The sequence below is a fragment of the Humulus lupulus genome, chromosome 6, assembly GCF_963169125.1.
Source record: "Humulus lupulus chromosome 6, drHumLupu1.1, whole genome shotgun sequence".
NCBI lineage: Eukaryota > Viridiplantae > Streptophyta > Magnoliopsida > Rosales > Cannabaceae > Humulus > Humulus lupulus.
The window spans coordinates 14,648,188-14,720,276 of record NC_084798.1 but is presented as its reverse complement, the minus strand read 5'-3'; the positions used below and the strand labels follow the sequence as shown (position 1 = coordinate 14,720,276).

General features: G+C 35.4%; 3 protein-coding genes and 1 long non-coding RNA gene across 4 annotated transcripts; 2 read left to right on the top strand and 2 right to left on the bottom strand.

Annotated features, from left to right (window-relative positions):
• Positions 1-21,174: 21,174 nt before the first annotated feature.
• On the bottom strand, positions 21,175-22,116 carry LOC133784734 (uncharacterized). The gene has a single exon (XM_062224013.1). It carries the CDS (start codon positions 22,114-22,116, stop codon positions 21,175-21,177), a length of 942 nt encoding a protein of 313 aa, XP_062079997.1.
• Positions 22,117-27,575: 5,459 nt separating this feature from the next.
• Positions 27,576-36,168, top strand: LOC133784733 (cellulose synthase A catalytic subunit 9 [UDP-forming]-like). The gene is made up of 10 exons (XM_062224011.1): positions 27,576-27,716; positions 28,092-28,125; positions 30,325-30,923; positions 31,028-31,207; positions 31,347-31,559; positions 31,676-31,778; positions 31,907-32,127; positions 32,989-33,041; positions 35,286-35,427; positions 35,500-36,168. Exons 1-10 carry the CDS (start codon positions 27,576-27,578, stop codon positions 36,166-36,168), a joined length of 2,355 nt encoding a protein of 784 aa, XP_062079995.1.
• A 14,416-nt stretch (positions 36,169-50,584) lies between these two features.
• Positions 50,585-52,270, top strand: LOC133783826 (uncharacterized). The gene is made up of 2 exons (XR_009870975.1): positions 50,585-51,471; positions 51,894-52,270. It is a non-coding gene; the product is annotated as an uncharacterized LOC133783826 (long non-coding RNA).
• Positions 52,271-54,518: 2,248 nt separating this feature from the next.
• Positions 54,519-57,813, bottom strand: LOC133784732 (uncharacterized). The gene is made up of 2 exons (XM_062224010.1): positions 57,028-57,813; positions 54,519-55,600 (listed from the first exon to the last, which is right to left on the bottom strand). The coding sequence occupies exons 1-2, from the start codon at positions 57,811-57,813 to the stop codon at positions 54,638-54,640; spliced, it is 1,749 nt and encodes a 582-aa protein (XP_062079994.1). The 3' UTR covers positions 54,519-54,637.
• Positions 57,814-72,089: the final 14,276 nt, after the last annotated feature.

Here is a 72,089-nt window from a genome sequence, read left to right as displayed (position 1 = left end):
AGTGTATGACGGTACAGTTCTCAAAGAAAGTAGTTCAAAAGTTTCCTTCTCTTAGGATTCGAACAAATACTTTTGAGGGGGCAAGATGTTATACCCAGATTTCGAGCTATGTTAATTATGATCTCGAAAGACGGATTCACAAATCAGTGCTCATAAGGTTGGAAACATGCTCCAGGAATGTGTACCGAGCTTGCAGGATATAGACGACCTCGAGTATGTTGACCTCGAAGTATTCATGATCTCGAAAGATAGCTCCGGGAACACACTCATCTTCAGGGATGACTTCGGATCTGGGGTCCCGAGCTCGACGATACGTACGATCTCGAAAGCCGTGTGGCCTCGGGAGATATTTCTAGCTCGATAGATGATGGGAGACCTGAGAGGCTAAAAACCTTAGAGATACGCGATAACCACCTTGAATATCTGCAAGTGTTATAAATATGAGATGTAATCCTCATTTATTATTGTAAATCCCCTAGAATCGTGGGATATTATTTGGTATCATACGTCTCCTGGTCTTCAGGGGACGTTTCCTTGTATATCTGATTATAGGCATTTAAAGCCATTAATTTTATTTATACAAAAAGAGTAACTACCCAAAATATGTGGGATAGTATTCTTTAGTCTTCTCTATAAATAGAGAAGCCATGCACCATTGTAAAGGGCTGAAATTCTGATCCTTGAGAGAAAACTCTGGAGAATTCATTCTTGAAGAATTCCTGGAGATAATCTTGAGTTTAATAACAAAGACTCGTGGACTAGGTAGATTTAACTGCTGAACCACGTAAAAATCGTGTGTTTATATTGTTTTATTCTAATCGGCCATTTTCAGTTATCGTTTTATGTGCTCTTCATTCATTGTTGACGAAAAACGACGTCAACAAACTTCATGTTGTAATTTTGCATTGGTAATACCATCCTTTGTTTTCTTATGTTCAATGCCTAAATTTTTAAGGCCAAAGTAAACCATTAACAATTGGTGTGTCATTCTGATAATAGTTGTTTACTTGATAGACAAGAATCCAAAGTTGACAACCAATTATTTGTAAATTATAATCGCGTGAAACACATGATCCCCTCAGTAAACCCAATTCTAAAAGCTTTTTTTTTTTTCTCTTTCTTGGATTTTAGGCTTTGGAATTTGGAAGCTGAGATAGTCAAAGATTGATCACATGACATAGCTGCATACTATATTAGATTAATAATAGTAAGCAACTAGTAAGAAGATTTTAAACCAAAGATACTCTCTATCTCTATCTCTATCTCTTTCTCTCATATATTCTGATCTTATTGCTGTATAAAATAAGCACTTGTGCTCATCATTGCAACAAACCAAAACATAGGAAAATTACAAGACATCTTCTTCAGTCAACAAAAACCATGAAATCATTGAATGCAGCTCTTTTTGCCATAACCCTGCTGCTCTCAGTTTGGCTCAGTATTATTGCACAAGCAAGAGTTATTCCATCTTCTTTCTTAACTAAACTTCTTTAACTAATTAGTGTTCTTACCATATAACTAGCTCTAAGATGAATGCTTACAGTTTTATCAACTTATTGAATATCATTTTACATTAGAAAATCTGCACCTTTTACCTATTCCAAAATCAAATCCCTCTTGCTGTTCAAATGAATATCATCTTTTGTTTTCCTTTTTACTAATGGTCATAAACTAGTCACATATTCTCATCAAATGTATCAGCCTATGTTGAAAGGGATTCTGTCTGAGAAAGTTACTAGAATTCTTCAACCAAGCTTCTACTTAATATGACCATGTGATACAATGAGATTTATTGCACCAAGACTTGGCTTGCCCTACTTTTAATATACTATACTCATTTCCTTTTCTTTGGTTCTCAATTTTAATATTCTTTGGTGCACAATGTCAACTCCATGCTACACAAAAGTTGCACATGTACACAGGAGATTAACTACTTACAACTGATTATTGTATATCAATGACAATGTATGAGATAAACATCTATGAAAAGAATGCTTTCTTGATTGTTCTGATAGGCAGTACATAGAGAGCTTACAAACATAGTATTAGTAACTTTTCTCTAACTCAGTGTCCACAGATAGAGTAGTTCTACTTCTTAGTATGTACAAAATAAACATTCTTCAACCATTTAGGCCAATCTGAGTAGAAAACCAGGCTCCTTGATTGAGAACACGGCAGCAGCGGTTTTCGAATGCACATCACTAAAATAAAAAACTAAGCAATTCTACCCAAGCCAATGGTTCCCTCCTTGGTTGTTTCTGCTTATTTTTCTAATTCATTTAATTGCTCCAAGCATATCTTTAAGACTGATTTCACATCTTCACATGTAGCTGGTATTGATCGAAGTAGAATCACTGCTTCGGTTTGTTAAAAGAATCTAAACTTTCATGTAAAGATAAATATGGAACCATCTTAAAACCATACAATATCTCTAACAGATTAAGTTTGTTAGTTAATGTAGGCTAGGCATAAATTTCTTCAAGTTTCTTCCATATATGTTTTGCAGTGTTCAACCCTAGAACTTTCCTTGTCACATTATTGGATAGATACATTTTCTGATTGATATGGTTATTGGTTATTTTGCAGATGTCAGACCTCATAATTCCCGTGGAGGACCAGTTTCCGGGCCTGATCACCTACCGAGGAACGCCGGCGCTGCAGAAGTTGAAAGACAAGTTTAATGAACATAATCTTCTTGAGAGGGCTAACAAGTCAGTATTTAAGCAGTTCTTCGCAGCGCCACAATTCAAATTTTCAGGGACACTCATACATGGGCTGCTTATGAGAAAGATACCCTCAAACAAGGTGCATGAGGTACAATTCCATATCGGTTGTGAGCGGCTCCGGTTTGGGACAATGGAGTTTGCAATGATCACTGGGTTGTCTTTCGAAGCACCAGACACTAAGAAATATGAGAAGCTTACTTTAAAAAGTGGAAGATTAGTAGAGCTGTACTTTGAAGGTGCTAACAGAATTTTGTCAAGCAAGTTGGAGGAGGTCTTTAAGGCTTGCAAAGATGTAGAAGACATCTGGAAACTCGGACTATGTTTTCTAGTTGACAGCGTCCTATATGGAAATGAGCCTGTCGCCGCAATCGAAAAGGACTTGTTGCTAGTCACTGAAGATCTTGATTTTTTCTATAACTACCCTTGGGGCCATAAATCGTTTGAAAAGACTTTAGGTTCATATCGTAAGGACATGAGAAAAAAAAGAGCTAAGTATTTGGAGAAGGTTGTGGAAAGTACAATGAATTCGAAGCAATGTAAAGGCCAACAATTCATGCTCAGTACACATTATACGGATTTGCTCCAGCAATTCAGTATTGGGCTTATGAGGCAATACGCGAGGTAGGATTGGAATGTGCAACAGTTACTAGCAAGGATATTCCAAGAATGGTGCGATGGAAAAGCATGAAGATTTTCACTGCCGTAGATGTGGCCAACATGCTGAACAAAGATAAGGTAAGGATTCTGTTGCGGTCTTTCCACTTTCTAAGACTAATTATTTTTTTAATTGAAATTCCACTAATTGTAGTCTTTTTGTGCTTGTTCCACATTTAGTACCACTGTTGTTCTACTTTGAAGCCTACACTGGAGGAGAGACCACAGTTGGCGAAGGTAACAGGAGACCAACACATGGACACCTCCCACCTACGTAAGCTCGGGGGAATAGATCACTGTGTGGGTCGAACACTCACGAAGCACGAGATAATGGAGGATGCTTGGCTTGATCACATTGCTGGGGATGATGAAATGATGGAGGATGATTTCACACAACAAAACCAGGAATCTCGAACATACTTTCATGGCTTATCAGAAATGGTGAAAGACTTGGCCGAGGTTAAGGCAATGCAATTGGACTTAAAGGCTCAAGTTGCCAACATATTAAGTGGACAGAGGGATATGAAGAATCGCCAAAAAGAGACAATGGATAAGCTCGACAATCTACTTTTATTGGTGCGACAGTCTGTTGGGGCGCGATCGGATAGGGAAGATAGCTTGCCTGACAGTATTCTTGGACCATATCAAGGTGATGATGCGGCGAAAAATAGTGAGACTCGTGCCAAAAGCCATGCTGAACACGATGATGATGATGATGTCCCTAATGTTAATTTTAGAAGGCCATCACAGCGACGAAGGAACAATTAAGACACACATGTTCCATCTAGTGAAATACTGAAATCATGTTCGAACTAATAATTTTCCATTTTAACGTTTCAGTTCTCTCCTTAAATTCATATCTTATTGGAAAATAAACTTTCAAATTTCTAAAACAATCACCCCCTCACAATTTCCATGTGGTTTGGATGAAACAAAATTAGATTTCTAAGTTTAAATATCAATTCAACAGAGAAATACAAACTGCTAATAAATTCGACTGCCATCTAGATCCATCTAGATTACCCAAAAGTAAAAAAGAAATGTCAAATAACTTCCAATTTTGAAGATAATTTTTTTTTCATTAATTGTTCTAATCAAATGATTACCGCATAATTTATTTATTATATTTTCACCAAATACAAATTGAATGGTGTAGTTTAGGGCCACAATTGTGGTGGCTTTTCCTACTAAATTTAAATCTGTACACAATAGTTTGAATAGAAAAAAACTATTGGATATATAGTAAGTTTGAATATTAAAATGGAATTATACTTTTTTTAGACAAGTTAACTTAGTACTTAATTATTACACATTAACTCAGTATACAAACATATTTACTTTGTACTGGCCAAATTTAGAGGTTACAATCTACAATGTCGATTGTAGACAAATGTATCTGGACCTAATAAATCAAAATGCCTATTAAAAAACTGAAACTAGTTCTCCTTTACAATTCCTCAACCCTTTCTAACTTGATTTAAAACATCCGAGAGAAGGAAAAGTAGGCATGGCTAATACCAAAAAACATAGATGGTTTGATTAACTATTCCTCATACTTAATTCTCTTCAGTCTACCACTAGTCCTTGTTGGTACAGGACGTGTGGGAATGGAGTTCTTCGACTTCAGCTTCTTCGTTGAAAATCTGGGGTCCGAATGGGTCTTCACAGGGCTACCTACGGGTAGAGGAGTCTGTTGCATGTAGTATTTTTCCTTGTCAGCGAAAACAACCGCCCTCACCTCGTTTCGATCATGTGTTACAAGCCGACATGCTATCTTCAGCCGCTCATCCACTGGAGCAAACTGCAAGGACACATTGATTAAAATGGTTAATTTCAGTGTTAACACACAGGTAGACGAATAATTAATTTTAACAACTACATACCGGAGACATGGATTCCTCCCGTTTGAAGAAGGACTCCATAAACTTCATGACATATACTCCACAATCGTGCCCATTGTCCTGCTGGGGTGTACCGCTCTTTATTGAAACCTTGAAGTTGGAGAACTGGAAGTCATTTTGTTTATGTTGCTTTATCTCGGACTTTAAAAGGCGATCAAGAGTACTTAGCTGATGTGCAATATGTTTAGTAGTCATGAAAAATTAAAAAACAAAACTTTTGAAAGGAATAACAATGACAAGGGTGTTTGGCCATATTCCCACCATCTCTTTTGTGGCTTTCGTGCTTACGGTTTTGCTTCTGGCAGCAACAAGGGGGTCCCAAATATCAGCACACCTATTGATTATATTCACCGCGACTAGGAACCAATGATTGAAAATCTCAGTGACGAACACGGGTACAAGCATCTAAGAATACATCAAAATTAGATGATAGTCAGGCGTTCATTAGATTATCACCATTTCAGCAGAGGGGATATTGTTAACTTTAACAAATACATTTTATGAAAGGATTAGGCTTAATACAAACCAATTCACATAAGGAAAACTGCCCAAAGTGGAAATCAGCCCATTGTTGGCTTACGGCGTAATCTTCCACTGGCCTCCCTTTCCCCAAGTATGCCTCCTATTATATTCACGACGTTTGTCAAATTGCGTCATACAGCACAAAATAGTAAACATAAAAAGTGGGTTGAATTTCCAATTATGGACTTTAGGTGAATTACCGATATTTGAGTGGGCATATATCAAATGGAAGTCGTTTGAGGAACCTCTTGTCGCTGCCTTTCCTCGTGTGTCAACACCCGGGAAAAGCAAGTAATGATCTAAAATCAAGAAACCACAATGTAAATGTTAATGATCAAAGTAATCACGTCGGAAATATAAAATCCACATGCAGTAACGACTTACATCACCAGAAATGTCTCTTTCGGGAGTCAATGTCCACATGGAGCTCCTGAACAGTTCCATCTTCCCAAACTTCACCAGAGTGTAGCTGAAATGAAGGAGACAGAAAAAATAAAGGCACATTGTTAATACACCTCTGGAAGGTATTTTAATTTTATTTAATCAACTGAAATGGTATAACACTTAATTGCACGATTCCATACCTCCACTCCAAGTATGGGCTGAACATCCATTTCGCAAGCTTCATCACCTCAAGTAGGACTGGCACATCTAGGTGAAAAGAGCCCAGCACTTTCCCCCCGAACTAGAGAAAACTTCAATGGCTTTCTCACCATAAGGACCTGTTTGCGCTAGTAATTTTTGTTTTGGGGACTTTGATTTTGTGGGGCTACTATCCCCGTCAAACTCCATGTGCGTAAGATCATGCACTACCCTCTCAGCCGCAGGTTCGGTGTTCTCTGTATAACTTTTTTTTCTCACTAAATCCCTTCTTCTCTTTTTTTATAAACTCAAAATTCTTTCGTCTTTTTCCAACACTCTCCACCTCGCACTCCATTGTCGACTCTGAATCTTTAACCGCAGCAGCCCTAATGATATCCTCAATGGTCTCTTTTTTAGTACGTTCTTCAACCAGGCTGGTTGTAATGGATAAAGTTATTTCACTCAACTTTTGGTCTAAATGCTTCTGCATTGCATCCAAACCCACTTGGACTTTCGCAGATGTTTCTTGTGGTAAAGTGAGTATGATTTTTCTCACTTCTGTCAACTCACTCATCAATGTGCCAAAGTCTTGCTTCAGAGCGCCCACATCCTGCCTTACACCATCTACAACCTGCCTTAGACTGTCAACACACTGCTTTGTCCCATCATCAAGTACAGCAACAGGGGGGGACTTAGAGGTACCAACAGCTACGGTCCTGACCCCCTTAGCAAGCGGAATCTACAAAAATAAAACATAAAGAAAATGATCTTGAGCAATAACTACATAATTTTTTGGCATTATCAAGAATAGCACATCAAACAAACATTTCACTGAAATAAAGAAAGGAAAAAAAAACAATTACATTGTTCGATTGGAATCCTCCAGATTGTTGAAGCCACTTCTTCACTCGCTTCACTTGGATGTCCGTCCAGAAATCTATGCAAGGAATGGTTCGATCAACGTAACCGGAGTCAACGTGATCCAAATAGAAGAGCTACACCATAAAATAGTAAACAAAAAATGTAAGTTTCTATACGCTGGCTTTGATTACATTTAGTCATAACTTGAAAAATTAAAAGACAAGTAAGATACCTGGAGAAAGATTAAGCATCCGGACAAGTATTTGTACCCACCCACTTGGAACTTCTTGATGGACTCCATAAGGAACCGCACACAGAATGTGGCCCAGTCTTTCAATGCTATGGAATTAACATCATGCAACACCTTCATGTAGGAAGCACTGACTTTATTTCCGGCCATTGGACACAGGATGCTGCCGATGCATGCCAGGGCAAATCTTGCAATGAAGAGGTCGTCGGCGTCTTGTGACTCCCTCAGGTCTTTTTCCAGCTTCCTCAAGCAAACGTTGCATTCTTTTCCCACAACATCATTCACCAAATCTGTTTTAGGAAGTGGGCCGGTCATTTTAATCTTTGTTCCCCATCTTTTATATTCATCACCTTTTCAAAGGCAGCAGCGTTGATGTAGAACTCTTTTCCATATATGCATAACTTGTTATCGGTCGTGTCAACGTTCTTAACCAACCATTGAATTAAGCTACTATTAGTGCTCGGACCATCAATCCTCATTAGAGAACCGAATCCTGTGATTGCAGCCACCTCCTTTTGGTCTGGCGACATGACTGATAAGATTCGGCCAATTCTCTCGAACGAGCACCGAGTGATGATGTCCCCAGCCTTTGATATTCCCTCATCCCCTGATGCTGCATCAGGACTTTTTTCTATTACTTTTTTGACCCGATCAATCTTCGAGGTGGTTGTTTTTTGGGGGGGTAACGGGGCATCTTTCTCAGTTGGATACAATAGGTGGAACATGTCTCTGTAGAAACTTTTTCAATCTTATTTAATGGTGTAGAGTCTGCTTGGATACGGTCCCAAAATAGTAGCTGTCAAAATACAAATCAATTTATGATGTTAATATTCTTCACAACAACCTATAAACAACGTACATAATCAGTTTTAACAAATTTGAACACTTATCAAATTCAAAATTAAATTACAAGTTCAACTATTAATGAAAAAAATTGGTCTTTAAATTAAAAAATTGCTTCACAACCCGATTTAAACCACAAATCTAGATGACCATCTAGAATAATCGACTACTATCTAGATAGTACATCACAAAAAATTAAATAAATCATGCCGACTAATAGCTGCCCTAGATAAAAAAATGTATATAAAAAACGGTACATAAAACTTTTCCCTCACAAATAATAATTCTCCATCTGAGAATACGATCCAATATCGAAATCTATATTCCAACTGCACCAATTAAAAAAATTAACAAGTCTCATCTCTTACTATGATTAGTCTCATGAAAAATACATTTTTAACCTCCAAGTTTTCAGACAAAATCCAAAATTAACAATAATTCTACTCTTACTAGTTCAAAAGATAAAATGTTCCCTTAAGAGTCTGAAAGTGGTTTATTTCCATGTCTGGGACAGTTAATGGAAATTAACTCGTGGATTTCTCTACCACTCAACATGTACACTCTAAAGTAGCATGGAAAAATAAAAGTGACATTCACTGATCTTACAATATTGATCTCCGGAAAATAACAACAACTGCTTAATTAAATATTGGTTAACTTTGTCTTCCTATAAGTGTCCATCATATGAGTTTCAAGTCTTAGCTATTCATTTTCCATGTATAGCTATTAGTTTATTCAATAGTTGTTTCATTGTTTCATGGCAAGAAATTAAGGTTCATATTGCAGTAGGATACCAACTTGGAAAGACATTGATAGCTACTGATCATGGGTTACAAGGGCTTAACCAGGTTTAGGTGAAGTGTTTTAATGCAGTAAATTAGCAACCAACAAAAGGTTGTCAAGAGTGGCTTTACTTGTTACTAATAGCACTAAGTTCAAGTTTTAATACTATTTGAATTTTTATGGTCGATGAAAGAAGACAACTATATTTGCAACTTAAGAGAGAAAATTAAAGTGAAAATGTTTATATTTGTTTTGAAAGTCTTATTGTTCTTTATCTATGTTTACTTTTGGTTCGATTGGTAGTTAGTATATGATTTGGATTTTGGTGCTTTTACATATATATTCATGATTTCTTGTTCTAAGGCATCATCTTACTCAATTTCTTTATGTACATATATCTTGTTTCATTGCCTCTCCAAGGAAACAGAGACATTCATTCTTTCTTGTCAGGGTAAATAGTTTTTTGTTTGCAGGGATTTCAAGTGGGGACATGGCTTTTTCATCATTCTTCATTTGAGATCATTTTTTCTTGGTTTTATTGTAACTAGCAACTACACATATTAATATTGGTTTTCAGTCCCTTGGTTGTAATGGGGATTTGAAAAATGAGTTTTAAATGAATGTTTTTATGCTCATAATTTAGCTTCTTCAACTAACATTTTAATCTCCTAATTCTATATTCAACAAAAATGTATCACAAATTCTAAAATGCTTCCCTCGGCAATGTCCTAGATTAATCCTAAAAATGTGTCTCTCTCAAAAAAACAATTGATCATCACTATCACAAACAAAAATATGAAACACTAAATCTTTACAATCAACAATTATTCAGCAACAGCCAGCATGCATTTCCCACTAATTTTTTTTTTTTAAAAAAATAAATCAAATTAAAGGAGGATTTGAAAACTAACTCTATCAATAAATTAACTCAACTGCTCCATGCTCTCCTCTGCACTCTTCGAGACAAATTATAATTTTTTAGCCATCTTACCTTCGAAAATAGCAATGGCTCTCCTAGAGTTCAGGTACAGAGTTCACTTCTTGTTTTGAGCTTCAATGAGGAGAGAATGAGTGACCAAGTTAACACAAAAATTGAGTTTTGAAGAAGCAAAACATAACACAATAACTGATCATGATAAACAACTATACCTGCTCAAACCTTGAAACCGCAAAACCTTGATCTAGACCAGAGGAATCCATTAAACCATACTAAACCATACCCAAAAATTTAATTACTAAAGAGACTGTGTTTTTTTTTTAGAGAAACAGTGGGTTTTTCTTCAAGAAAGAAGTCGAGTAAGGCTGAGAGGAGAGAGACGAAACCGGTTGATTGAAGACTGAGTGAACAGTGAAAACACTGTTTGCCCCTGCTGACAAAAGGCTGCCATTGTCAGCTAAACTTTTTAATCACCAATTGAACCCCAGCCCTTGGATTTGATCCAACGGCTAAATGATTTTCACGGAATGGTTCCGTCCACGGAATAGAATCGGTCCCCATATATATATATATATATATATATGGTTTCTCTCCAAAATGCCACAAAAGTCAACTCTTATAGTCCTAATTTTGTTTATGACTACTTCTATTATTATTATTATTATTATTTGTTTTGAACATTTTAACTTTGGCTGCCTAGCCTTAGATTCGAATACATGTTATAAACTGCCATAAGATAAAAGGAGAGCTGTAATCGTACCCCAAAAAAGTCACAAGTGAAGTGATTAAGCTAATCTAATCAAAACCTCAGCCAATCACATTTCACCACGTGTAAGTAAAGTCAAGTTCCCCTGGAGTTTACTTTACCTAATCACCAACCCATTCCCACCTAAACCTAAAAAAAAAATACAAAGTTAGAAACTTTAACGGTATGATTTCAAAGAAATAAAGAAATATAAAAGAAACGTTGGTTGTGGGAATGGTCAGCTTCAAGTAGACCCACCATTGGTATATTTATTGTTGTTGAGTATTACACAAACAAACAGAAACTCGGACAAAACACACTCACACCCATTTAATATAAGCGCGAAAATCTTACAATAATTGTGTCACTTTCAATTAACCGATCAAATTTATATCAAGCGAGATTCATTGTCTTAAAAAACAGTATCACGTGAGTTGGTGTAATATTTTTGCGTATAATTTGTTAGAGATTTAAATAAACAGAATGGAGAAAATTAACAAACATAATAATATATTATTAATTGAAGAACAGAAAAAATAAATACAAAATAATAAATTATAAAACTGATAAGTGAAAAGAATGCCGAGGCACGTAAAACACGCTTTCCTTAAAGCAGATTTGCCCCCTCTACCTGATTGGTGTTAGAGGATACGTGAGCAACCACTTCCCAGGATACAACGACTAACGAGTAGAGGAATACACCACTTTCACTACTCCAGCGAACTCGGATTAATACCTTCACTCTATCACCTTAAGACTTACGAAAAACAAAGAAGAAGAAGACAAGAGAGTTTTTTAGTGAGTGACTCTTTTTGTTGGTGTGTCTAGAATGAAAGGTGAAGCCTCCTTTTATAGGCTTCATATGGGGTGGAATACCAAGTGTGGACACAAGGGAATTAATGCCAAAAATCCCACAAAATTAGTGATATTGATCAATCACAATCTTTACCATAATTTCTAATATCGATCAGAATATTCACCATTATTATAGTGATTACATCCTTGACCAAATCTGCATTTATTAGCAGCTATTAATGGACCAAATTTAAGGCATCAATTTTCCATTCACACATTAGCCTAAATTGGCTATTTATTATATATAAAATATAATTTTTCCAACAATCCCCCACATGAATGAAATTGATCAACGATAAGGAATACACAGAGAAAAGACTCACAATGAATTGACAAGACTCGACTCGACTCAACACGGTGATAGAATTCTACGGTAGATACCTGCATAGGATAGGTGGGTGTTAACCTTTGAACCCTCCCTTGTGAAAATATATTTACCTTACTAGCTGATCAGTGGACGCGATGTCTTTGAACTGTCTGCTGTTGATGTAAATGATGATATATCTCACACAGATATCTTCCTGGCATCATATCGATTCTCATGATTATGTTCATTTTGTCCATGAACATCCGCCTGGTTCTGCGAGAGGTTTTAGAGAATTTAGCCCCCACAATTCTCCTTTGAAGAGGCCCCACTTCTCTCTCACATAGGTGACCTCTTAATTAAGAACAATCCCGCCTTGCCCCGTTTGGACTTCCGACGCATAAGGGTCATTAAAAGCTTAATGCTTATCCTTTTTCCACAACGGGAATCACTGTTTCATCAACATAATGGGTAGGGTTAGTCCCCATAGTGATCTTACAAGGTTTATATAATGAGGTTGTCCCATTGAACCTAGATCTTGGGATCTCCAGTCAACTAGGTTGGGTTTTCCTTTATATCTACCTTATTTCTTCTGGGCTTAAGTCTCATTCCTTCTGATGTCTTTTCAACTTGATCTCTATTTAACCCTTTGGTTAGCAGATCCGCAATATTATCTTTTGACTTCACATAGTCAATTGAGATAACTCCAGTTGAGATCAATTGTCTAATGGTATTATGTCGTCGACGTATATGTCTTGACTTACCGTTATATAGAGCATTCTTTGCTCTGCCAATTATTGCTTGATTATCACAATATATACATATTGCAGGCACAGGTTTAGGCCAGTCTGGAATATCCTCTAGGAAATTACGTAGCCATTCTGCCTCTTCACTACATTTATCCAGAGTAACAAACTCAGATTCCATTGTAGATCTAGTGATTACAATTTGTTTCGAAGATTTCCATGAAACCGCTGCACCACCTAGAGTGAAGACATATCCACTAGTACCTTTTGAGTTATGAATATCAGATATCCTACTTGCATCAGTGTATCCTTCAAGCACAGCTGGATCTCTGGTGTAGTTTAGCCCATAGTCACGAGTATACCTTAAGTACCTAAGTACCCTTGCAATTGCTTTCCAGTGTTCAACACCTGGATTACTCGTTAATCGACTCAAAGTACTTATAGTATAGGCAATGTCTGGTCTATTACAACTCATCAAGTACATTAGACTTCCTATTACTCTAGCATATTCTACTTGGGACACACTTTCACCATTATTCTTGGATAGATGCTGACTTGTATCAATTGGTGTTCTGGAAATTCCAGAATCATCTTTACCGAATTTGTCAAGTATCTTGTCCACATAGTGTGACTGACTCAAACTGAGTCCATCTGGCGTCCTTATAATTTTTATCCCTAAAATTACATCAGCCAGTCCCATATCCTTCATGTCAAACCTTGAGTTTAACATTGTTTTGGTGGATTTAACCATTCGTTGGTTGCTTCCAACAATGAGTATGTCATCTACATACAAACATAGAATGATGTATCACTCGTTTGTGGTTTTTATATACACACATTTGTCACACTCATTGATTTTAAATCCATTTGTCATCATGCCACTATCAAATTTTTCGTGCCATTGCTTTGGTGCTTGCTTAAGTCCATACAGTGACTTAACAAGTTTGCAAACTTTCCTTTCTTTCCCTGGAACTACAAAACCCTCGGGTTGTTCCATGTATATTTCTTCATCAAGATCTCCATTTAGAAAGGCAGTTTTTACATCCATTTGATGGACTTCTAGATTTTGCAATGCAACAATTGCCAAAATCATCCTGATAGAATTTATTCTCGTCACCGAAGAATAAGTATCAAAGTAGTCATAGCCTTCTTGTTGTTTGTAACCTTTTATTACCAATCGGGCCTTGTACTTATCAATTGTTCCATCTGTTTTCATTTTCCTTTTGAAAATCCGCTTGGAACCTAAAGGTTTACATCCAGGAGGAAGGTCAACTAGTTCCCAAGTATGATTTTGCAGGATGGAATCAATTTCACTCCTTATGGTGTTGACCGCGTTTTTGGCCAACGACGTGAGAACGTCAAAAACGATAAACCTTCAAGAGAAATAAAATGACACAGACAATTTTTAACAGAAAGTAAATAACACGCACAATTTTTATAGTGGTTCAGCCCCAATATGTTGGTAATAGCCTAATCCACTTAGAGTTGTGATTATAGATCTGTACTCAAGATCAGATGAACCGAGCCAACTGAGTTTCTTCAGTACAGATTACAAGAATATAAGAATTTTCTAGATACAAACACTTTCTCTCTCTAGAAAAGTCAGACCCAAAATTTCCCAAAAAGTCTAAAAAAAAGAAGAAGCCCTTTTCTAATCCCATAAGCCATATATTTATAGGCTTAGGATCATACATCTGATATCCCCTAGAATCGGGATATTTCATTATATTTATTACATTTAAATTACAAAAACTATTCAAAATGTAACAAAACCCCCAATTTGTGGGAAGAATGAGAGATTCCCGCATATGCCAAGACCGGTTCTTATTGAAGTCATTTTTGGGAATCTTGACTTAGTCCTCCTCTATCTGGTCGACCCATATCTCCTACTGACCACCCATGCAAGTGCTGGTCGAACACACCTCTACTGGATAGTCACACACTTAGCTGGTAGGATATATACTTGCTGGCCGGACATGCAAGTGCTGGTAGGACATACACTTGCTGGTAGGACCACTTGCTGGTAGGACATGCAAGTGCTGGTAGGACATGCACTTCTCTCGTCTAACATGGCACTCTCCTCTAGCATGCCAGTGCTGGTAGGAAAATGTCACTCCTGGGCAGACAAACACGTGACTGGTCGGACAAGGTCATGCCTGGTCAATCATGACACTTCCCAAGCAGTCAAAACTCTTCATCAGTCTACCGTGTCACTTTATCACAACTTTATCACAACTCTGAGGAGTCAATGTATTTATTGACTATTAATGTGTCTCTTACTGACCATGCACTGCCACTTGTCACCTCTATTTCCATGACCAAACATGGCATGGGGAATGCCATATTTGGTCCGGTCGGATGCCTAAGACGCCCTAGGAAAAGCATCCGAGGAGCGTGCGCCTAATGCCTAGAATGTGCGGGTCCGAGCAGAGAGGCGTCCGAGCATCAAGGTTGGTGTCCGAGCGGAGGGGCGTCCGAGCAGCCACGCACCTGGGGTCTGTCCGTCTGAGCGGCTGTGGCGTGACTCCTGTCCGAGGAGTGACGGGCGTCCGGGCCTAACTTGTGTCCAAGCCGTGGACTTCCGAGGAGCCCAAGGGAAGTCCGGTCGGATGCAATGTGGTTCGAGAAGCATATATGTGGTCCGATCGGACCACATGTTTTTTTTTTTTTTTGAAAAGAAGGAAACAGCACAGTGCCCAATCGGCCATACCCCTAACTTATCCATTTTTCATACCCAAAACCTCACCAAAAATGCCACTATTTTCTTTGAGCCGAAAACAAGACCCAAACCGAAAGAGCAATGTTCTATATTCACTAACATAAACGTGTTCTTTCATCCAAACATAAAAACACAAGATCAAAAAAGGGAAGTTGAAAAGTTTATCAATGTTCTTGAAACTTTCTATGCTATCAAAAACCCCAAAACCCATATTCATGGGTTATACCAAATTGACCTATTTTTCTTGAAATTCCTATGAAATTAAGGGTAATGTTGGGTTACCCATAGCACAAACATCCTCAAAACCCAGCAAACCAACACATTATACAAACATTCTTATGATATTCATGAACAAACTCAACAAAAAAAGCTATCAATGGGGTTTCGGCCATGGCATGGGTTTTTCATGAAATTTTTTGAAAAATAACAATAATGTAAAGGCATGGAGAAGAAGACTTACTCAATTTGGAAAAACTTTGACTTGTTTGGAGATTGCTTGAAGAAATGGAGAGCTTCCCTTGAAGTCCCTTGAAGATTCGGCCAAAGAGAAGGAGAAGCTTTGGGGTTTCGGCCAAGAGTGAAGAAAGAAGGAGAGAGGTTTTTAAAAAATGTGATTTTCTTGTGTAAAGAAAAATGTGTAAGAGTAGGGGATATTTAAAGAAAAAAAAGTGGGAGTTATTGTTTATTTTTGGACACTTGGCATTCCGGGGCTATTTTTTCTCCCCACGATCATGGACAGTTTTTTGCAGTGATCGTGGCCTATAAGTTGTGGTCTGCTGCATGGCGGGAAGATGAACAATTATTTTTTATATAATGTCGTCAACTGTGTAGAAAAAAGTTTATTATGTGAAAGTATCATATAATAAACTTGGGGGGCAAATGTTATCCCAAAATTTTAGAATGATGATGTGGCAATAGAAATGACAAGTGGCATGGAATAGTTGGGTGATCTGGCTTAGCAGTAGCCCAATACATCAGTGAAGAAAAAATAAATACAAAATAATAAATTATAAAACTGATAAGTGAAAAGAAAGCCGAGGCACGTAAAACACACTTTCCTTAAAGCAGATTTGCCCCCTCTACCTGATTGGTGTTAGAGGATACGTGAGCAACCACTTCCCAGGATACAACGACTAAAGAGTAGAGGAATATACCACTTTCACTACTCCAGCGAACTCGGATTAATACCTTCACTCTATCACCTTAAGACTTACGAAAAACAAAGAAGAAGAAGACAAGAGAGTTTTTTAGTGAGTGACTCTTTTTGTTGGTGTGTCTAGAATGAAAGGTGAAGCCTCCTTTTATAGGCTTCATATGGGGTGGAATACCAAGTGTGGACACAAGGAAATTAATGCCAAAAATCCCACAAAATTAGTGATATTGATCAATCACAATCTTTACCATAATTTCTGATATCGATCAGAATATTCACCATTATTACGGTGATTACATCCTTGACCAAATCTGCATTTATTAGCAGCTATCAATGGACCACATTTAAGGCATCAATTTTCCATTCACACATTAGCCTAAATTGGCTATTTATTATATATAAAATATAATTTTTCCAACATAATTTCAGTTTCAATTAACCGATCAAATTTATATAAGACAATACTCATTTTCTTAAAAAACAATATTACGTGATTTAGTGTAATATTTTTGTGCATAATTTTAGTACACATTTCATTATTCTATTTTTTAAGCAGCCTTTGGATTATGAGAACTTTTTCAATTAAATCCTCACTTTAAATAAAATATAAATGAATTAATTTTTTAACAAAAATTTTCAGTTTTTTTAAGATAAAATTAATATTCTCTTATATATTGTAATTAAAATTATATTATATTGTATTTCTTTTTTTTTTTTAAAAATCATCAATAAAATTGTTTAATAAATGTTATTTTTAAAATAATTTTTCAATTTTTATTAAAAACAAAATTAGTGTTTCTCATACATTATAATTTGCATTTGATGATAAAATTTGAGGCAAAATAATATGTTTTTTTTTTTGGATAAGCAAAATAAAATTTTGGGACAACTAAAAATGAGCATTTAATAATATTATTTTGCATTAATCATATGTGAACATAAAATAAGTATCAAAATATTGCATAAAGTAACATGGTATGCCTTTTTAAACGATGGTATATTTTTACCATTAATCTAATTTTAGAAAACATGTTAACAAGTTTTTAATGAATACTCCAAAACTCCCATTAATTGAATATTGTTAAATGATACTATGTATTTATACTCCAAAACTCAAGGTTTTTTTGGTCATATATAAAAAAATTTGACCAAATTTTGGCCCAGGTATTAAAATGTTTCATTTTGTAACAACATCTAAATTGTCATTTAACAAAATACAGGGTCCAATCAATAATTTTTGTAAAATACTGAGTCCAAAATAATATTTACTCCTTTTTAAACGATGATATTTTTTTTACCATTAATCTAATTTTAGAAAACATGTTAACAAGTTTTTGATGAATACTCCAAAATTCCCATTAATGAATATTGTTAAATGATACCATGTATTTATATTTTGTTTTATTTAATTTAATTTAAAACAATTAATTAATTATATTATGAAAACTTCTTCAAAACTCTATCGATAAGTTCACTAAAAAAATAATCATGTCTTTTGTTTGTGTTGCCAATAAAAAATTATTGTTTTGGAATATTTAAAAATATAAATGATTATTATAATATTATGGGTAGGTACCTTGTGTTTACAAATAATACTCATTTGGTATTTTGTATTTTGAAATCGTATATATTTGGTACCATGCATTTTAAAATAATATATACTTGGTACCTTATATTTTAAAATTGTACATATTTAGTACCTGTACTCAAATTTAACTAATAAAATTTACTAATTTAATCAAATTACTCTCAATTATATAAATTGTTATACCCAGATTTCGAGTCATGTTAAATGTGACCTCGAAAGCTGGATTCGCAGCGAATAAACTCGTAAAATTCGAAGTATGCTCGAGGACTAAATATCGAGCCAGCAAGAATGAGACGACCTCGAATGTGGTGGCCTCGAAATGTTCACGATCTCGAAGGATAGCTCCCGAGACGCATCTATCCTCAGGGATGACCTCGGGTCAGGGGTTCCGAGCCTGACACACGTACAATCTCGAAGCCATGTGCCCTCGGGAGATGTCATTAGCTCGAAAGCTGATGAGAAACCTGGGGGAATAAGGCCTTGGAGATATATGATAATGACCTTGAATATCTACAAGTATTGTCTATAAGTGACGTGTTCTGCATTTATTATTGTAAATCCCATAAAATCATGGGATATTATTCGATTAGTCATACGCCCCCGGGTCTTCAGGGGACGTTTCCTTTTATATCGGATTACAGGCATTTAAAGTCAGTTAATTTATTTATACAAAAAGAGTAACTACCCAAAATATGTGGGATAGTATTCTGCATCCTTCTCTATAAATGAGAGGTCATGCACCATTGTAAAAGACCGAAATTCTGAACCTGGAGAGAAAACTCTGAAGAATTCATGCTTAAGAATTTTCAAAGATAATTCTGAGTTTAATAACAGAGACTCGTGGACTAGGCAGATTTAACTGCTGAACCACGTAAAAAATCGTTTTTCGAATTGTCATATTTTAATTGGCCATTACTAATAATTATTTACGTGCTCTTCTTTCACTGTTGACGAAAAACGGCGTCAACATAAACTATAAATTATATATAACTGTTAATAGTTTGGTCATATTGACAAAATTTTATCAATTAGGATACGAGATATCTATATTTTCAAAATGTAGATCTATATTTTCAAAATGTAAGATACTATACACATTATTAAAAACAAAGTTACCAAAGCGATATTTAAACGTACTAAATAAGTAAACTCCGTTTTATTAAAAAAAATTCGTACAAATTGATTTATTTAATCTAAATTAAGTGAGTGAGAAGAGACAAAGCACACGCCTGCTGCTGCATTATCACATATACATACGACAACATATGTGTTCGAATGACTGAGCGACTAATGTCAATCCAACCCAACCCAAAACCAAAACCTTGACTCTTCTTTAATGCTTTCTTCTTCTTCTTTGTCGATATTAGGATGGTCCCGTGGCAACTTGTTGATAAAATATCAGTACTGACCACTAGCTAGACTCCATTAATAGAGGACTCTGATCAACCTCTTCATGTCTGCCGTGTCCATAAATCTTCCATCATCTTTAGCAGATTTCAATCTTTCCTTCATGTATTAGCAGTATTATTCTTGATCTATTACAGGGCCTCTTTCTTTCTCCAAAATGACATCGAGACCAGAGGAGGAATTATACCATCTTGAAATTCCGTTTTTTAAGATTACCAACTTAATTATTTAAATTAAATAATTAATTGTTAAACTGTTACAGAAATGTTTGAACAGACACCAGATATGTTTAAACAGTTTATGACCAGAAGATAAAAACGAACATAAAGTAAAGAACACACGAATTTTTACGTGGTATCAGCAATCTTTGCAGATTGCTACTAGTCCACGAGGCCACGCCCAGAGAATGAAATTTATTAGAAGAATATCTAAATGATTACAAAACCAAATTGACTTATACAAATAAAGACTCCCTCTTGAATTTGTCGCAACTGTTGTAATCTAAACTTCTAATCAAATTTCTGAAGTGCTAAGATCTTGAACTCCCTTCAAATCATAACACTTTCACTTTTCCTCCCGAAAAGTGACTCACGAACAAGACTTCTCCCGAAGCTTGATGACCAATGTCCAAGTGTGTTCAACCTGCATAATTAACACTAAGGAAAACAATACAGAAGTACACTGTAATAAACCACTAAGAACTTGCTGGACACAAGTTCTTCACATAATAAAAAGTCTCTCTAAAACTTGAAAAATATTTGGAAAGTAATACCCAAGAGAGATAATCAAAAACCAACAACCTAAGGATGATTATATACTGTTTAGAATCCCTTAAGGTCGTGGAAAACAAATCAGGAATCAAACAGCCAATAAATGGAAAATCTTCCAAAACAGGAAAGTCAGAATCTGTTCAAACAGACTGGCAATCCGTTCAAACAGATTCATTGAACCTGGTCAGATTTTCAACCCAGTTTCCTTAAATAAATAAGGAAACAATATATCCTTTATAATTGCAAGCTGTACACGATTTCTGGGCAACCAAAACAGATAAACAAAATAAATACTAATAAATTCCATTTCAAGAAAAAGATATTCTTTTATAGGAAAAAATATATATTTATTTTATTAACACAAAAATAAAAATCTGAATATAGAAATGAATTTTTCACCAAAACAAGAAACTACCCATTTTCGAAATTCACCACAAAATATTACAAAAGAGGAACCTACTAATTTCGAAAATACCCTTTTAATTAATTTTGTCATAATTATCAAAAATGTCAATAAAGGACTTTACAATCTCCCCTTTTGGCAATTTGATAGACAAAATTAATTCAAAAACCTGCAACACAAATGTTAGTGATAAGTAAAGAGAAAGAACTCCCCCTGCAAACATGCATGAACTTATAACAAACATGAAAATAAACTAGACTTAACTCCCCCTCAAAATAAGAAGGTCCAGAGTTAAACAAAACAACAAACAAACAGGTTTTTGGAAATCTACTCTCCCCCTTTGTGTCTTTCAAAGAAGCCAAAGAACCATAAAACAAAATAACAAAAAAGAGTATCAATGTTTAAATGACAAAACTAAAATAAAACTAAACAACTGGATCTTTAGACAGAGATCGAACAGCCTCCAACACAGAACGTTGTAGTCCTTCAATTGACATCACGCGAGCAGTCAAAGAGTCAACAGAGGCTCGGACAGCAGCTATTTCTGTTGCAACAAGTCCTGAATCTGTGGCAACAGAGGAGGAGGCATGAGGAATGTCATCCGAGGCAATCTTCAGAGATTGGGGCTTGACTTTCTTGGAGGAAGGAGCAGCAGTGGCTTCAGTAGGAGGGGCAGAGGCCTTGTAGGAAGCAGCAGTAGTGGGTGCCACCAAGTCTTCTTGGTCACGTTGGAGATCTTTTTTCTGCATACTCAACACTTTATAAATAACTTGAGGAAAAGGAAGATTCAAGTTTTTCCTGTTACCTTTGCGAAACCCAATGATTTGATCATGAATAACCGAAGCCAAATTTAAACCAAGACCGGTCCCCACTTTGTACAAAAATGATGCCATATCAAAAGAGATAGTGGCCGTGTGAGATGTGGGCTTCCAATTTTTTGTTGCAAACTTATGGAGAACAGCATAAGTGTAGGTGAGATTGGAGACAGAGATGACTGTGTTAGAAGGCCATACCATTTTTTGTCCGACCAACTCAGTGATAACCATGTCCTTGTCAAGAGAAGCACCATCAACATCATCCTCGACAGTAAGGGGAAGGCACAAAGCAAGAGCAATGTATTGAGGAGAAAAAGAGAACCAATGGCCCCTAACAAACACTTTATTATACAGAGGAGATGAAGGTTCAATAATTTCATTAGTAATATTGGCATAGAATTCCTTGACTATTCTATCCACAAAACCAGAAAATTTAACCAAAGAACCTGTCCATTGTCGATCTTGAAGCATTGTTAGCACACCAAAAGGACGATGATCACTCAAGACATAATTTCTTTCAATGATAAATTTTCGTTGAGCATACAGAACCATATCACGTGCATTATCATTATAGCAAAAAATGGAAGAATAAGGTTTGAAATTTACACCTGACTGTTTTGGCGAAGGTGTAGAACCAGAAATAGGTTTCTTCCCTTTAGCTTTGGATGGCAAAGGAGATGCAATGTGGTCTGAGTCAGATTCGGCTTCTTTTGTTCAGAGGGGATAGTGTCTTCTTTTTCTGGCTCATCAGACTCAGCCTCTGATTCGGCAATGTCAGGAACCGTTTCATCAGACAATGTGGTATCATGAGTTGCTTCAGATTCGGACTTATCTTCCTCAGGATCAGATTCGGAGGAGGAAAATGAAGGGGGATGAGCCTTCAATTTTTTCTTGGCAGCAGACAAAGGAGAAAGAGACGCGTCCAACCCCAATTTCATTTTGGGAGTCACAGAATTTTTCTTGGACTAACTCGGCTTCAAGGGCAATTTGAGCAATCCAGCAGCAGCAGCTTTGGAAGAGGAGGAAACAGATTTCGATTTTGCCCTAGCCTCCAAAGACGAATCAAACGGAAGAGGAGAATGGTCCTTGGCTCGAGAGGGCACCACCACTTCAGATGGTGGTGCAACAATGTCAGCAGAGATATCTGGAAACACCATAGGATGTTCATGAGAGAGCGAAAACACCTTCTTGCGAGCCTTGGATTTGCAGGACTTTCCAACAGATGTGGGAGCTGATGGACCAGAAAGAGGCGTCGTTGACACAGACGGAGGAGGCGAAGGAGATGGCACCTTTTGGGATTGAGAAACAGGGATCTTCTTGGAGGAGGCACCACGAGTTCTCACCATTGTTTTCTCTGAAAAACAGAAAGCACTTACAAGAGAATGAGAGAAGAAAGAAAGAAAAAAAAATTAGAAGGAGAAGAAATAACTGAATGAAATCGTGGGTGAGATGAAATAGGGTAATGGCATGCCTTTTTAAATATAATACTTACCCAAAAAGAATACCCACGGCAAAAAGAGGTTTCCCTTTTTTATTAAAAAAAATGATTTAATTTAAACAAGAAAAGGAAACAAACTTGAAGACACACGATCTTCAAACAACTTACCCTTTTTTTTTTTTAAATTTCAGTTTATTCAAAAACTCTCAAACCAAAAAAAAAGTAACCAAAAAAAATACCCCACACGATCTCCTTATTGACTTTTTCTTCTCTTTTTTCTTTTTTTTTTAATCAAAATCCTAAACAAAGTACTAGACAATAAAGATACACATCATGATATTCCAAAAAGAGAAAGAAGACAAAAATAGATTCCTTGGAGACAAAGAATATATTAAATCACACAATTAAATGCATAAATTCTCATAATCACCACAATGATTCGGTCCACCATGAATTTCCTTGATTATCATTTTTTTTTTAATTTTTTTTTTATTATCATTTATTATTTTATATATATGAACAAAAATAAAAACTCAACCCAAAAATAATCTGCTTTGATCAAAGAGAGTCATCCTGATAAGAATAAAATCAAGCAAATGAAAATAAGTGTTAGTGTAAATCAAAGATAAGAACACTTGTGAAAATGAAAAATTTAGAAAGAATATTCGAGATAAATAAAGCACAATTCAGTCACAAGCACATATTCTTTAAGTGAATCAATCAACATGTATGAGTCTTACACACATTTTTTTTTTTTTTTTTTAAAACTGTGTACAATTTTTATTGCATTGTTTCAAGCATAAGTGTGTGACAGTGTATGCAAGGGAACATTGCCCAATGACAAATAAGTCTTTTTTGAAATTAAAAAATTGTAACCCATGAAGACGCTATCACACTACACCAGTGGTAGCCCTTTTCTATGGTAGCGTATCCTCTTCATAACTCCGAATTACAAAGTTCCAACTTACTCAAAAGACGGCTTTCACACACTGATGCAGATAGCTCTATTCTTGCACAGGAGCTTGAAACAATGCTACACAAAAGGAAGCTCAAACATTAAACATTGATTAATTTACTTGAATATACCTAGGAGGAATTGATTAAATTTCTCTCAAGAATATACAACCAAAGATTCATAAACACAAGACAGATTATCCAGCTTGACACACAACAAAATTTTCAAATTTATTGACAATTTTCTTAACCAAAAATAACACACATTAGATCAAGCGGACAACACCATAGCAAGAAAATTTAAAGAGAATAAACCCCCAAAGATTTTCGGAGGAAATCAAAACGAACCGAATCAAGAGCTTTAGTGAAAATATCTGCAATTTGTTTATGTGTTTCAATATATTCCAAGACAAGAACTTTATTTTCAACTAATTCTCTTATGAAATGATGACGAATATCAATATGTTTAGTACGAGAATGTTGCACAGGATTTTTTGAAATATTAATTGCACTTGTATTATCACAAAAAATAGTTAAAGTGTCAAGATCAAACCCATAATCCATCATCATTTGCTTCATCCACAAAAGTTGTGCACAACAACTTCCCGCTGCAATGTATTCGGCCTCAGCTGTTGAAAGAGAAATAGAATTCTGTTTCTTGCTGTGCCAAGAAACAAGATTATTTCCCAAGAAGAAACATCCTCCACTAGTGCTTTTTCTGTCATCAGTGTTACCTGCCCAATCAGCATCACTAAAACACACTAGATTAGGGTTAGTTTCTTTTGAATACCAAATACCATAATCAGCAGTCCCATGAACATATCGAATGATTCTTTTGACAGCTGCAACATGAGACTCCATGGGATTTCCTTGGTACCTGGCACACACACCAACACTATAACTCAAATCAGGTCGACTAGCAGTGAGATAAAGAAGACTACCAATCATGCTCCTATACAATGTAGGATCCACTTTGACACCATTTTCATCTTTGGATAGCTTCACAGTCGTTCCCATTGGTGTTTTGGCTATCTTTGAACTTTCAAGTCCAAACTTTTTCACCAAGTTCTTAGCATATTTGCTTTGAGAAATAAATGTGCCTTCATCTAATTGCTTGACTTGTAAACCTAAGAAATAGGTCAATTCTCCCACCATGCTCATTTCAAATTCCTCTTTCATTTGTTTCACAAATACCTGCACCTCATTGTCAGAAGTAGAACCAAACACAATATCATCAACATAAATCTGAGCAATAATTATGTTAGATTTAATATTTTTGATAAACAGAGTTTTATCTACTCCACCCCTTTTGTATCCATGAGAAACAAGAAATTGAGAGAGTCTCTCATACCAAGCCCGAGGGGCTTGCTTCAAACCATATAGAGCTTTCTCCAATTTGTAAACATGATCAGGTGCATGGGGATCTTCAAACCCTTTGGGTTGTTCAACGTATACCTCTTCATTCAAGATCCCATTGAGAAATGCGGATTTGACATCCATTTGGAACAACCTGAAACCAATCAAGCAAGCAATAGACAATAATAATCTAATTGATTCAAGTCTTGCAACAGGTGCAAATGTTTCTTCAAAGTCTATTCCTTCCACTTGTGTGTACCCTTGTGCCACTAATCTTGCTTTATTTCGCACGATTGTACCAAATTCATCAGATTTATTTTTGAAAATCCATTTTGTGCCAATAATATTGGTATGCAACGGTCTTGGCACAAGGATCCACACTTTGTTTCTAAAAAATTGTTCCAATTCCTCCTGCATAGCTTTAATCCAATTTTCATCAGTTAAAGCTTCTTTCACATTTTTAGGCTCAATTAAAGATAAGAAAAAAACAAATTGAACAACATTACTAAACCTTCTTCGTGTTACCATGCTGTCTTTTGGATTTCCAAGAATTAAATCTGCTGGATGATTTAACTTAACTCTGGTTGATGGCTCCTTTTGGACTTCATCCAAAATAATATCTGGAAATTTCTTTTCTGTCTGTCCAGAATCTGTTTCATCGGATTCGAGATTTGTTGGAACAGATGGACCAGACGTTTCAACAGTAGTATCACTGACACCAGCTTCTTCGTGTTTTTCAGTAGGTTCATCAATAAACCTTTCAATTTCTTCCTCAGTAGAGAACTCAGAAAAATCCCTGGAATCATCAATAACAACGTTAGCTGACTCCATTACAGTTTGGGTTCTCATGTTATACACACGATAGGCCCTATTGTTAGTGGAGTATCCAATAAAAACACCTTCATCACTTTTAGCATCAAATTTACCAAGATTTTCTCTGTCTCTCAAAATGTAACAAACACATCCAAAAACATGAAAGTAAGCCACACTTGGTTTCTTACCTTTCCAAATTTCATAAGATGTTTTAGATGTACCTGGACGAAGAAAAACACGATTTATGATATGGCAAGCAGTGTTAATTGCTTCTGCCCATAACCGTTTAGTCAATTTTTTGCTGTTTAGCATCACTCTAGCCATTTCTTGAAGAGTGCGGTTTTTCCTCTCTACAACTCCATTCTGTTGAGGAGTTTTGGGAGCTGAAAACTCATGAGAGATACCTGCAGACTTACAAAAATCATCATAGATAGAATTCTCAAATTCTTTACCATGATCACTTCTTATACGAACAATTTTTCCAATGTTGCAATCTTTTTCAACTTTTAATTTCAAACAAAGAGTTTTAAAGGCATCAAAAGTGTCAGATTTTTCTTTCAAGAAATCCACCCAAGTGTATCTAGAAAAATCATCCACACAAACAAAAATATACCTTTTCCCATTTAAACTCTCAATTTGAATTGGACCCATAAGATCCATGTGAAGCAATTCTAAAACTTTCGAAGTGTTTATGTCAGAAACACTTTTATGTGTAATTTTCAATTGCTTACCAAGTTGACAACTCTTGCACTTACCATCAGATTCTTTACCTAGCTTAGGTAAACCATGAACACTTCCTGCATGTGACAATTTTTTCAAGGTTTTGAAATTTATGTGACCAAGTTTAGCATGCCACATATCAGTGTTATTGCTCACAACAGATTGACACATAATAGATGGCAGAAGAGTGTAGCAATTGTCATTAGATCTATAACCTTCAAGAACATTCTCACCATTCTTGTTTAAAACAAAACAATTCTCTTTATCAAAGTTAACAGTATAACCTTGATCACAAATTTGACTTATGCTTAGAAGATTAGCTTTAAGGCCTTCCACAAGTAACACTCTTTTGATTCTAGGCAACCCTTCAAAGTTAAGAGTACCCATACCAAGAACATTACCTTCAATTCCATTGCCAAAAGTAACAGACCCACAATGCATAGGTTTTATGTCTGTAAGAATAGACTTGTCACCTGTCATATGTCTTGAACAACCACTGTCAAAATACCAAAAATATGAAGAAGCAGATCTATCATATTCACTAGTAAAACCAGCAAAACAGTTATTCTTTTTGATCCATATTTTCTTTGATTGAACATTTTCCTTTTTTACTCTTTTGAAATCATCAAAATAATTGAATTTTTCAAAATATTCATTTTTAGCAAAATTCATAAGAGTAAAACATTTAGGACGAATATGACCCTTCCTACCACAAAAATGGCAGATTGGAATGAATTTTTCGAATTTACCATTGGATTTATCTGCTGACTGTGTCCTTTCTGTTGGAACAAACCGAGTACCAGATACAACAGATTTCACTGAGGATGCAACAGGAACATCAGACAATAACATCCCAGCCGAGATAAAGACAGTTTTCTTTGATTTTTGAGAACTTGAAGCACCCAGTCCCACATGACTTCTTTGACCTGAATTCTGTATATTCTCAAAAATAGTTGAACCGGGGTTAAGCATTCTAACATTTTTCTCAAGAGTATCCAAATCTTTAGACAACTTATTAATTTCAACATTTTTTGAAATTATTTCTTTTTCCAAATTTTCATTCAAATCAGTAAGTTGTTTAATTTCAAGGGATAAATCTTTATTTTTGCTTACCAATGACCGATTTTCATAACACACTTTCACCCATGAACCATACATTTTTTTGTAAGATTCACTCAAAGACTCATCGTTCAATTCAGATTCATCACTATCAGAATTTTCTTCATCTTTTGAAACATTATTCAAGCAAACAATTTTTTCATTTACAGATTTAGAACCAGGTAAAATAGAAGTGAGAGCGACATTACCTTCCTCATCTTCACTACTTTCAGAATCATTATCACTCCAAGTAGCAATCATACCTTTTTTGTTCTTTTTCAAAGTATTTGCACATTCAGACTGGATGTGACCAAATCCCTCACATTCCCTGCACTGAATACCCTTTTTATTAGTTTGAAAAGGTTTAAGAGAAGAAGGGTTACCTTTTGACATCTTGCCATTGAATTTTTTGTTTCCTATTTTATTCATATATTTTCAAAAATTCTTTGCAAGCATTGCCATTTCATTATCACCATCTTCATCATCTGAGACTTCATTTTCAGTGCTCTTGAAAGCTATGGTTTTCTCCTTTTCTTTGGAAGAGCTTGGCTTGTCTTTTTGACGAATCTTTTGATTTAACTCAAAGGTACGAAGTGACCCCATCAGTTCTTCTACCTTCATAGTACTGAAATTTTTTGCCTCTTCCATAGCAGTGAGCTTAACATTGAACCTGTCAGGAAGAACTCGAACGATTTTTCTAACAAGAACAGAATCATCAAGTTTTTCACCAAGTGCAAAATACTCATTAGAAATATCAGATAATCTCTCATAAAATTCAGATAGTGTTTCAGAATCAGACATTCTAAGGTCATCAAACCTGGTTTGTAACATGATAAATCTAGACCTTTTAACATCTACAGTTCCTTCAAACTGAGTTTGAAGAATTGTCCAAGCATCTTTAGCCGAGACACATGTGGAAACAAGTTTTATAAAACTTTCTCCAACACCATTAAATATGGCGTGAAGAGCTTTATTATTATAGCTGGATAGTTTTTCTTCTTCTGTGTCCCACACAAGTTCAGATTTTACAATTGTGCTTCCATCTTCACCTTTTTCAGTAGGAGGTGACCATCCAGACAAAATTGCTCTCCATTCTTTCTCATCTTGAGCTTTTATGAAAGCTCGCATCCTAACTTTCCAGTATGGATAGTTTGAGTCATTTAGCAATGGAGGTCGAGACACCGAACTACCTTCTGCAAAGAAAGACATTTCACACAAAACAAATCAAACGGAAAATAACCACAAGATCTCACTAAGAGTTTAGTGAACCGCTCTGATACCAATTGAAATTCCGTTTTTTAAGATTACCAACTTAATTATTTAAATTAAATAATTAATTGTTAAACTGTTACAGAAATGTTTGAACAGACACCAGATATGTTTAAACAGTTTGTGACCAGAAGATAAAAACGAACATAAAGTAAAGAACACACGAATTTTTACGTGGTATCAGCAATCTTTGCAGATTGCTACTAGTCCACGAAGCCACGCCCAGAGAATGAAATTTATTAGAAGAATATCTAAATGATTACAAAACCAAATTGACTTATACAAATAAAGACTCCCTCTTGAATTTGTCGCAACTGTTGTAATCTAAACTTCTAATCAAATTTCTGAAGTGCTAAGATCTTGAACTCCCTTCAAATCATAACACTTGCACTTTTCCTCCCGAAAAGTGACTCACGAACAAGACTTCTCCCGAAGCTTGATGACCAATGTCCAAGTGTGTTCAACCTGCATAATTAACACTAAGGAAAACAATACAGAAGTACACTGTAATAAACCACTAAGAACTTGCTGGACACAAGTTCTTCACATAATAAAAAGTCTCTCTAAAACTTGAAAAATATTTGGAAAGTAATACCCAAGAGAGATAATCAAAAACCAACAACCTAAGGATGATTATATACTGTTTAGAATCCCTTAAGGTCGTGGAAAACAAATCAGGAATCAAACAGCCAATAAATGGAAAATCTTCCAAAACAGGAAAGTCAGAATCTGTTCAAACAGACTGGCAATCCGTTCAAACAGATTCATTGAACCTGGTCAGATTTTCAACCCAGTTTCCTTAAATAAATAAGGAAACAATATATCCTTTATAATTGCAAGCTGTACACGATTTCTGGGCAACCAAAACAGATAAACAAAATAAATACTAATAAATTCCATTTCAAGAAAAAGATATTCTTTTATAGGAAAAAATATATATTTATTTTATTAACACAAAAATAAAAATCTGAATATAGAAAGGCATTTTTCACCAAAACAAGAAACTACCCATTTTCGAAATTCACCACAAAATATTACAAAAGAGGAACCTACTAATTTCGAAAATACCCTTTTAATTAATTTTGTCATAATTATCAAAAATGCCAATAAAGGATTTTACACATCTCTACCATGGCTTCTTCTCTTTCTCTCTGAGCTGTGTCTCTTCCTTATATGTCTTCTAGCCCAAGCCTTAAGGTGGCATCCCGTTTCTCGTTCTGTATTTCCAGAGAGATTGCCAGAAAATGATAAACTTCCAGCTATCGATGTCTTTGTTTTCACAGCAGATGCAGATAGAGAGCCAACTTTGCATGTGATGAACACTGTCATATCAGCCATGGCGCTGGACTACCCTCCTGACAAGCTTCATGTGTATCTTTCCGACGATGGTGGTTCTGCGGTGACTTTGAATGGAATGAGAGAGGCTTGGAGATTTTCCAAGTGGTGGATTCCATTTTGCAGGAGGTTTAAAATCCAGAAGAGGTGTCCAGATGCTTATTTCTCATCATTAGTGAATGATGATGATGATGGCCATTCGGAAAGTTTTGATGAGTTCACAACAGAACAAGATAAGCTTAAAGTATGCTTTTTCATTTCTTTCGTTATCTACTTACTTGTAAAATTTTACTATAAAAAACAGAAAATGTCTTTGTTCGAAATAGTTATGCTGATATTTGTTACAGGAAGGATACCAAGTGTTCAAAGAAAGCATTAAAGGAATAAAAGAGAGCTTTGTAGATACTAGTGGCTTCACTGGTAAAAATCACCCATCCGTCATTGAGGTACTTACTTTCCTCTTGCCACACCCACATGTAAACAAAATTAGACATTCTGTTCTTACTATTTATTATCTTTTATCAGGTGATCCAAGGAAATCCCAGTGACCCTAACACAGAACAAGAAGAGATAGCTATGTTGCCTCAACTTGTTTATGTTTCTAGGGAGAAAAGACCTTCTCATCCTCACCATTTTAAGGCTGGAGCATTTAATGCTCTTGTATGTTTTATTTATTTCCTTTTTCCTTTTTCCTTTACATAAACAACAACATATACATAATATTCGGTATCATAATTTGTTTTTCTTCCGTAAATCATAAATCATTGAGCTTCACTGATCGATCAACCTGTTGCCACAGCTTCGAGTCTCCGGTGTGATAAGCAATTCTCCATACATACTTGCTCTTGACTGTGACATGTATTGCAATGATCCAACATCAGCAAGACAAGCTATGTGCTTTCATCTTGATCCAAAAATATCTTCCTCTCTAGCTTTTGTGCAGTTCCCTCAGAGATTCCACAACGTTTCTAGAAATGATATCTATGACAGTCAGATAAGGTCAACATATTCGGTAAGCAAAGCAAAAAGCAAAATCTTGTCATTATATATTATTAGCTCAATTAGATATGTTGAAACATCATGGACTTTTTTGTTATTAATTGGTCTGAATTCTTTTGCATCTCTTAGTTGCTCTGGCAAGGTATGGATGGACTGGATGGACCTGTATTGTCTGGTACAGGCTTTTTCCTGAAAAGGGTGTCCTTATATGGCAGATATGTGGAAGAAGAAGGTAAGGCCGTTGTTAAATTACATCTTATTTATTTATATGACAGGATAATCATTTGTTAGCAATATGTGTATGTCCTACCTAAAAATAAAAATAGTATCTTGAACTGGTTATCTGTGTTTTATAAACAGGTGCTGATCCAATTGAACTGAAAAAGTATTTTGGGCCATCCAATGAGTTCATCAAATCTCTTGTTAATCACAAGAAGCCTAATGTAGCAAATATTAGAGACTCTTCTAATTCTAATGCATTGTTACAAGAGGCCAAATTTTTGGCTTCTTGCACCTATGGAAGTGAAACAAAATGGGGTCAAGATGTAAGTAAGCTAGCCTTTTTATTTTCTTATAAATTTGTGTGATAGTTTATTTTTTATCAAGCGTTTGAAGCTCTTTTTATTCATCAAATTCACTAGAGGATATTGCAAGATACATTAGAAACTAAAAATAGTTGATGCATGTATACTACTCTACGCTATGACGTTTTATTCCAGCATCCATCACAATCACAGTAGTATCATCTGCTACATTTTCTATCATAATTTTCTTCCTAATGGGCCTTACATTTTTCATCTACTAGTGCTTCTTTTTTTTAGTTTAGTTTAGTTTAGTTTACTTTTAATAAAGAGAAGCTTTTCCTTGCCTTCTCCCTGTCTCGTCTCAACGAGATAAAGATTATAAATTAGGACAATATTTAAATACTACTACTACTTGTGGGACTGTTTTATGTATTTAATTATTTTAAAAGGAAATTCATTGAGATAATTACAGTTATAGATAATTTTATGATTATCTATACCACAAATAAAATAAAATGGTTCAATGCTCAATAATGAAACTCCCAAACATCCATTAGATGTATCTATATTAGACTTTGAATGTGGTCTCCTCAGATATTGGTCTCACTTAAGTAATTGTGTATATTTGAATGTAGTTTTACATAAAAATAAAAATAATAATAATGTAATTTATATGTCATATCAATATACATATACATATAACTGAGATAATTAAATATTCCCCCAAGCTTGACTATAAATGTTAATAAGTCCAAGCTTGTTTGTAAGGAAATTAAATACTCGTTCAGATAGTCCCTTAGTTGGTACATCTGCCAATTGTTGATCAGTGTGCACATGCTTAACGCTGATTATCCCTCATCAATTTTTTCTTTGATAAAGTGCTAATCCACTTCTACTTGATTCTGTCATGATGTACAGGATTATGTGCTAATGGTGGACTTGTTGTCGCAGAATAATTGGATAGGAGCTTCGTATTCTATCTTTAATTCTCCAAGCAATCATTTTTGCCATATAACTTCACATACCCCATGAGCCAAAGCCCTAAATTCTGCTTCTTGCAACAACAATTTGCTTTTTTACTTCTCCAAGTAACTAGATTACCTCATAGTAGGGTACAATAACCGGATGTAGATTTCCTGTCATTAATTGATCTAGCCCAGTCAACATGTGTAAAGACTTCAACCTTTCTTTTTTTTTTTTTTTGTCTTTTTGAAGAATAGTTCCTTTCTTGGTGCTTGTTTCGAATATCTCAAGATTCTATACACAGCATTGAGATGGCCTTGACACGGATCGTGCATATACTGATGAGATAGATAAATAAGCTTCTCTACTAGGTGTTGGTATCTTCCTTTCTCAACTGAATCTCCTTCAAACATTTTAGTCTTGTCTCCAAGTTCAATTGGAGTTCTGCTAGGCTTGCAACAGAGCATCCCAGTTTCTTTTAGGAGATCAAGAGTATATTTTCGTTGAGATACAAAAATACCTTTTTTGCTTCTGGCAATTTCCATACCTAGAAAATATTTTAATGCCCCGAGAACTTTAACTTCAAACTCCTTTGCCATCATCTCTTTGATTAGACTTATCTCCTTGGTATTACTTCCAGTGAAAATTATATCATCGATATATACTATCAGGAGAGTAATTTTCCTTTTTCCTGATTGCTTAATGAACAAAGTATGATCAGTTCGACCTTGTATGTACCCAAGACTTTTGACAACTTTTGTGACCTAATCGAACCAAGCATCTCGGTTTCTTTTAGGAGCTAATGTTTGTATATTTAGTATTAATAAACTCGATTTCGACTAACTTTAGTTAGTTAAATAGACCCTACTAGTGCAACTATGCCTGCGACAGGTAGCCACATTAACAAACTGTTTAAAAAAATGAATTGACTATGACAGAAGGGGCACGTTTGCAATGGTTACTATAGTTCTGGAGAAATTTTTGCCAAGCATAAAAATTTGGAAGGTAAAACTTTACAAGGGCGATAGTTTAGGAGGGAAAATTTCAATACCACTCTTAGTCCCTACCTTCTCCAAAATGGGATTGTTCATCAAAGTTCGTGTGTCGATACTCCGCAACAGAATGGGGTTGCTGAACGGAAAAATCGTCACTCTTAGAAGTAGCTTGTGCTCTCATGTTCACTATGCATGTTCCAAAATATCTTTGGGGCAATGCTGTTCTCACTGCTACATACCTCATTAACCGCCTTCCAAGTCGACCCCTTCAATTCAAGACACCATATTTTGTCCTTCAATCACTCTATCCTCACACTTCTTCAAATTCTCTACCAATCAAAATTTTTGGCTGCACTGGTTTTGTTCACGTTCACTCTCACAATCGTAGTAAACTTGATCCTAGAGCAATAAAAACAGTGTTCCTGGGTTATTCTCCTACCCAGAAAGGTTATCGTTGCTATTGTCCACTCACAAAAAAATCATACATCTCAAGTGATGTAACTTTTTTTTTGAAAAAATTCCATATTTCACCCCACCTTACTTCAAAGGGAGCATAGTCATCACAAGCAAGAAGCTCAATGGCCGTGGGGTTTAGAATTACCTCTAGACACTCCATTTTCTTCAGATCCAGAAAAACCTCTAGACACTCCATTCTCTTCAGATCCAGGAAAAGCAAATCCTTCTTCTTCTTCAGAGAACATCTTAGAAATAGAAAGACCTCAAGACTTACAAAAAAAAATTCAGGTGTATTCCAGAAGAAATAAACAAGTCACAAATCCTCATCACAGTCAAGAGCCCGATCCGGTGATAGAACCACTTCCCGCAAATGATTCAGGTACTCCTCCCTCAAACACTTAGTCAGATCTAGACATTCCTATTGCATTAATAAAAGAAACTAGATCTTGTACTCAACACCCTATTTCGAAATTCATCTCCATCTCCATTTAAAGTTTTTACCTCTAGTCTATCAGAATTTTTGATTCCCAGGAACATCAATGAAGCACTTGATACTCCTCAATGGAAGGTAGCAGTTCTCGAAGAGATAAAAGCACTTGAACAGAATAGAACTTAGAGATTGGTGGAGTTACCACCAGATAAGAAGATAATAGGGTGCAAATGGGTGTTTACAGTCAAGTACAATGCAAATGGATCCATTGAGAGGTACCAAGCTTGATTAGTTGCCAAGGGATTTACTCAAACTTATGGAATTGACTACACTGAGACATTCGCTCTGGTTGCGAAAATCAATACTATCAGAGTATTGCTCTCGTTAGCAGTCAACTTGGATTGGGAATTGCATCAACTCGATGTAAAAACTGCTTTCTTGAATGGCGAGCTGGAAGAAGAGGTGTACATGAGTCAGCCTTCAGGTTTTGAAGAATCTCCCAATTCAACTAAAGTCTGCAAACTAAACAAATCTCTCTATGGTCTAATTCAATCTCCTCGAGCATAATTCAATTATTTTCTAAAGGTTGTCAAGGAGCTTGGATACGTGCAAGGTCAGACTGACCATACTCTCTTTATCAAACACTCAGTCGAAGGGAAAATGTCAGTTCTGATCTTGTATGTTGATGACATAATTGTTACTGGCAACCATACTGAAGAGATGAGTATGATTAAAGAAAGGTTGGCAAAGGAGTTCGAAGTCAAAAATCTCGGTGCTCTCAGGTATTTTTTGGGAATGGAATTTGCTAGAAGCAAAAGTGGAATTTCTGTGTCCCAAAGGAAATACACTCTTGATCTCTTAAAGGAGACAGAAATGCTCAGTAGCAAGCCCAACAAGACTCCAATAGAGCTTGGAGACAAGAGGAGAATGTTCGAAGGAAGTCCAGTTGACAAAGGGAGGTACCAACAGCTAGTAGGGAAGTTTATCTTCCTCTCACATACTAGACCTGACATTGCCTTTGCGGTGAGTCTAGTCAGTCAATATATGCATAATCCTTGTCAGGGACATCTCAATGCAGTATATAGAATTATGAGGTATCTCAAGCAAACATCAGGGAAATATCTTTTCTTCAAAAAGACAAACGAGAGGAAAGTTGAAGTGTTCACAGATGCAGATTGGGCTGGGTCAGTTGATGATAGAAAGTCTACATCTGGGTATTGTACGATTGTTTGGGGTAATGTAGTTACATGGTGAAGTAAAAAGCAAACGGTAGTTGCGAGGAGCAGTGCAGAGGCAAAATATAGAGCCATGGCCCATGGAGTATGTGAAGCAATTTGGATTAAACGCCTACTAGAGGAGTTTAAAATTGAGTATGTAGCTCCTATTTAGCTTTATTGTGATAATCAGTCTACCATCAACATTGCACATAATCCTGTACATCATGATCGAACTAAACATGTGAAAGTGAATCGTCACTTCATCAAAGAGAAGATTGATGGAGGAACCATAAATAGAACATATCAACAGTCAGTCGATATTCTCACAAAGGGGTTGTCCGAGCGAGTATTTGATTTTCTTGTAAACAGTCTTGGACTTATCATATCTACCGTCCAACTTAAGGAGGGGTGTGTTAATAGTTACGAATAGGAATAGTTTCTGTTTTTTTAATATTTCATTTATTTAGTATTTTAATCATTTCAGTTTTTTTAGGGTGATTAATTGTATTTTCCCTAGATATACTCTCTATTTTAGGTTGTAATATACACAGAAATAAAAATTATATCCCTACCGTTCTTTATATATATCATATTCTCTCTAAATGATTGTAGATTGGAGAAACATAGTTTTGTTAATAACTTGTTATAAAGTTTAAGAAATTATTAGTGTACGCCCTGGTTTTCCCACGGGCTGATTAGCAGGTCGAGCCTCGGACTAATCATGGTTAGTCCGTAAATTTCCCCAGGCCGGAGCTCCTATTTTCGAGGTCGTACTTTCTTAGCTCGAGGTATCCTCAAGGACTCGCCAAGGTTGCCCAAGACTGGGGGAAGGAGTCTGAAGGCCGAAGGTCGGGTCAGGGGAGCAGCTCGTGGTACGAGCTGCTCATGGATCTCTGACCCTTTGTAAAGTCAACACACGCAAGATAAACGTGCCTATATCTGACATCACGTGTCCGATATCTCCCTGACTTCTCGGACACGCAGCAGGAACGTGCGTATTCAGACACCCACGGCTGGGTTGGGCCGTGCGGCCCATTATCTCCTTACCTATCGATTTGACCACACTTATGTGTTAGGTTTAGGAATTAATCATGAATGTCACAGAGTTGATATGACAAATAAGAAGGTCACGGGATGACCTCCTTACCAACTTCCAGGTGCCTTCTCCTATAAATATGGAGACCCTGGGAGTTGATAAGGGTTGGAAAAAATAGTCTCTGGAGAGATATATACTTTGTAACCAAATACCCAGAATAGATCAATAATATTGACTAGTGGAGTAGAAGGATTTTAACCTTTGAACCACTTAAAAACGTGTCTTGAGTCACCAAGTTCATCCTCTAAGATTTCATATCTGTGACGGTTCTACTTTCAGCACTAATCCCTTTCTCTTCTTCTCTTAATTACCTGTTGGCGAAGAACCGCGTCAACAGTTTGGTGCTTTCATTGAGAGCAAGTTCAATTAGTGCTGCCACAAACATCCAACTATGGTGACCACTCGATCCAGGCATGGCAACGAAAGAGAGCAGCAGGAGGGGCAGGAGGCCCACCATATTGCCATCCCTGATGAACAAATTCCTGAAGTCCAACAGAGGCCAGGAAAGCAGCCAGCGGGCCAAGACGACACTGGTAGCTCAGCGCCCCGGCCACCTAATCCGAACCCATGTTATTATACGGCGGTGGAGATGGAGAATGCTCAACTGAGGAGCCAGTTAGCAGCAGCCGGTCGGCAAATCCAGGATATTCTGGCCCGACTACCCCCTCTCACAACCAACGTTAACGTTGGAGAGAGGCAAGGTGAGGCTCCTAAGTCTCACCGGGGTAATCGGCCCAGGCATAGCCGTTCGGATAGACTTCCTGCAGCCAATTCCACCCCTTCATCGCACCATCAAGAGGCAAACTTCAGGGAAATGCCTGGGGTCGGACAACAGCAATACAGCCGTTCGGTTAGGACATCAACTCCTAGTTCTCAACCTTCCTCGAGAACGCCCAGGAGAGCTCGAGGAAATTCCTGAAGGAGATCCGGGGAGGGCCAGCGACATCAGCCCGTCCCAGAAGACCGTCCTGCGCCTCGTCCAGCTCGCCCAGAGCGGGACCAGCAAGCTGGCAGGGCCGAAAGGCCCCCACCAAATTTGATCCGTCCAGACGGAACTAGGATCGCCTCCCCAGTCAGGCATCCTCCTTCTCCAATCAGATATCCGTCTCCTCAGCCCGTCCGAGACATCCCAGCTTACGGGAGTAGTAGGAGAAACCCACCATCAGCGGGACCTTCCCGGCGTAGCAGGGCGCCTGAAGAAAGCTCAGGTCCTCACCACCAAAGACGCACTCCAAGCCTGTCCAGCAGGAGTCAGTGGAATGGCAGCCGCCGGAGTGATCTCTCCGGAGGAGACCTGCGTCAGCGACTGAGTTCAACACAAAGTCACCAGACCACCCAGGGAGGCGACCTTCGAGATCGCCTCAACTCTCATAGAGAGGATCGAGCTAGAGATGGTAACCCGGCCCGCTCGGCGGGAGTCCGATCCGAAGTACGTAACGGAGGGAATGTCCCAAATAACCTATCTCAAGATAGGAGGGGCAACAACCCACCTAATATGTACAATGGGTCCGGAGCTGTTGATCAACCCTGGAATAACCCAGGATCTCAGGACCAAACCCTCGAGCGCCTAACTCAGATGGAGGAACTGATGAGGAAGCTCCTATCAGAAAAAGAAAAAGACGAATATGATTCGGGTGACGAAATGGAACTCTTCGCCCCCAATATAGCAGCGACGGCATACCCATCTGGTTTCTGTATGCCCCACTTGTCAAAGTTCAACGGGGACGGGAACCCGTCGGACCATTTAGGGATGTTCAACACCCTAATGATGGCCCATAACATTGGCCCGGAGCTGCGTTGCTTGATCTTCCCTTCCACACTAACCGGACCTGCCAGGCAGTGGTTCAAGCAAAGTAAAAGGCAGTCAATCAGCTCCTGGAAGACTTTCTCAGCTGACTTCAAAAGGGCGTTCCGCGCCTCCCAGGCCGCCCGAGTCCAAGCTGATTCCCTAGCTAACGTGAGACAGCAGCCCGGTGAGACGCTGAAAGCCTACTTGAGCAGATTCGCGAATGTCGCTGCTCGAGCCAGAGACGCTGACGATAGCTCTAAGCTCATGGCCATGAGAACCGGAATCCTGGTCGGGGGAGACCTGTGGAAAGATATCCAAAGGAAAGGATTCGGCTCGGTTAACGAATTCCTTAACAGAGCCCAGGAGTGGATAAACTTAGAAGAAGCTGAAGCTTCAGCCGCGGGGACCAGCCAGGTTCCCGAGAAGCCCGCTGGAGCGGGGACAGAGATCGTGGTGGCGATCCCCGAGGTCGCGCAGAAAAACCAGCCCGGTGGTGGCAAAAGAAAGGGGAATGGTGAAAACAGCCAGCACGGTCAAAAGAAGAATAAGTCTGTGGATAAATTCAAGCCCGTGTTCACGACATATACCGAGCTCACCCAGTTCAGGGAAAGTATCTTCCTGGCCAACGCTGCTCGGGTCCCCTGGAAGAGGCTGGAGCCATTGAAACACCACAAGGGAAAGAGAGATACTTCAAAATTCGGCCGTTTCCATAACGACGTCGGCCACAATACCGACGATTGCAGGCATCTAAAAGATGAGATAGAGACTCTCATCCGAGCAGGCCCCTTGGCGCAATATTCACGAAACAGGGTCCCAGCGGGTCGACCCGCTCCAGAAGTCCCAGCCAGTCAGCCCGGGCCTCGGGTAGATCAGGACGTCCCTCCTCTCGTGGTCGAGGGAGAGATATCCACCATCTTTGGAGGACCGCACATGGCTGGCACGAGCAGAGGCGCCCAGAAGAGGTATGTGAACGAATTAAAGGCCCACAACGGAGCGGAGTTCGTTCCGGAGCAGCGTCAGTCAAAACAGCAGCAATTAGAGAAGCAACCGATTACTTTTACGGAGGAAGACGCAGGCCATGTCCAATTCCCCCATAATGATCCCTTGGTCGTAGCAGTCCAGCTCGCCAACCGGAAAGTGAGGAGAGTGTTGGTGGACAACGGAAGCTCGGTGAACCTCCTATTCCGATCCACCTTAGAAAAGATGGGTCTAACTGTCGCCGAGCTAAAGGCGACTTCCATGATGCTGTATGGTTTTTCGGGAGAAGGATCGACAACGATAGGGACGATCGGGCTGGTGATCACCCTAGGAGAAGAGTCTCGGACAGTCTCCAAGCTGCTTGAGTTCGTGGTCATTAACTGCTCCGCTGCCTACAACGCCATTTTGGGCCGACCTACGCTCATAGCTTTCGAGGCCATCACTTCCATTCGACACCTCGCCATGAATCTCCCTACTTCAACAAGAATCTGTACCATCAAGGGCGATCAGCTCGCTGCCAGGGAATGCTACAGCATTTCCATGAAGGGAAAGTCTAAACCCGGGCAGCTGGCAATGGCCATTCAGGGCGAGGAGGAATCTCAGGGACCCTTGGCGGGTCCTGAGATTGAAAAACCTCAGAATCCCGAAGAGGAAAATATCGCCTTGAGTGAGGACATTGACCCCCGAGTAGGCGAGGACAGATCCGAGCTCCAGGCTATTTAGGAGCTCGAGGAGATGAACATAGATAAACAAAATCCATCACGGACGGTTAAGCTTGGGAAGAACCTCTGCGACAAGAGAAAGGCGAAGCTGATTACGTTTCTGAAGAATAGCTTGGACGTATTCGCATGGTCTCACGAGGACATGGTGGGGATCAGCCCGAGTGTCATCATGCACACGCTCCATCTAGATCAAAGCGTTCCTGCCAAGTCTAAAAAACAAAGGTGTTTAGGAACAACCCGAGCTGAAGCCCTAGAAGAAGAAGTGGCCCGGCTCAAAAAGTGTGGCTTTATCCGCGAAGCCAAATTTCCAATTTGGGTCGCCAACCCCGTGCTAGTTCCAAAGCCCAACGGGAAATGGCAGACCTGTATTGACTTCTGCGACCTGAATAAAGCCTGCCCCAAGGATTGCTTTCCATTGCCAAGGATCAATCAGCTGGTGGATGCCACGGAGGGGCACGAGCTCATGTCCTTCATGGACGCGTACTCAAGCTACAATCAGATCGCGATGAATCCGGCAGACCAGGAACATACCAGCTTCATGACCCCAACGAATGTCTATTGCTATAAGGTCATGCCGTTTGGCCTGAAGAATGCCGGAGCTACCTACCAGAGGCTAGTAAACAGAATGTTCGCGGACCAGATCGGAAAGAACATGGAGGTGTATGTGGATGACATGCTCGTAAAGTCAAAGACTGCCGACAACCATGTTTCCGATCTGGAAGAATGTTTTAAAATACTACGGGAATACGACATGAGGCTCAATCCTCAGAAATGCACGTTCGGAGTCGCATCGGGGAAATTCTTGGGGTTCATAGTCAATACCCGAGGAATCGAGGCAAACCCCGACAAAATCAGGTCACTGCTCGAGCTTCCTTCCCCCAGGTCGCGGAAAGATGTCCAAGGCCTCACAGGAAGGGTGGCAGCACTCAACCGGTTCATTTCCAAGTCAACCGACAAGTGTTTGCCCTTTTACAACCTGCTCCGGGGAAACAAGAAGTTTGAGTGGACAGTAGATTGCGAAAGCGCATTCCTCGATCTGAAGGCGCATTTGGCTGAACCGCCCGTGCTGTCCAAGCCCAGGGCAGGAGAGCCTCTTTTCCTCTACATGGCCGTCACGGAGGATGCAGCTAGCGCCGTGCTAGTACGAGAAGAGGACCAAGTTCAAAAGCCAGTCTACTACATCAGCAAGAGACTCCTCGGAGCAGAATCACGGTACCCACTGATGGAAAAATTGGCGTTTTGCCTAATCACAGCCTCGCGAAAGCTCAGACCGTATTTCCAGTCCCACTCGGTACACGTCATGAGCGATCAGCCTCTAAGGTAGGTTTTGCAAAAGCCTGAAGCATCGGGACGTTTGTTAAAGTGGGCGGTCGAACTCAGTCAGTTCGAGATTTTCTATACTCCACGAATTGCCATAAAAAGTCAAGCATTGGCTGACTTCGTGGCGGAGTGCACGGGATTCTAGGAGGATCCATCAGAAGGCCTACTTCAAGTCACCTAGCCGCATTCGTCGTGGAAGATCTTCGTTGATGGTTCATCTAACGAGAACGGCTCCGGGGCTGGAATCATTCTAATATCCCCCGAGGGACATAGATTCCACTCGGCGCTAAGGTTCGGGTTCAAGGCGTCTAACAACGAGGCAGAGTACGAAGCTTTGTTAGCTGGGCTGAGGGTAGCTAAGGAGTTAAAGGCGAGCTCCGTCCAGTGCTTCAGTGACTCCCAGCTCGTGGTAAACCAAGTTCTGGGCGAATATCAGGCGCGGGGACCCAAGATGGCCGCCTATTTGGCGAAGGTAAAAACTGAGCTGTCCGCATTTGAGCGAGGATCGATCGAACAGATACCTCGGGAACAGAACGCCAACGCAGATGCTCTCGCCAAACTCGCCACCTCGGGAGAGACAGAAACCCTGGGGTTGGTGCCAATAGAGTTCTTGAAAAAACCAAGTATAGAAGGAGATCGGGCAGAGGTCGAGATGATTGATGCCAAGCCGACCTGGATGACCCCCATTCTTGAGTATCTCGTCGAGGGCAAGCTGCCTGAAGAGCGTAACGATGCACGGCGAGTCTTGTATCAAGCTCCAAGGTACACGCTGGTCGATGGTGTGTTGTACCGACGTGGACATTCCCTACCTCTCCTCCGGTGCGTTCATCCAGGTGAGGCACAGGCCATCCTGCATGACATTCACGAAGGATTCTGCGGAGACCATGCTGGGGGGCAATGCCTGGCCTTAAAGGTTCTCAGGCAAGGTTATTACTGGCCGACTCTGTCAAGAGACTCGATCTCGTATGTGAAAAAGTGCGACAAGTGCCAGCGTTTCGCTGCGGTTGCCCGAGCTCCTCCAGTCGAACTGAAAATGATCTCGGCCCCTGATAACTCTACAAAATAGAGTTATTTTACCATATTTTATATGTTAATTGTTGCTTAGTTCTTGAGTTTTTAATTAACTTATTAAGTTTTTATGTAATTTTTAATTTATTAGTCTTAGTGTAGTTTTATAGATTTTTATATGTTTTTATAGATATTTTATTATAATATGTTGTAGTTTAATTATTTGAAATTTGTATTGTTAAGTTAGAAGTAAAAGTGTAATTCTTGTGAACTTAAATGCTATATTAAATTAAGTTATAATCAATATTTTTAAAATAATTAATATGATTTATTTATATTTGAAAATATTTGATTGTTATTTAATTTATTTTTATCTAGGAATTATATTATAGTTTTGGGAAAAAGAAAGAAAGAAGAGTGGCTTTTGTGAAAAGGAATTAGAAAAATTGGCACAAGGCCATATGCTCCATTCAGCCCCACGGCCCAGGCCCGCCAGGCCCACTGCCTCTTCCATCTCCTCTCCAGGCCGTACGGACTCAGCCTCACCATCTCAACTTCATTACATAAGCCGCCCAGCCATTAGCAGCTCGCCACCTGTCGCAGCCTGATGTCTCCCAGCCTCTTCAAGCAGCATCAGTCCACAAGCTGCCCAGCCGTACGCCTGTAGCTCTTCAACCATCTCAGCCAGCACTCAGCCCAAACGTGGGCTCTCTTCAGCCTCATCTCCTTCAGCAGGCCCACGTTGGCCCAGCCTTGCACCAGCCCGTCCGTACGGCCCAGCAGCTCCACGCCTGGCACAAAACAGCCCAGCCGCCTGCCTTCAATCAGCCTCTTGAGCCCATAAAATTACATTTTGTCCCCTATGACAAAAATGCCACATTTTTACCCATTTTCTACACACTTTTTACCCCAAAATCATCATCACTCCTACAATTTACCCCTATGTACCATATTATTATTAATTTAATCAATTTACTTAATTTAAATTGATTATTTTAATAATCTCATTTTGGCTATAAATAAGGGTTTTGAAGACCATTTTGGGGTGCTTAATGTTTTTGGTTACCATCTTTTTCTCCCATTTTCTCTCTACCATTCTCTCTTCCATTTGGGTTTTTCAAGAGCATTTTGCAAGTATGTATGTCATTTATTTTGTAATTTCTATTCTAGTTATGTGCTTCTAATCTTTTTCATAAGATTATTAAGATCATGATGAAGCAACTTGTAACTAGATAATATTTATGTTGTATGTTGATTTCCCTTGTAATACAACAAAGTTTATGGATTTTTCTTCTACATATATTTCTTTCATCTTAAATATCTTGTATTTTAGATTGTTAGAACATATTTACACTTTGTTCTTCATTAGTGCATAAACATAATATTCTTTGTGTAAGATGTGTCATTAAATTGTACACATCCATGCTTAGAACAAAAATATTATGTTTTGCCTTATAAATAATGTTCATTGATTTATTTGTTATTTCATTAGATTGATTTACACTAAATGCTTTGAAATTATAATTTTGAAAAGTGAAGAAAAATCCTATCTTTTTATAAGAAAATTGTGCTTAAAATTATAAATATTTTTGGAAAATGATAGTTTAAATTATTTTAACTATCACTAAAACTTGGGAATCAATATACTAATAAATATTATTAAACTTACATTTTGTGGATTCTAGTATCTTAATAATCTTTTCTTTTAACACTTATTGTCAAATCATTATTGGTTTATTTTCATTCTCTTAAATAGCTTTATTTTTCAATCTTTTATTTCATGTTCATAATATTAAAACTCATCAATCTTTGGAACTAGGTTAGAATTTATTACTTTTGACTTAAAATAGTTTTCTTTTTGATTTTAGAAAACTCCCTTGGGTTCGATCTCGTGCTTACACGAACACTATTCTATAAATACGATTCGTGCGCTTGCGAGTATAAATTTTTAAACATACCCATTTTGGGTCCATCAGCCCCTTGGCCATTCGCCGTTTGGGGGATAGATTTTGTAGGCGCCCTGCCTACCGGAAAGGGCGGGGTCCGTTACGCCGTGGTAGCCATCGACTACTTTACTAAGTGGGCCGAGGCAGAGCCGTTGGCAACAATAACATCGAAGAAGGTACTCGACTTTGTGGTTAAAAACATCATCTGTCGGTTCGGCCTGCCGAAGAAAATTGTCTCCGACAACGACACTCAGTTCGACAGCGGCCTGTTCACCGAGTTTTGTGAAAGGCACGGAATTTTGAAAAGCATCTCCTCTGTGGCCTATCCTCAAGCAAACGGCCAGGTCGAGGCTGTCAACAAAACTCTAAAGGCGAGCCTCAAGAAAAGATTAGATGAGGCAAAGGGGGTCTGGCCAGAGCAGCTCCCCCAGGTCCTGTGGGCGTACCGGACCTCACATCGGACTCCTACGGGTCATACCCCTTTCTCCCTAACCTTTGGGAGTGAAGCAGTCCTCCCCGTGGAAGTTAAAGTTCTGTCGCATAGAGCCCAGTCCTACGACCCAGGTAGGAACCACGAGCTCCTATGCCATTCCCTAGACATTATCGATGAAAGGCGAGGGGATTCGCAACTCCAGCTCGCCCATTACCAGCAAAAGATCACTCGCTACTTCAATAGTAAAGTCAAAAAACGTACCTTTAGCATTGGCGACTTGGTGTTAAGGAGAGTTTTCCTAGCCGGGAAAGATCCCAAAGATGGAGTCTTGGGACCGAGCTGGGAAGGACCATACTAGGTCATTGAAGTCATCAAGGAAGGAACTTATAAGTTAGCTCGACTTGATCGAGGGGCAGTCCCACAGACTTGGAACGCCATCCACTTGAAGAAATATTATCAATGATCCACTTGTAAGGCCTGGAAGGCCACTTTTTATGTATTAATAAAAATCAAGTTTTTCTTTTTATTTGCAAGTGTAATCTTAAAGTAACCACGGAAGACCCTTTCCCAGTTACTTGGGGGGCATATGGTACCTGGATATAACCAGGTCTCCTTAACGACTTAGATGTTGATTCTTATCTATGGATCGTTGCTCTTCTTAAAGAGCTCGAGGTATGGATAAGGGTTAACGCCAACTAAGTCATATCCTGGTTTTAACCGGGTCATAAAACTTAGAAGTTAACTTAAATTTATTGATCGTGGTTTTTCTTAAAGAACTCGAGATATGGATAAAAGTTGACGCGAACTAAGTTTTCAAAATAAGCTCCTGGTTTTAACCAGGTCATAAAACTTAGAAGTTAACTTAAATTTATGGATCGTGGTTCTTCTTAAAGGTCTCGGGATATGAATAACGGTTAACACGAACTAAGTTTATCAAAAAACAAAATATGTGTATTGTAGCCAAAAGCATGAAATATATAAGTTAAAATTGCAAGGAAAATTGTCTCGAGGAAAAAATACCTCGTGCTAAGGATTACATAAAATACTTCAAAATAAAGAGAAAAAAAAAACGCCCTAAGCCCCGTCAGTCGGCCCCTTGGAGGTCGCGGTCTCACCCTGCTCCGCCGCACCAGAGGCTTCCCCAGTCTCCGAGGGCGGCACCTCTTTGTCAAAGCGGGCTTGGAACTTCACCAACAAGCGCGCCCAGAGACTCGACGGCATGAAAGAGAAGTCAGCCTCCGGGTTGTGGGCCCAGCAACGATAGAACAGTTCCTGCATGGACTGTTCCGAGGTGGCCCGTTCGGCTTCGAGGGCGGCCTGGGCCTCGGTCTTCGCTGCCTCGAGGTCTGTTCGCGAGGTGGCAAGGGACGTCTCAAGCTCTTGAACCAACTCTTGGCAGGTCCGGCCAATGATGTCGAAAACAACATGCATCTGAGCTCGTAACCCACGTTACTAGCTCTCATGATAGTGTTGAATGTACTCAGGTGGCTGCATGGGTCGGTTTTTCCTTCAAACGTTGGGACGTGAGGAATCCGGAACCCTTGAGGGAACTGAGTGTTAGAAATATTGGGAGCAAACGGCTCGAGCTCCTCATCAGAGTCCTCATATCGACCGTTCCCTCGTTCATTCTTCAAAAGCCTAAAGGCTTTTTCGAGCTGATCAATCCTTTCTTGGACTGGGTCCTTAGGCGGTGTCTGGAATTGCCGTTCATTGATTATGATCCCAGGCTCGCGTCTTCATGAGGGATCTCTACGCCCATTTAGGTGATTCCTTAGGTCCGGATTCGTCTGATCTCCCTTCCCCCCTGCTCTGATTCAGATGATTCTGCAGGTCGGGATGGGTCTTGCGGCTTCCAGTATTTTTACGACCTCGGTCGCGTTTACTGACGGACCTGATTTCTCCGGACTCGTCACTGGTGAAACTTATTGATCGGTCATTTCGTGGTGAATCCTTTCTATGTCGCCTTGTCTCCGCAGTGCGAGACCGGGACGTCTGACTTCTCTCAGATTGTGTGCCTCTCCGCTCCTGGAAAGTCTCCCTGTGTCCTTGCCTATCCCCCGTACGCCCTTGATCCTGATTTTGAACAGGCTGAGCGTTTCTACGGGGAGGTGAAGGATATCTTATGGGAGACGGTGGGAACCGTATAGGTGACGGTGGTTGTCTTCCTTGCTTCGGCCTAGAGGGCCCAGAATTTGCCCGAGATGGGCCAGTTGCGTTCGGTGCACTACCAGGAACCTGAGTCCGAGCCTCGGTAGGAGCTCGGTTATTCTCAGTTCCTGCTTCTGCGGGTGTATTAGGCGGGACCCGAGCCCGGGTACTCCTCTGAGGCCTAGAAGGGGCGGATGGCTCTGCTGGTGTTGGAGGTTGTGCCGGCCTCCTTGTGGCAGCATTTTTTCGTGGACGTCCACGGGGCCTCCGGGGAGGAACGTGCACGTCCCTTGGAGGAGGGACTTGGTCTTCGCGCGGAGGCGGGGGCTGAGCCACCTGCGCCTCTGCGGCTATCCTAGTCAACTCCTCGTTACGTTTGTTGGCTTCTGCCAACAACTGTTTCAGCTGCGATTCTCCAATTCTACAATAGGGACATAACGTGCACGTCCCTAAGCTACCCGGTTTTGCACTCAAAATTCCCAAAACTCCTACCCAGAAATTGTTCCAGAAAAAGCATCCTAAAACCCATACTCTAAGGTGATTTCCTACAACAAGTATGTCCTAACCTAAAAAGGGCTGTCACCCTCCATATCCACGCAACCCAGAAAACCCTTGCATGCGGCTACAGTAAATTTTTTTTACCTAAGCTACAGTAGCATGTTTTCAAAGTGAACAGGGTCAGGAAACTTACAGTGTATGGCTGGAAGGTCGACGAGAGTGCTGCGTTGGTAGGAGCTTCGTCGGTGAAATAGCTTCCAAAGCTTCGGAGAAACTCGTGCGCCTAAGCTTCTTGAACAATGAAAATGGCAGCCACTGAGTCGAGGGTTTCGTTCTTCTGAAAGTTAGAGAGGGAAGAAGGAAAGAGATTTGGGAAATTTTGAATGAAGGGGTGGCCCGTGCGTAGGGTGGCCACCCCCTTTTTATATACGTGAAGGATCACGTGTAGAAGGCTCTTGGATGACCCCAGTGAGGGATCCGAGGCCTTCCACTCGAAATACGGAACGACGGCTGGGCATAGACTAGGCCATTAAATGCGGTTCTCGTAAAACGTACCATCACCACCCACTACGTTCCACGTATCAGACGCCTGTACAAAAAGTGGAATGTGAAGGGTTGTGGGGAAGTCTAAAAGCCCCTACTGTGGTCTTCTATATATGACGTCATATACCACGAGCAGGAGCTTGGGGGGCAGATGTACGCCCTGGTTTTCCCACGGGCTGATTAGCAGGTCGAGCCTCGGACTAATCATGGTTAGTCCGTAAATTTCCCCAGGCCGGAGCTCCTGTTTTCGAGGTCGTACTTTCTTAGCTCGAGGTATCCTCAAGGACTCGCCAAGGTTGCCCAAGACTGGGGGAAGGAGTCTGAAGGCCGAAGGTCGGGTCAGGGGAGCAACTCGTGGTACGAGCTGCTCATGGATCTCTGACCCTTTGTAAAGTCAACACACGCAAGATAAACGTGCCTATATCTGACATCACGTGTCCGATATCTCCCTGACTTCTCGGACACGCAACAGGAACGTGCGTATTCAGACACCCACGGCTGGGTTGGGCCGTGCGGCCCATTATCTCCTTACCTATCGATTTGACCATACTTATGTGTTAGGTTTAGGAATTAATCATGAATGTCACAGAGTTGATATGACAAATAAGAAGGTCACGGGATGACCTCCTTACCAACTTCCAGGTGCCTTCTCCTATAAATATGGAGACCCTGGGAGTTGATAAGGGTTGGAAAAAATAGTCTCTGGAGAGATATATACTTTGTAACCAAATACCCAGAATAGATCAATAATATTGACTAGTGGAGTAGAAGGATTTTAACCTTTGAACCACTTAAAAACGTGTCTTGAGTCACCAAGTTCATCCTCCAAGATTTCATATCTGTGACGGTTCTACTTTCAGCACTAATCCCTTTCTCTTCTTCTCTTAATTACCTGATGGCGAAGAACCGCGTCAACAATTAGAAAATTTTATTCTATATATTTGAGTTTCAATTATTCACTTCTTTAATATTCCTGTTGATATGTATATATGTTCATACATGTGTTTTTATTAATTCTGTTGCAATAAATTTATTGCATTATTGCATATTTTTATAGTTGAAATAAATATCTAATATTGATAATTAAAAAAAAATACTTGGGTGGCAAGGCTATATTTTTCCAAATGCGAGCAGAGATTGAAACGTGCTTGACTAGTCTAGTCCTATTGATATTGTTGACGCCGTTTTTCGTCAGCAGATAAAAGAAGAGAGCACGTAAACAATTAAAGACAATGGCCAAAAGAAACAAACGAATCAAACACACGGTTTTTTACGTGGTTCAGCAGTTAAATCTGCCTAGTCCACGAGTCTCTGTTATTAATCTCAAGATTATCTCTAAACAATTCTTTAGCAAGAATTCTCCAGAGTTTTCTCTCAAGGATTAGGATTTCGGTCCTTTACAATGGTGCATGCCTTCTCTATTTATAGAGAAGGATGCAGAATACTATCCCACATATTTTGGGTAGTTACTCTTTTGTGAATACAAATAAATGGCTTTAAATGCCAATAATCAGATATTAAAGGAAACGTCCCCCAAAGATCAGGGGGCGTATAACTGTATTAAATAATATCCCACAATTCTTGGGGATTTACATCAATTAATGAAGACTACATCTCATAGTGATTACACTTGTAGATACTCAAGGTGGTTATAGCATATCTTCAAGACTCCAGCATTTCTGGTCTCATGTCATTGTGCGAGCCACTGACATCTCCCGAGCTAACGTTTCTTTCGAGATGGGATATCGAGATCAAGAACCATGCTCAGAAGTTCCTGAAGATGAAGGTGTTCTCGGAGCTACCTTTCGAGATCGAGGTCATTTCGAGATCACCGCACTCGAGATCATACATCATACTTTGCAGGCTCGACTTACAATCCTAGATCACTCTAATCCTCACGAGACCATTTGTTGCGAACTCAACTTTCGAGGTCATACTTACTATGGCTCGAAATCTGGGTATAACAGATGTATTCCCTTTCATTCAATGAACTGATAAAGAAGGTCATGTGTCAACTCTTTTACTTTTCTTTGTTGAAAAATATATAAAAATATCTCATACTATAAAGTTGAATTTCCTATCCTCTTATTTTTTGACAATAATAAAATGAGCCAAAAAGTAAGTTCAAATTTGGGTCCAAATAAAAAAAATGGGTCGGCTTGATTTGGGCATGATACAGCACGAGTACAACACGACATAGAACGTGCCTATGGGTCGTGCAGGACTTACTCTTTTAAATATGGATTGAGCCGGGACAACCTGAATTATTTAGAGGCACAAAAATATGAACCATGCAGCTCTATTTATAACTATATATTTGAAACAAATAATTTTATTTTTGTGTTTTTCTTTTCCTATTAGATTTTTCTTTTTCTCTGTCCTTATTTAAATATTTATTAATATGCAAGCAAAGAATTTTCTAAATAATTTTTTTTTTTTTAAATTGTTGTTGTTGTTAGAGTTCCCCTTTCCTTTTATATATTCTTTACTTTTAAACTATTGCAAGCATAAACATTTATTTTTGTTTGATTTATCTTATGATATATTTCACTTATCTTTGTCCTTGTGCAAAGAATTATTAACAACGGTGTCAAATGCGAAACAAAAAAACAAGTATGATTTAAAGTTTGTTTAAAACTAATAGAGTAGATATATCACTAATATATTTTAGTTATTTTATTTCAGCAATTCACTAAGAGTCATCATACATGATAAATTATTACAAACAAAAAATAATAATTTATTGCAGTGAGGAAAGAATTTATTAATTTACTTTTTTTATTTTTTGGATATTTGCGGCATAAGTACTCAATATTTGGGAAAAATATCCAGCATGGACCCAATATTTTTTTTTAGCAGGTAAAGTCCCAAAGTCCATAAAATAGTAATTTTGTCCAGTTTCATCAGTGTATTTCTGAGTATACGTGTAAGGGTCAAATTAATCCATTTTTATTTGTTTTTAAAATCATTTTAAAAAACCATTTAATAATTTGGTTTTTTAAAACTAATTTCATAAATTAATTTTATTTATTTTTAAATCCCAAAAACTGATTTAATAATCAAAATAATAAAAAAAAAACTTAATTAAAATAAACAAAAATATAATTAAATAGAAATAAAATCTTTTACTTCTGAAATGTTTTAAAACCAAAAAATAAACTAAACTAAACTAAAACTAAATTTAAAATCCAAACCCTAAACTAAATGATTCCGTCTTTTTTTTCTTCTTCACCATTGTCTTCTTCCATTTCTTTCTGCGTGTGGTTGTCCTCCTGTCGAAGCTTGGAGGTCGGCGTGGGGCTTGGGCAATGGTTGGAGACGACGTAACCTGGGCAACCAAGCTGCTTCGGCGGGATCTCATCTTCTTCTTCACTTGACAGATCGATGGCGAGACTCGAAGTTGGTGCCTAAGTTCTGCAACACCAACAAGGGTGCGGCTACAAGTTGGGCTCATGGATATGTTATATCATTTTAAATAATATAATGTTAGATTAAATAATGTGGCATAATGTGATTTGTCACACCTTGTAACATATTATTGAGAGTCACAAAATTGGATACATGTATGTGCCCAAATGTGACATATTTTGAAGTTACAAAAACAATTACAAATTTGTAACTCCCAAATATTACCCAATAATATGTAGATTTGATATTACACATTTTGATTTGAATTTCTCAAAGTCATAAGAGATATGACTATTAGAGATGTGATTTTAACTCTCGTAATGTGTATGGATTTTACAAAATCAAATGAGAATAAATTTGGAACGTTTTGGAAAAGTTTGGATAATAATAAAATGGATCTAAAAGTGGGCTCGACACGGCACGACATAGATCGTGCCTATGGGCTGGCCTGGCTCTACCCAAATTATTTGGAGGCCCGAAAATATAGGGAATTATTTGAAGGCTCTATTTGTAACTATATAGTTGAAGCAAGGAATTTTCATTTTTGTGTTTTTCTTTTCCTATTAGATTTCTCTTTTTCTCTGTCCTTATTGAAAGATTTATTAATATGCAAGCAAGGAATTTTCTAAATAATTTTATTTTAAATTGTTGTTGTCAGAGTTCCCTTTTTCTTTTATATATTCTTCACTTTTAAACTATTGCAAGCAAATACATTTATTTTTGTTTGATTTATCTTGTGATATATTTCACTTTTCTTTGTCCTTATGCAAAGAATCATTAACCTCTGTGTCAAATGCGAAAAAAAAAGTATGATTTAAAGTTTGTTTAAAACTAATAAAATAGATATATCACCAATATATTTTAGTAATATTATTTGTGCAATTCACAAATAATCATCATACATGATAAATAATTACAAAAAAGAATAATTTATTGCAGCAAGGAACGAGTTTATTAATTTACTTTATTTGCTTTTTGGATATTTGCGGTATAAGTACTCAATATTTGAGGAAAATATCCAGTATGGACCCAATATTTTTTTAGTGGGTAAAGTCCCAAAGTCTATAAAATAGTAATTTCGTTAAGTTCCGTCAGTGTATTTCTGGGTATACGTGTAAGGGTCAGATTAATCCATTTTTATTTGTTTTTAAAATCATTTTAAAAAACCATTTAATAATTTGCTTTTTAAAAATAATTTCATAAATTAATTTTATTCATTTTTAAAATCCTAAAATCTAATTTAATAATCAAAATAATAACAAAAAAACTTAATTAAAATAGAATAAATTTTTTTACTTCTGGAATGTTTTGAAACTAAAAAAATAAACTAAAACTAAATTTAAAATCCAAACCCTAAACTAAATCATTTCGTCTTTTTCTTCTTCTTCACCATTGTCTTCTTCCATTTCTTTCTGCATGTGGTTGTTGTCCTGTCGAAGCTTGGAGGTCGGCGTGGGGCTTGGGCGATGGCCGGAGACAACATAACCTGGGCAACCAAGCAGCTTCGATGGGATCTCATCTTCTTCTTCACTTGACAGATCGATGGCGAGACTCGAAGTTGGTGCCTAAGTTCTGCAACACCGACAAGGGTGCGGCTACAAGTAGGGCTCATGGATCTGTTATATTATTTTAAATAATATAATGTTAGATTAAATAATGTGACATAATGTGATTTGTTACACCTTGTAACATATTATTGAGAGTCACAAAATTGGACTCATGTATGTGCCCAAATGTGACATATTTTGGAATTACAAAAACAGTTACAAACTTGTAACTCCCAAATATTACCCAATAATGTGTAGATTTGATATTACACATTTTGATTTGAATTTCTCAAAGCCATAAGAGATATGACTATTAGAGATGTGATTTTAACTCTTACAATGTGTATGGAAGTTACAAAATAAAGTGGGAATAAATTTGGAACGTTTTTTTGTTTTCTTTCTTCTCTTGGCAGATTTTATTGAGGAGCAAGAGTCAATCATCATCTTCATGGTTAAAAGGTTGGTATCTCTCCTATGTACCAGATTAGTATGTTTCAATTTCTAATGAGGCTAAAGCTAAGATGATAGATGAGTTATTAATGGTTATTATGCTCATAATTATATTGCAAATCTAACAATCCCATCACTCGGTAATGGCTTGAGCTTCCTGAGATTCCCATAAATCCAATAGAACTGGATTTTCTACCATTTAGAGGAACGAGAAAGATTGTTTTCTTTTGGAATTTTGGGGAAATCAATTATGATCGTGACAATAATGGCTTAAATGGTTAAGCTGCTTCACTTATGACTCAATGTCATGGGTCAGCCAGTGGGTATAAGTACTTAGTTTTCTTGTCACTGATATTGTGTTTGAATTTACTAATATTGATGTGTCAAAAACAGAGAGATGCTTATTTTTGTAATGATGTTTCTGTTTTAATTGTTACGTGATTATTGTTGTTGTTATTATTATTATTATATCGTATGCTAATAGAGGAGATTAAATATAGTAATGCGTGTAACTTTTGTGTGCAATTTGGAAGTGTGCCAATATAATAGCAGAGCCTAAATATAAGGCTTTTTCTTTCCAAAACTGAAAACAGAGCCTCAATATAATAACAAGGGAGTAACTACACTTTATACAAGGATTTGTTCAATAAGCGAATGTCACTTGCTAACTTCCAGTTGACTTTCATTGCGTTTTCCAAGCCCTGTTTCATGGATTTCTCTTTTCTAGAAGACTCATGGAGTTCCTTGCGCTTCTCAAGTCCAGCATTGTACTCTTCAATCTTCTTCTGTAGTTCAGCCATCTTCTTCTGCATGGCATCTTTCTTCTTCTCTATTTTCATTGGGAAGTTCATGTGAAGTACTTTACTTACTTGTTGATAGTAGAAATTTATTGTGATATTCTCTAGAGATGCCATTAGAAAATCCACGTTGAAGTCAGCCCCTTCTACAAAGTATAAGTAGTGATGCCATTGTTGAAGAAGATGTTTAGTGATGTCTATCACCAAAGTGGTATGCATCTCTTTCATCACTTTACATACAAAGAAAAACCCCATGCTCTTCAATTCTTGGGAATAATATCTTCTTGGAGTAATGTCTTGAATCAAAGAACTCGACTGAATATATCGTCTTCCACCACCTCTACTAATATCTCCATATTTGTGAAGCAAAGCTTTCATAGGAGATGCCAAATACAAAGGTATGGAATAACCTTTAATGTCAATAAGTGTCCACGCTAGATCACTAGATTTTATTCTCAACTTCCTTTTGTTAAAGGTGGAATAAAACTCTCCGAAGATAAATAACAAGAAATCAAATTCTGTTAAATTAGAAAATTTTAGAACCTCATCAATATTATCATCTTCAGGCTCAACTTCAGTAGTCGTTGTACTCACTTCGTCTCCCTCATCCCAGTTAAAATGATTCTTCAAAAAGTGTATCTCATCTTGATGAGTTAATTTATGTATCAAATCCCTTAAGGTCAAAGGAGATGCAGCATGATCAATCTCTTTAGGAAATTCCCAAAGATCTTCTCCCAACACTTTCAATTTCACATCTCTAAGATCTCCTTTTAATACATTTATGACCTATATATATATATATATACAACTCATCAATATAAAACTTCATATTATAATCATTTTTATAATATAAGGTAGTAACTCTTCCCGGGTTTCAATCATTTAATTTTTATTTATTTATTCAATTGTTTTTTTAATATACTAAATTTGATAGATTAATGATTTTTTGTTGTTGTTGTAAATTGTGCCCATTTCTCTTTTTAAAACAAATTATATTTTAGGATATAGCTCAAACGAGAAGGAAAAGAATATACGTTACTTTAGTGATGAGACAAACATTATATTAAAAGGATTTCAACAATAATTGTACAAATTAATTAAGAATATATAAAAGTAAAGAGCAAATTTCAATCAACTAAAAAAATATTGGTTTTTATTAATTCATATCCGTGTCAGTAATATGAAAAGTAAAAAATAATTTGACTAATCAGTGTGACCTGAATGATCATTTAGATATAAAAATACTAACAATTTTTTTTTTCTAGATTTTGTTTTGGTTCTCTGTCCTTCAATTATTACTTTATTATAAATGTTAGCTACAACAAGTAAATACTTTCAAATAAAAGATTAATTTAAAATTGTTATTTTTGGGCCAAAAATTTCCAACAGGCTATAGCATTTTTTTTTAAAAAAAATTGTAAAATACTTATTTTTAGTAAGACCCAATCAGTTTAAGCTTTATAAGGTCAACAAAAGAATTTCATGGAGCGACACAGTATTTTAAATTTTAAGATGACGTGACAACATCAAAGTTTATGTGTGCAAATGCCAATCAATTTGACAATAACAGAGTTTTTTTTTTAATAATAAATAAAAATAAAACCAATATTAAAACAAGAGAAATAAGCATATTTAAAATGATGATCTAGTTGATTTGGCTTTTCACCAAATCTAATAAAATGCTTACGAAAATAAATTTATTTTATATTCAATTTTTTTGCTTATTTTTAAGTAATTTTAGTGTAATATTTAAGTTAACTTTGATTTATCCATTTTTTTTTCCGTATTTTCTTTGGTGGTAATTAAATATTTTGAACTTTAAAGAAAAATTAAATATATTAAAGCAAATTCAATTTATACTGTTATTTTAAAAGAAAAACTATAAAGATTATATATTAAATATTGAAGTTTACTTGTTAAATTATGTAATGCTTTAGGTGGGTTTAATGTTAGGTGGGTTTAATGTTTTATTCTCTTAAATTTCAGCATCCCAAACTACCATTTTCTCTTTGTAATAAGCTCATTGAGATATGCTATATCTAAATCTAATGTTAAGTTTCCATAATATTGATGTAAAGTTTCTCATTTTAATTCAGAGCATATCATAATATCAATTATCTATTGGAGCTAATAAATTTAATTAGCAAAACTTCTTAAAGAATTAATAAGATATATTATACTAAATATAAAAATGAATGTCAATTAGTACATACCTCAGAGATAACACAGTGTACGTGAGCGATATATTTGCACTTCCGACAGCAGTAAACACGTATTCGTGGATTTCTTTCTTCTTCACAAACGTCGCAGTAATATTCACCAGAGTTATCCTCAATGAACAAATCAACAAGATCTAAGGAGTGCATATGACTGTCATGTTTTATGATAGAAGGTAATGGACCACATAATAAATGAAGTTTGAAATCACAATCCAAACATTGAAATTTGGAGGAATTTGTTTTATGGAATTCCTCGGTATTGCACATGATTGATTGCTTCAAACAGGTATAGGCATTGCATTGTTCAACTGCATTGTTTATTTTCTCCATAAAGGAAAGAAGATGTGGATGATCTTCATATTTAATGGTTCTTGTTCCTCCACTCACTCCACATTCTAAACACAACTGGAAATCGCATTGAGGACATTCGAAATATAAGGCATCTTTGTCTGTATTTCCACAAGTGCTACATTTACAATACTTGTGTCTTTTCATAAGAAGGAAGAGACGGTTGTGATTAGGATGGTGAGAGGTTTGGATTTCTTGTGGTAATTGGTCAATGCATTGTTTATGAAGAAAATACTCACATCTATTGCAGCCATAATAAACTCCACCATCTGATGATTCTGATGGTGAGCTCTTGGATCGGCATGCAAAGCATCTAACATTAACACCTTTATAAATAGTATCTGTTGTGTCAACAAGTAGTAGCAAGTGGGGATGACTTGAATGTTGAATGCAATGTTGGCCTAAAGGGCATGTTGTTATGGAGTTTGACATTTTAAAGCATTCAACATCCAAGTCAAAATCACAGCCAACACAACTGAACACGAGCCTCTTTCTTCGACCACAACAATTGCATCTGGCATTTCGTGTTGTAAGAGAAAGAGGGTGGCGAGGATGTAAAGGGTATTTGTTGATCTGCTTTGGTAGTTCTTCACATGACTTGTGGACATAATATTCGCACGAATCACAAAAATAATAAGGAGCTACCATAGAAGACTTACATATTTTGCAAATAATTTTGTCACCACATATCTTATTATCCTTTAGGAGCAAAATATGTTGTTGAGGACAGAAGTGTTGAATCTCCTCCATTTTAGATCTATTATTATTATTATGATTTAATAAAGCTGAAACAAAAATGAAACACACATTAATAGCTCAACAATATATCTATATCAATATAAATATAAATTAGAGGGCTACATGTACTCGTTATATTACATGTTAGGAAAATTAAATATCAAAAGCGAATAAGAAATCAAATGGGCGTACCAATGAATCAAAATTCACCACAGAACCAAAGTGCTCCTCTGTTTTGATTTTTATATAAAAAAAATGTATATTATTGATTATGCTCTGTTTTGAAATGTATCATATTTATGTTTTATAGGTAAGAAAAGGCGAATAAAGTATATATATATATTTTTTTTCCTGCTGCAATAACTTATTATTTTTTATAATTTATCTTCTATGATAATTCCTTTTAAATTTCAATAAATAATATTACTTAAACAAGATGATATCTCTGCATTATTATCAGTTTCAAACAATTTAAAATCAATTTCAGTTTTTAAGTATTACTAAGATGCTTGTTTTTTTTCTTTTCACATGTGATAAACATATTAATTAATTAATGTTTAATAGAATATTATTTACTTGTGTATCAATAATTCTTTGGATATAAGGACAGAGAAAAGAGAAATCTAACACACAAAACAACAAAAGAACATTCTATACATGCAATGGTTACAAAGTGAAGAATAAAAGGAAAAGGAAAGCACTTGTTAAATGATGAAATATTTGTATGTATTCGTCTTTATATTACATTAAAGATCTTAGATGAGTCAAAGAGTAACAAAGAAGATCAAGGAGTAACAAACACTTGTTACTTTGTAATTTGATCATCACATCAAGTTCCTTGTCATGCATAGTAAAAAAAAAAAGTAATTTGATTATCATATTGTTTGGAAGAAAGGAAAAGTATAAGAGAAAATGAAAAGAAGTTTTGAATACGTGACTTTGAGTAATGAGCTGAGAGCATAATCATAATCTTAACAGTTACACTAACTAACTTGTTAAAATAAAAAGAACCAAATATAATAAAAGAAACAAAACAACAAAAGAAAATTCTTTGATTGCAGTAGTTACAAAGTGAGAAGTGAAAAGTCAAAGGAAAATTAGTCAAACCATGAAATGTTTGGTTTTGTAATTTTTATATATTATTGAAGATTTATAAAAGTAAAGAGGATCAAGTCTTTACCTATTCTTTAGGCCTAGTTTGAGGTGTTTGTAATTTGATCATATCAAGTTACTTTTATAGATACTAAAAAAGAAAGTGATTGTGGATACATAATTTTGTACACATAAAATAAATTAATTTTAGTCATTACTAATGAGAAAATAAAATTATACACGGTCGTACATAGAAACCAAATTATAAGTCAAGTGCCCCTTATTATTAAAAACAAATTTTTTTAAATACTTAATACATAGAAAATAGAAAAAATAATTATATATTTTATATATATATAGTAGAAAAACAAAAAGATGTTAAGTTCCTATTATGATAAAGTGAGCCATTGGCTCCCAATTACAATCATACTTTACAAAAATATATTATCCCATTTAATTAAGTCTCATTTGTTGATGTAAAGCGTTCGAATACCATTAAACCCTTCCAACCAATCTTCATCTTTGCAACCAAGATAATAATCATTATAACTAAGAAGGTATTATAAATAATCCAAGAATTATCATTATAACATTATTACAACATAAACATATCGTGGGCAGTGACCAAATCTCTTATAAAAATAACTATTTCCACATGCCATAATATATAATTTTTATTACACTCCAAAAGCAATAATTAAGTTAAGAAAAATATTAACACAATTATTATTATATTTTAATATAATGTTTGATTGATTAAATAAGTGTTACAAAAAGTTATTATTTAATCTAAGTGGGGGAATGTAATATTATTTTAAATAATATAATGTTAGATTAAATAATGTGACAAAATGTGATTTTTTCATACAAATGTGATCTCTGATACAAATGTGATTTGTCACACCTTGTAACATATTATTGAGAGTCACAAAATTAGACACATATGTGTGCTCAAATGTGACATATTTTGGAGTTACAAAATCAGTTACAAATTTGTAACTCCTAAATATTACTCAATAATGTGTAGATTGTATGTTACACATTTGAGTTTGAATTTCACAAAGTCATTATGAAATAAGGTTGTTAGAAACATGTTTTTAACTCTCACACATGTTAAAGAAATTTAAATATACCAAAATTGAATAAGAAACTAAATGGGCTTACCAATGATTTCAGAATTCACCACGAAACTCCTTGAAAAACAAGAGAAAATCAACAACACAGCTCTGTTTTGTAGAGAAAGGAGAAAGTTGAGTTATTATTTTTTAACTTTAGATTCAGAAATCTATATAGTTAGAGTTCGTTTGTGTTAGGTTTTATAGGGAAGAAAAAGATATACTAAAGTAAATAAATTCTTTGCTTGCTGCAATAATTTATATTATTTTTTATATTGTAATAATAATCTTCAATGATAAATACTTGAAAGTTTTGTTATATAACTTTAAGATGAGTGATATTCCTTCTGAATTTGCTAGTAATCTTAATTATTTGGCTAAAATTTTAATTTTCAAAAATCGATTTCAAAGTTAAGTTGGAGTAGTACACACTTGTTTTTCTCTTATCTTTTTCCATTTTTTAATAGAAAATTCATTGCTTGCACAATAATAATTCTTTGGATAAGTACAGGAAAAAAGTGGGTAAAAGAAAAAAATAATTCTTTGCTTGCAAGAGTAAAAGGGAAAGGAAACACTAGGAGCGACCTTTTATCAAAAAAAAAAAAAAATTAATATTTTTAAAAATAAATAAGGATATTTTGCTTTTGGGTGCTTCTATATAAACTCTTTTCTCTCTATTCCCTTAAATAAATACTTTATAATTTTTATTAAAAAAAAAATCACACATTGTTGATCAAGTTTTTTTGTCAAACTAAAATAAGATCAATTAATCAGAAGAAAAGATTCAAATTAATAAAAAGAAAGATATGGAATTTTATGTGGTTTAATAGTTAATTCTACTTAATCAATGAGTCACTTTTATTAATATATCTGCGTTAAACGCTTGAAAACAATTTCACAGAATTTCAGTACAAAATTTTTATGTGAAAAATACAAATGACTACTTCCAAATATTTATGGTCTCGTTCAAATATTATTCCCACAATTTTAGGAGGAAGTAACATAACAATATACATATAAATTTGAAATAATTTAAATCCCTAAGGACTGAGTTTGACCATGCTAATATCTAAACTGATTCTTTAAAAGTAGGCTTTATTCGCTCAAACATGGCCTCCTGACACTTTGTAAATGCGTTTTCGAACCAACAAGCATCATCTTCGAGCTAATACTTAAACTATCCAAACTAATTGTTATATATCTTTTCGAGCTGACCCTCTTATAGCAGTTAGACCTTCCGAACTAATCCTCCATTTCAAGTAGAAATGGTTTGATAATATATCGTTAATATTTTAGTTAAGATCCACATACATTAAAACTCATTAAATTATTTCCCGAGCCTGCATTTCGAAATAAATTATTCATCTCTAAATTAAGGTAATATTTTTAGTACAAAATTATCCAAAAATAAATAATTTTATTTTTAATTTTTCCACCTTTATTATTTAAATAATCAAAGCATCTTTATTTGGAAATCTCAATTAAAATTAATATTTTTTTCAAGAATAAAAAAATAATCACAATTTTTAATTATATTTAATTTTTTAAATCATAATAATAAGAACAAATATAAATAAATTTTTTTTATTTTATTTTTAAAATATATATCTTATTAGAATTAAAATTATTAGTAAACAAATCACAATTCAATTTTTATGTTTGTAAAACCATAGTATGTAACAATGACCACTATTTAATATAATAACGATATATTAGATGTTTTGGAGGTTTGCTAATAAAAATTTAACTATTATTATTTCTTAATAGTTAATTAGGATAATTATGTTTATTTATCAAAATAATATATTTGGCAATAACTAATTAATTAGAATAAGCAAGGAAAGAAAAAGATGGGTATCAAAATTCACCCAAACTCTTAACTTCTCGTAAAGAGCATGGTGGTTCTTCTTGGAAAGGCCTAGAATAGTCGAATTTGGACTATGATTTCTCGGACTTCAATGGATTCCGGCGAACGTCGACTTCTAATTTCGATGGTTGTTGAGTTCAATCATTTAGTGAGTTTTGATGCCCAAAGCATAAAGAATGCAGTAATGGTGGTTGTTTGGGTCGGGGTGGCTCGAGGCGGTCGAAAAACACTTGGAAGTGTTTGGGAAACTTAACACAACCGCGACTTCAAACGGCTTTAGGCGGTGTAATATAACTAAGTTCAAACATGTTGTTGCATGCGTGACTATTTTTTTTATGTGCGTGGAAAACAACATGTTTGAACCTAGTTTTCGGTACTGTAAACTATTCGAAATTTTCTGAAAATTTGCAAGATGTTCTAAATAGCTACAATATACACGGTCATAAAAAAAAAATCGCGCCGAAAATTGTTCACGTATCGAGAAACACTAAGGGCCCCATCGGTATGACTTAAAGTAAAACCCCTATAGAATAATTGTCCTAATATCATATTAAACATATAACATAATATAATCTACTATCAACTAGAAACAAATTTCTTTTAAAAAAAAAAACAAGCAACAAACTTAAATTTAAAATTAATATTATATTAAACATATAATATATAATCTCTTGTTATCCCTGTCAAATTTAAAAACTAGAACAAACATAAACTTAAACAAAAATTAATTAATTAATTAATTAAAATAGGATATTTTTAAGATATTTTATGATAATTTAAATAATTAAATCATATTTATTTAAAAATAATAAAGCCACACATATCATTTTTTTTTCTTATTAATTTGTGTGATAGTTTATTTTTTATCAAGCGATTGAAGCTATTTTCATTCATCAAATTCACCAAAGGACATTGCAATATACATTGTATAAATTTAAAACTAAACAAACACATTATTTATTAACATATATATATATATATATACAACAATTACTTCACGAAAAAAATTGACAAGGACTATAAAAAAATATCTTTTAATGACAATTTCTTTATCACAATTGAAATTTTTTGTGAATAAACAGTATTTTTAATCACAACAAAAATTAATTGTAACGAAAATCAATATTTAGTTAAAAATGCACATTCCAATCTTATCCAAAAAAAAAAAAAATTAAACTAATAAACTTCCAAACAACCAAATTAATTTTTAAATGTCAATCGGATAACTTCTCAAACCATTGCACCGTTTAAATGAAAAGTCCTTATTATCAATATTCTAATGAGATTTTTTCATAAATATGGCTTTTTAGCTATTAATATGCAAAAATACGGTAATTAAACTTTTCTTAGTTTGTAAGGACAAATTTAATTAAAAAAAATCATATTATGGAAAAAAAGTATGACATAATAATGATTTTTTACAAAAATATGACATAATAATGATTTTTTTACAAAAATATAGGGAAAAAATCCCATAAAAGGGAATACAAGTTTTAAAAAGCCATTAAATAATACTTATAAAAAAAAAAGCCATATTTTTTATAACTTAATTAAAAAACCTATATAAAATGTAATTTTCACTATTCTAATTAGCCCATCATTTATTGGTATATTTGACTATTGGGCTTCTACTCATTATGGCCCATATCGGTAATGGTATTTCTGCAAAATAATGGTATTTCTACACATTTGAACATTGTTTGTGTTTAAGAAATATTTGTATTTTGTTACTACTTTTTTTTCCAGTTGCTAAATAGCTCCTTAATTTTGAATATGCTGGTACTTTTGCTAGTTTTTCAAGCTTAGTAACGGATTATTAATGTTTTCAGTTCATAAGTAATGACAGGTTACTAGTTGAAATATAATTGTTGATTTAGTAACCAACAATGATCAAATTATTAAAAATGATAGTTACTGATTATAATTATGTTATTGATTTAATGCTCGATTATTGTCATTTTTATGATTTATTTCATATATCTCTTAGTTTAGTAACTGGTTATTAATGTTTCAATTCTTAGCTAGTTTTGGATTACTAGTTGAAATCTGAATATTGATTTGGTAACTAGTTACTGTCACGTTTATATAAACATTATAACTTGTTATTATTAAGTTATTGATAAAGTACTTAGGTATTTTCATGCTCTGGTTAGTGACTAATTATTGCCATGTTATTGTTTTAGAATTAAATTTAGTTTGATTTAAACAAATAATGACATATTTTCCTGATCTATTTTTTAGGGAAATCTACAAAAATGCACTAAAAGTTAAAAAAATATGAAAAATACGGATATTTTGGATAAAAACAGACAAAAGTGTAAATACGGAATGACTTTTAAATCATAAATAAAAGTGATAAATACAATTTTTTGTGATCAACGTTTACAAACTTGTAAATATCTGTTACAAAATTGTAAATATCTATTACATATTTGTAAATAATATTTACAAAAATCAGTTTTTGTACATAAATCTTACGAACAAATTCGTAACTAATTTTTTATTTTTGTAACAATAATATACAAATCTAGTTTCATAACTAGGAAAGATATTTTTATAACTAACATTTACAAAAATAATTTATAGTTAATAAATCGTAACCAAAATTTACATAAAAATATTATACTTTTCCATATGTTACAATATTATACCAAAAAATTACAGGAACTATCAAATTTATATTATACAACTTAAAAATATAAATTTAAGATATTCATTATTTATAAAACACTTTGTTATATATATATTTATATAAAAATACAGTTACAGAGTAGTGAATTACAATAATTTTGTAAACAAGTTTTACATTTTTGTAACAACAGTTTGCAAAACTAATCACAATCAAGAAGTTTATTTTTGTAACTAGCATTTACGTAAATATTTATAAATTTATTTAACATGATTGTTACAAAAATTTACAAAACTAATTTTTTAAGTTTAAAATATATTTTTGCAATAAAACTTAAACTTTGACTAAATTAAGATTTGACTAGCTATGATTTTTAAGACAATATAATATTTTTTATTACTATCTCTCCTACTACTATTAATATATGTTACAAAAATTTATGAATATATATAATAAAATTGAAAGATCATTTATATCAATTTAAATAAAAATATGATTGTAAACAAATTAATTATAAAAGTAATATTAATAGAGAGAAAAAAAAAAGTGAAAAACCCTATATTTAATTAGAATTTGTGTGTATAATACTAAGACAATAAAATAAGAAAAGTAGAAGAGCAAATTTATAGTTGATAGTAAATGAGATATATCAAAGTGGTGTAAATTCATTGTATTTTGGTAATTAGTTTATATTATCGTATAAATAAATAAAAAATTAATTGCTGTATAGGATGTAATTTTCTCTTTTTCTTTAATTATTGAATTAAACAAATTGATATTCTGTCTCCCTAAAGGATTATTACCTTTTTTTAATTATTACTTAGCAAGTTTCATTATTTTTTATTTTTATTAAGTATAATTTTGTTATAATTTTAACTTCATTTCATTTTGTTGTCCCCAGCCATTTTTATTAATGAATAGAAAACTCAAAAGAATCACATCTCAAGTCTAAACTATATTATAGTTATATAATGAATTGGTCTCAAATTAAAATAAGGAAACATTAATACAATAGTCACATCTACACTTCATACAAATAATAATATCAACTTAATTAAAGAATGAAAGAAACATTACAATAGATTTAGTTGCAATCACTACATATTGTATATGTGTTATAGTACTATACTATGCTATATACAATAGCTAAATTGAAGAACTAAGGCTACTCAGAACTCTGGTCATCATTGGTATGAAAGAACTGATCTTTGGGAGATGATGACAACTGTGGAGTCCTTGGAGATGGCGAGGCTTGATCGCTGCCAAGAGGAATGTCAGAGATGGCGGCGAGAATCCGATTAATACTCGAAGATCGAGGCGGTTTGAAGCTAAGAGATCTCATCTTGTTGGAGAAGACATTGGAAGAACTTGAAAGAATGACATAAACCAAGCCTTGGACTATCACAAAAACACCCACCTTCAAAGCAATCTCACCTAAACTAGTGCTCTCCATTTTCTCAATTACTTGCTTAAAAAGGAAAGTTGTCGGTGTTTGAAATAGCAATAATATTTCTTGGGGAAGAAGAAGAAGAAGAAGAGAGTATATGGAAGAGTTTGTTTGTTTGTTTGTTGAGAGTTGAGAGTTGAGATGTGTTTTGTGACTATTTATTGAGGCAAAAAAAGGAAAGAGAGAGGCACATGCAGCTAGCTAGCGCATGAAGAGATGTCTCTTAATTTGTTATAAACAAGTAATTGTTTGGCAATTTAAGTAATCATCGTAATCACTTCTTTTGTATACAAATATATATAGATCCTATAGGGGTTTCGCTTTAAGCTCTACCGGTAGAACTCTCGGTGTTTACAACCCGTGAACAGTTTTTGGCGCGATTTTTTTATGACCGTGTATATTGTAGCTATTTAGAGTATCTTACAAATTTTCAGAAAATTCCGAATAGTTTACAATACCGAAAACTAGGTTCAAACATGTTATTGCACGCATGACTAATTTTTTATGCGCGTGGAAAACAACATGTTTGAATCTAGTTTTCGGTACTGTAAACTATTCGAAATTTTCTCAAAATTTGCAGGATGTTCTAAATAGCTACAATATACACGGTCATAAAAATAAATCGCGCCAAAAACTGTTCACGGGTCGAGAAATACTGAGAATCCTCTCGGTAAGAATTAAAATGAAACCTATATATATATATTATATGATATGAAGTGCATATCATCAAGTGCACGAGTTTTGTTATATATTAGTCATTGGAGCATATATATATATATATATATATATATATATATAACTCCAAAGTGTGTAAATAGTAATTTAAGAGTATGTATGCTCATGTGGCCAAATGTTTAAAAATGTACATATTTGATTTGTATTAGAATATTGTGTCTCACATGAAATAAGTATAAGAATATTAAACCATTAATAAAAGAGAATTTACTCATTTGGTACCATATATTTTTGCAAAGTATCATTTTGGAACCCTCTGTTTTCAATAATACTTATATGGTACCCTGTATTTTAAAATTATACATATTTGATACCCCTGACTCAGATTTGATAGATAAAATTTTGTCAATATGATCAAACTGTCATCAGTTATATGTAATTAAGTAATTAAATTTAAATTTGGAACTTACATAATTGACAACAGCTTGATTAAATTAGTAAAATTGTATTAATTAAATTTGAGTTTAGGGTACCAAATATGTACTATTTTAAAATACAAGGTAGCATTTGAGTATTCTTGAAAACAGAGAGTACCAAAATGATACTATGCAAAAACACAGGGTACCAAATGGTTACCTACCCTTAATAAAAATATGTACAACTCCACTAATCACCAATTAATTTTTAGATGTATCCCCATAATTCTTGTCAATTTGACTAAAATAAACTAGTGGTAAAATTACACATCTTGAAATTGAATTGTACAATTATACCTCTTGTACTACTTGGTCAAAGAACAAAAAGTTGATTTTTTTCTTCTTTCTTTATAAATTCATCAAAGAACAAAGTTACCAAATGATAGTTAAGGAAAATACGTACCCTCACTTGGGTAATTTAAGATAATACTACATGAAAATAAAAAAAATTAGAAATGAGCATTTCATTTTCTATAAAATTTTCACATTTTTAAATAACTGAATTGTTGGTTTCACTACAAAAGAGTTATTATTATTTAAAAATAATTTTTTTTAGTCACAACAAAAAAAAATTATAACTAAAAAGTAATATTTAGTAGTCACAAATTATCATTAATTTAATTTCATAGTTATGACAAAAATTGTTTTATTAAAAACAAATTTAGTCATAATAAATTTTAATTTTTGTGAATAATATTTTTTAGTAATAACATAAGTATGATATATTTTTTCAATCACAATATATATATATATATATATATACAAATTTTGTTGTGAGTAAAAGCGACATATATATATATATTATTTTAACACTATAAAAAGCAAATTTGTGAGGAGGTAAAGGAATGTTATAAGATAAATTAAAGGGAGAGATTTTGTATATTAATGTTGGACAGACTTGGACACAACAACGATTACATATGTTTATCACTATCTTTCTTTGAAAGTCGTCAAAGCTTGGAGAAAAAGTAAAACAAAATGTATAAGAAAGAGGATATTTTTTCTAATTTTCTTTATACAAAAATAAGAAAAAATTAACTATTATAAGTTGGAAATGCATGTGCTTTATATATATTGCTACCTTTTATGCGGAATGTGAGATCTCATATATCAAATTAAAAATCAAACCAATGAAGAATTTGATCAACAATATGAATATATATATATATAGAGAGAGAGAGAGAGAGGGGTACATTCTTAATAGTTACTAAGTATGGTTACTTTAATATTAAGTATTTGATTGAGATCAATAGTCCATATTTATATTTGTTAATTAATATTTTTAAAAAGAAATTTTGATTTTTTTAAATTTTTTGTAAGTGTTACCAGATGAAAAACGTGTATTTATTATGAAATTATAATAATGTAAATTTTTTATTTTTCAAATGCATGTCAATTTTTAAATATAGTTAGTGTCTTGTTGGTTAGAAATAATATTAATTATAGCACAAAAAAAAAAACTAAATTCAAAATAAATATAGAAAAAAAATATTTACACTTGCTATACCAAATCACTATGTTGCGACATCATCATATTTAGTAGTACCCATTTATAAAAAACAACCATTGGGAAGTCTTCCCTATATATTTAATCAATAATACATATATAACATATTTTTGTAACGCTTCTATGGTAAGATCGATTATAAGGGTACCCTTGTTGTCAACAGTTTAATTTAGTTGATTGGCTCTAGTCAATAAATGCATAATATATACTTAGATAGCATTTAGTTAAGATTGAAATGAAGGTGAATACTTATTTATACGAGAAATGCTAAGGGGTGTCATTAATATCCAATATCACAAAGAAATGACATATCGCTATTGATGCAATTTAATATTGAGTCTCACACATTTGAATTTAATAAGTATTATGAGGTATCACTATAACCAGCTATAAGTATTACCTTATATAGTGTTGGACACTTTTAAATGCCAAATAACAACATACATACATATACCAAGATTGCATTGATTGACACATACATAGTATGTATATATATTAGGTCAAATATATATTAATATTGAATTTATTTGGATTAAGACTGGAACGTCACTTTTACAAATCATTTCTTTTATGTGATGTATTTTAAAATTAAGATTGTCTCTTCCGTATGTTGTAATTCATTTCAGATCAAAAAATATATGTTAAAATTAATATCACGTTGTTAAAATATATCGTGAAAGGATATCACAAGTTCATTCTGATCATAGAAATAAATAGAACAATCACTAGTAAAAAAAGACATTTTAGAACTCATGGGGCGCGAGGCCACCGTGGAGTGGTAGTGCTGCCACTTACTCCAGCCATTCTTTTAGAGCTTGTGTCAATTTTTTAGGACTTGCATTTTTAGTAGGTTTTGAAGCCCAAAATGCAAGGAATATGGTAGTGGTGGTGGTTCATCTCGTAGTGGTTAGAAAGTTTGGGAAAACCCAAAATTGTATAAACTTCGATATGCACTTTAAGGGCCTTAGGTCGTGCGTGAGGGGCTGAGCTCCGGGGGTTGGAGGTTTCGGGAAGCGGCATGTGGTGTTCGACGGCGACGACAAGGTGGTCGTTTGGCTGTTTGGAGGCAAGATAGAGAGAAAGGGGGAGGGAGCTTCAGGAGAGAGAGAGAGAGAGAGTGATTTGAGTATTTTTTGTGTTTAGTGATTTGAAGGATTAGAGGGAATTTGTGATTTTTTAAAATTCAAATTTTTAGGACACATAAATTTTTAGGACTTGCTGCGTGTCTTAAAAAAATTCTTTAAGGACTCGCAATAAGTATCCTAAAAAGTCCAGGAGGTGTTTGTTAAAAAAAAATCAAACTTTTAGGACTCGCTCCGCGAGCCCAAAAAAAATTATTTTACGAATCCTAAAAAGTCCAGGAGCTGTTTTTAGAACTTGCATCTAAGTGAGTGCTCTAAAAATGTGTTTTTGTAGTAGTGAATAATGAAAATAAGGGATATATATTTAATTAAATACTTACCAAATCTTGATGATTTTAAGTCATTTTATGAATGCTAAATTCAAAAAATTTAAGTGGGGGTTTTTAGGACCCAACTTTTTCATTCTTAATTTTTTTTCCCTAGTTTATAAGTTCTTTTCAAATCAATTTTACTCTACAAAATTCGATTTTTTAAGAGTCCTTGTAAATTGTGCACAAATTAAAATCTGTTTTTTATTCAATATTTGAGGAATCTTGTACACTAAGAAATAGATATGAAAATTTGATTGGGAGCAAACTATGATGAGTATAAACTGGAAGTCTCATATAAATTAATAAAACGAAACAATATTATAATAGATTAAACATATATATATATATACACGTATATATTTATAGGGCATTGTGGCATTATTTTTATTTCTATCTATTGAAATGTTTCTATTTTCGACATCTGGATAAATTATAACCCAATTTATTTTTATATGATGCTATACATAATAGTTATAATAAGCATCCCACAAATTTTCAAAAAAATTCGAATAATTTAAGGTGCCGAAATTATGGTTTAAATAATTTATTTTACGCAGGTATAAAAAAATTAAGCACGAGTGAAATTGACTATTTGAATCCTGATTTTGACACTATAAATTCTTTCAAATTTCTCAAAAACTGATAATATATCTATTATAACTATAATATAGGCATTCATATAGAAAATTTTGGATTATAATTTCTCCATGTATCAAAACAAAAAAAACCCCTACTAATAGGGGAGGAAATAATACCCTACATAAAAAATTTCATATATTTATTTATTTATTTTTCATATATTCAGAAAAAAAAGGAAGGAGGGCATACAAAAATAAGCTAACACAAAATATAATAAGAGAAAGAAATTATTATTAGAGAGTAATAAAGAGAGAACAGCCAGATAAAGAATGAAAAAATATTACAAGATAGTATTATATAGTTACAATTATAATTGTAACTATATTTTATAATATATAATAATTATTATATATTGTAAATAAAAGATTAAAAAAAAAAAGCATTACTATGTATATTTACAAATTATAAAGTACTATAACTGCTACTATATGGCTTGAAGAACTAAGACTACTCAGAACATTGATCTTCATTATTGGTATGATCAAAAAATTGATGTTTGGGAGATGATGACAGCTGTGGAGTCCTCGGAGACGGCGGCGAGGCTTGATCGCTGCCAAGAGGAAAGTCAGAGATGGCGGCGAGGATCCGATTGATACTCGAAGAGCGAGCAGGTTTGAAGCTAAGAGATCTCATCTTATTGGAGAAGACATTGGAAGAGCTTGAAAGAATGACATAAACCAAGCCTTGGACTATCACAAAAACACCCACCTTCAAAGCAATCTCACCTAAACTACTGGTGCTCTCCATGGCCACCATTTTCTTGGTTACTTGCCAAAAAAGGAAAGTTTTCGGGGTCGAAATTAATAGGAAATAATATTTCTTTTGAAGAAGAAGAAGAAGAAGAAGAAAGGATGAGGTTGTGAGTATGGAAGTGTTTGATTGTTGAGAGGAGTTTTAATTGTGACATATATTTATAGAGAGGCAAAAAAAAGAACAAGGAAAGAGAGAGGCACATGCAGCTCATGAAGCCGTCTCTTTGTTATAAACAAGTTATTGTTTGACTACACGCAATTTAACTAATCATGAATGAGTATACATATATATATATATATATAACTACTACAACGCTT

What these genes read in the sequence shown, in the direction of transcription:
- LOC133784732 (XM_062224010.1), bottom strand. Translation starts at nt 57,813, where the DNA reads ATGTCAAACTCCATAACAACATGCCCTTTAGGCCAACATTGCATTCAA. An exon ending in TACACTGTGTTATCTCTGAG is followed by an intron (nt 55,601 to 57,027) that starts GTATGTACTAAT and finishes ATATATATATAG; the next exon opens with GTCATAAATGTATTAAAAGG.
- LOC133784733 (XM_062224011.1), top strand. Translation starts at nt 27,576, where the DNA reads ATGAATTTTTCGAATTTACCATTGGATTTATCTGCTGACTGTGTCCTT. An exon ending in TCCCAGCCGAGATAAAGACA is followed by an intron (nt 27,717 to 28,091) that starts GTTTTCTTTGAT and finishes ACATTATTCAAG; the next exon opens with CAAACAATTTTTTCATTTAC. An exon ending in ATTTACAGATTTAGAACCAG is followed by an intron (nt 28,126 to 30,324) that starts GTAAAATAGAAG and finishes ATGCCAATAAAG; the next exon opens with GATTTTACACATCTCTACCA.
- LOC133784734 (XM_062224013.1), bottom strand. Translation starts at nt 22,116, where the DNA reads ATGGTTCTGTATGCTCAACGAAAATTTATCATTGAAAGAAATTATGTC.